Source organism: Salvia splendens, chromosome 5, assembly GCF_004379255.2.
Source record: "Salvia splendens isolate huo1 chromosome 5, SspV2, whole genome shotgun sequence".
In the NCBI taxonomy this organism is placed as follows: domain Eukaryota; kingdom Viridiplantae; phylum Streptophyta; class Magnoliopsida; order Lamiales; family Lamiaceae; genus Salvia; species Salvia splendens.
This window is the reverse complement of record NC_056036.1, coordinates 26,395,788-26,467,876: the sequence shown is the minus strand read 5'-3', so window position 1 is coordinate 26,467,876 and position 72,089 is coordinate 26,395,788. Positions and strand designations below refer to the sequence as shown.

The 72,089-nt window shown below is 39.7% G+C and overlaps 2 protein-coding genes across 2 annotated transcripts; both read left to right on the top strand.

Annotated features, from left to right (window-relative positions):
• The first annotated feature begins 6,318 nt into the window (after nt 1-6,318).
• On the top strand, nt 6,319-11,141 carry LOC121804033. The gene is made up of 2 exons (XM_042203583.1): nt 6,319-7,177; nt 10,552-11,141. Exons 1-2 carry the CDS (start codon nt 6,319-6,321, stop codon nt 11,139-11,141), a joined length of 1,449 nt encoding a protein of 482 aa, XP_042059517.1.
• A 25,437-nt stretch (nt 11,142-36,578) lies between these two features.
• On the top strand, nt 36,579-38,719 carry LOC121803232 (ER lumen protein-retaining receptor erd-2.2-like). The gene is made up of 6 exons (XM_042202921.1): nt 36,579-36,839; nt 37,123-37,322; nt 37,902-38,042; nt 38,183-38,263; nt 38,362-38,486; nt 38,582-38,719. The coding sequence occupies exons 1-6, from the start codon at nt 36,617-36,619 to the stop codon at nt 38,628-38,630; spliced, it is 819 nt and encodes a 272-aa protein (XP_042058855.1). The 5' UTR covers nt 36,579-36,616; the 3' UTR covers nt 38,631-38,719.
• The last annotated feature ends 33,370 nt before the right edge of the window (nt 38,720-72,089 follow it).

Sequence of the window (72,089 nt, the reverse complement as noted above, 5' to 3'; positions counted from 1 at the left end):
AGATGATTGGAAATTGCATATCTTCTTGTTGGTTCTCTGTTTTAATAAACGGGAGTGTGGTGGGTTTCTTTAAATCGTCACGAGGACTCAGACAAGGCGACCCGATTTCACCCTCATTATTCATTTTAGCAGCGGATTATCTATCAAGGCTGCTAGATCATCTCATCATTGGCCGTAAGGAGATGATGTATCGCACGGCAAGGTATACTATGGGAATATCTCATTTGGCATATGCGGATGATATTATGATTTTCTCGCAGGCCAAAAGCTCCTCGATCTTACAGCTGATGGAGTGTCTGAGACATTACATGATGGTTTCTGGGCAGAAAGTAAATGTAGGTAAGAGATGCTTCTATTTAGATTAAAAACATGTTGCATGGGCAAGGGAGGTGAGGGAAGCTAGTGGGTTTCAACAAGGAAGCCTTCCTTTTACTTATCTGGGCTCCCCAATTTTTAAGGGCCGTAAAAAAACAAGTATGTTCCTCTTCATCAGAGATAAAATTTCGTCAAGAATTCATAGCTGGGGTCACAGGCATCTGTCGTTTGGAGGCCGGCTTACCCTGATAAGAAGTGTTCTCGGTGCTCTACCAATTCATATTTTTCAGGTGCTAGACCCGACAAAAGGGGCCCTAAAACAGATCGAGTAGGTGATGGCGTGGTTTTTATGGGGATCATGCAATACTTCGAAAAAGACTCATTGGATTAATTGGCAGAGAGTGTGTCTTCCTACAGATGAGGTCGGTTTGAGCATACGTAGTCTGGAAGATTCAGTGGAAGCCTTTAGCCTCAAGATGTGGTGGAGGTTTAGGGAACAAGACTCCCTGTGGGCAAGATATATGATGCATAAGTACTGCTCGGTTTCTTTACCATTGGTGATCTATAGATCTAATCGGTTCAGCCCGATGTGGAGGAGATTGTTTAAGGTTGGAGACCTTTGCAGGGAACATGTTAGATGGGTGGTGGGAGAGAGGAACATCAGTTTCTGGTTTGATTCTTGGGTGGCTAACTATCCCTTGGCAAGCACTTGTAATGCCAGACCAACTTGTAGCTCTTTGAAGGTTAAGGAGCTATGGGTGAGGGAGCAATGGAATGAATTGGAACTATGGAGAATGACAGAGGAAGAGGGGCTTCCAGAGGAGGTTGTGGAGAAGATTTTACAGATTCCGTTTGATACTGGAGTTAGAGATAGGGGTATATGGATATTGTCTGGGAATGGTGATTTTTCCACAGCATCGGCTTGGGAACTTGTGAGAAATAGAGCAGGGAAGAGATTGGTTTCTGAAATGATCTGGAATAAAAGTATCGGTCTGTCTATTTCATTTTTTCTTTGGAGACTTTTGGCTAATAGAATACCTGTGGACACAAAAATGCAATGGAGGGGAGTTTCCCTTGCTTCCATGTGTAGATGTTGTAAAAGTCCCTAGATTGAGTCTAGGCTACATCTTTTTGTTAATGGGGAGGCAGCAAGAAGAATTTGGCATTACTTTGCGAGGTGGTTTCCTCAAGTCTCGGAGTTTGGGTAGGTGGGAGAGAATTTGGAACTGAGGTTTAGGTAGTGGCAGAGACAGCTGGGTGTTCGGTCAGGTCAGCACTTATGTATCATTATACCTTGTTTAATTTGCTGGTATATATGGACAGAAAGAAATGAGAGTGTTCACAGGGAGAAAATTTTTGAGGTAGAAAATGTTGTCAAGAGAGTGAATTTACACTTGAGAAACATGGTGCTATCTCCAGATCAGTGGAGGGGATGCTGCCCTCAGCTGGATTTAATGTGCAGTGTGGAGAAGGTGACTCGGAGGGGGAAAGTTGGGAGGGTACAGTGGAGGCCGCTTGACCTGGGCTGGTTGAAACTTAATGCAGATGGAGCTTTATCTCTGGAAACACAAAGGGCAGGTGGGGGAGGTGTTGTGAGAGACCATGATGGTGAAATTTTAGTGGCTTATTCTACAGGTTTGCAGAGAGGTTCGAGCTTGGAGGCTGAAGACGGTGCTTTGTTGGTAGGGGTGATCCTGGCTAAACAGTAAGGCAGCAAGATCTGGATTGAATCAGACGCAGATAGAGTGGTGCGATGGTTATCAACTGAGCATTTTGGCCCGGCAGAAGTGTGTTCTGATCTGTGGAAGATTAGGAAGGAGCTGCAAGGGCTAGAATGGAGAGTGTCCCATTTATACAGGGAAGGTAACAAAGCTGTAGATTTCCTTGCAGATATTGGAGTTCTATCGGAGGAGAAGAGAGAATATACAACAAATTCGGCCCCTTGTGTTAGGGCATTGTGCAGATTAGACCAGCTTGGTCTCCCCAATTTCAGGTTTTGATCGTGGGTACTGGTGTTGCCTTTGGATAGTATAGAGTGTAATGATGGCTCGGGAGAGGATGGACATGAGTGTTTCGGCTGGCTCAGGCACAGGCTCACACAGCTGGACCAGATGGCTTCTTGCTTCGAATTTGATAGCTTGTTTACAGTTTTCCTTTGCTTTGTTGAAAGTAGTATGTTGCCTTTGTGTGACTGTCCACTTTTGGGATAGTTGGTGTATATACTTTCTGTTTGATGATATATATGAGATGAGGGACCTACTCAACCCTCCACCGTGAAGGTGTTCGATTGAAAAAAAAAGCAAACCTTTTAAATCGAAACTGCCCACACACATACTTTTGAATCAAAGTTGCCACCCACATGACAAACTTGAAAACTAGAACAATCATACGTTCTCTAGATTTTTCAATTTCTGTCTTGCAGAAATCGCTGATATCTTGAGTTTTACCCGCTGGAATTCATTCCAGTTTGTTTCGTCGGATTCCTCGTGTCTTTTTCTTACTTTCACAATTTTTGTTCTTTGGTTTGGGTAGGTTTTTGTGTCTTGGTGTCATTTTTCCGTTTATGGTGCGTCGTCATCATAGTCGCGGCTTTTCTGGTCACCGGGCCTCCTTTTCGGCGAGGTGCAGTCGTGGTCACGTTGGGGGGTCCTACTGGGTTGAATGGTGGTCGGGGTTGGGGCGGCGGCGATCTGTTGCGGAGGCGGTAGGTGGCGGCGCACATTAGGGTTTGTTTCTAGCTTTTCATGTTTTTCCTCCCGTCGGTCACCGGAACTGGTTTATCCGACCAGTTCTGGTCCTCCTTAGTCACGTCGGTCCTGGTGTTGGTCAGTTTGCTGGGAGTGGTCGGAGGTTGAAGGGTTTAAGGCGTGTGGAGTTGACGGCGGGTCACCTTTAGCGGCTAACCCTAATTTTCTAGGGTTCCGCCATGGCTGAACCACACGACGGAGGAGAGGGTCGAGATGGCGGCCGAGATGTAAAGAAAGAAGCCGGAGATGGAAGTCACTCGCCAGTGGCAGAAGCGGGGCCCCTCGTTGCTGAGGCCTGCCCATCGTCGCAATTGCCTTTCTGTTCGGTGACGAGCTCGCCGAACCCGTTGGAGGAATATGATGGAGAAGACGACACGGCTGCTGATCGAAATCTATGTGTTGTAAACGAATCCCGAAGAATCTTGTCGTCTACTAATTTTGTTGATCAAGAAATACATGCTTCCTATGACTTGGAAGAGTCACGTGCGCTACAATCTGATGTTGAAAAGCTCTCGAATTCTGTTGAGATCAGCCGTGCCATTGCAACTGTGGTGGGACCAGGTTCGATTGAGCGACAGTTTAGCACGTGGGAAAAAATTGAGGTAATCCTAGCATCCATCCCGGGGACAAAGACTGCGCCCATAACTAAAACGGCCTCTTTATTAAAGGTACGTGATTTCTGAAAAATACATTTCCAAGAAGCCCTAAATATAAACCCTTCGTCTATACACACATCACCCAAACATCCGAATCCTAAATTCAACCCCAAAGCAGCCCACCTTTTCTTATCTTCTTCCGACTCCCAACCCACAAAAAATCGGCCACCCAAATCCATACCCAACCCCAAACCCTTTTGCTAAAAATCCAAAGCCAAAAAAACTAACATATTCCCTACACCTTCCCCGGAATGGATGGCTATGATGGATCGCTCTCTGATACAAGACCCTAGTCAGGAAGGTTCTTCACGCACCTCGAAGGGTTCTAACAAAGTTAAGCCAGATCATTTGGTGAAGCCTACCATGACAATGGCGGATGTGCTTAAAAGCGGTCAACCAAGGATGTCGACCGAGCCTTTCATATTGGACCCCAATAAAGTGAAGCAAAGGGGCACGACATCCCAGGAGGACAGTATTCCTTGCCTTAATATACCTGACACTGATAATACTGAACTCGCAGGTTGCATGGGACTCGCCCTGATCAGAAAGTTCTCACACTCCATCCCAGCCCTCTACTTGATTCGAAAGGACCTGTCCAACTTCAAATTGAAAGGTATGCTAAATTGGGACTTCATTAATGTTAAACATATCCTCATTACCTTATCTGAGATTGATGATTATATTAAAATCTTATGTGGAGCTAGTAACAATAATACATGGTTTGTTGAGCATCACCCAATGAGAATATTTAAATGGACCCCTGATTTTGATCTCTATTGTGAAACCCCCATTGCCGAGGTTTAGTGTAATTTACATGCTTTACCTATACATCTTTTTGAAGAATCCATGTTATTTTCCATTGGTAAATTGTTTGGTGAGCCAATTCAGATTGATCATAACACTATCACACAAGCACGATTGTCATATGCACGCATTTGCATTGAAATAGATATCTCCAAGCCTGTTCCAGAAAAATACATGCTTCGAATTGGGGGAAAGGATGTGACTTTGCAGGTTAGATGGGATAAGATCCTGCAATACTGTACAGCTTGTAAACACGTTGGCCATTCAGAGGAACACTGCTATGTATTTGGAAAGAAGCAGGCACCACCAAAGAAAGACTATTCCAAACCGGCACAATCAAAACAGAATGAGATGAGAGGAGAGTAGGGGGATCAGCCCCGGGGAAAACAACCAGCTGTACAGACAGAGATAGATTCAGGTTGGAACCGTGTGGGGAAGAAAGGCTCAATTCTGAGAGAATCAGCGGCGCAGGAACAAAACATGGCCTCCCGGGCACCAAGGTATGAATACACAGTTGTAGCAAGTCGCCACGACAACAACCCTGGTACCAACCTACAGATTCGAGAGCCTCTCCTTGTTCCTAAATCGGGTATGCTTGACCAGCACCGAATTGATAAGGGAAAGAAAAAGAAGAAGAGAAGCCCAGAGAGCAGAGCTAGATATAGAGAAAGAAGAAGGTTGAGGAGGCTAGAGGAGGTGGAGGGCCGAGCTATGTCAGAGACTGAGGGCTCGGAGTTTGAGACTGATGAGGGGGGAGACACGGAGCAGACCGATATCTCTCTCACCTATCTCTAGAGGGAGTCGGTTGAATGACCTTGAAGACTACTCAGGGCTTGGAGCTCACAGTAACATGTTTGATATTTTGGTGGATGAGGAACTTGAGACAGATTCGTCTATGGCCTTGGTTCTGCATGACGGGACCGTGGATGATCAGATTATTCACGAGGCTAGACAGGCAAAGGGGGTTCGGAATGGGGCTGCTAGAAATGGGAGCTTGCCGATGGAGATCGCCAGCGATGGGGATCGCCGACCTGTGATTAAAGCACCGATGAAGAAAGCGAGGGTTTCTACCTTGCGCACAACCTAATTTTTCTCCTCATGACGAGCCAATTCCTAGTGTGGAACGCGCAGGGTGTGGCGAATGCCCGCACCAAGAGACATCTGAGATATTTGATTCGAAAACACAAGATTTTGTTTGCGGCAGTGATTGAACCACAGAGGATACCGCCAGACTTAGGCCGGAATTTCAAGGGCCTTCGGTTTGCGGGATCTAATGAAAGTGGTCACATTTGGATTCTTGCCCATGAGGATTGGACAGTGGAAGTGGTAGATGACTCGAGACAGGCTTTGCACGTTAAAGTCTCTGCCGCAGTCTTCCATTTCCCAATCTACATCACCATAGTCTATGGGCGGCATACGAGAGACACGAGATAGGCACTTTGGGAAAAGTTAGGGGATATACCGTGGCTTGTAGGAGGTGACTTCAACATGTTCCTGACCAATGAAGAGAGGCAGGGGAGTGACACAGACAGAAACAGAGACATGATGGAGTTTGCCGATGCTATTGCTGAGTGCCAGTTGATTGCCCCGGACTTTGATGGTCCGATCTTTATGTGGCACAGGGGGGGGGGCTTTGGGAGAGACATGAGTGCATCTTGATTGGAGAGCATTGGACATCATTTTTTGCCACGACCCGAGTGACACATTTGGTGAGATTCAGCTCTGATCATGCACCACTTTTGGTGAGATGTCAGTTTTCTGTCCAGACCACGAGACCGGCTTTCAGATTTCAGAATATGTGGGTGAGACATGAGACTTTTAGGGGCGAGATTGACAGAATCTGGGAGGCAGACCCAAGTTACAATGGCATGATGAACCTCCAGCTCAAGCTTATCAGGACCAAGAAGTTCTTAAAGGTTTGGAACAGAGAGGTACTTGGCAACACCATCCAGTACCTAAAGGATGCAGAGCAGGCAATTCTTGAGTCACTGATTTTATATGATATTGTCCCGACCCCTGCACATAGAGCCGAATTCAGTAGAGTGTCTACAGAGCTCATCATCACGGCCAAGATGGAGGAAGAATTTTGGAGGCAAAAGGTGGCGATTAGATGGGCTGCTGATGTGGAAAGGAACTCCAAATTCTTTCATGGATGGGTCAGACAGAAGAGAGTTAAGTCGAGGATATGTACGGTAGAGTTTGGGGGACAGGCACTGACGGAAGAGACAAAGATCAGAGAGTCGGTGGCAGCCTTCTTTCAGCAGCTTCTGACATCGGACGTGGGGGACCTTGCAGAGCCCGACTTATCTCTTATCCATACACTTCCAGACTCAGTTGATCAGGAGGCTCTGTGTTCGCCGCCGCAGGATAAGGAGGTTAGAGATGCAGTGTTTGGGATCAATGGTGATAGTGTGTCCGGGCCGGATGGGTTCACTTCGTTGTTCTTTCAGTCATGCTGGGACACTGTTGGGAGAGACGTGATTGCAGCTGTGGGAGACTTCTTCAGTGGGGCGTTTATACCCCGAAGCTTCACGGCGACCATGATCGTCCTTATTCCGAAGAAGCCTAACCCGGTCACTTGGGGAGATTTTAGACCGATCAGCCTCTGCAATTGTTACGAACAAGATCATCACAAAGATTCTTGCCTCGAGACTTGTAGCACCCCGAAAATTAGCGAATTATTTTTTTTATTAATGTGGATGTTGATTGGGAAATTCATTTATGGAATTTGATTTCTATGTGATTGAGTTAACGATGTGAAATTTAGTTGTTGTGAGTTATGTGGAATAATGTGATTTTTTTTCCAATGTGTGAATTAAATTAAATGGGATCATGCATATTTGTTCTAGCCATTTTATTGGAATTTTCGGCCCTCCTATTTATTGGAAATAATATTTTTTTCTTGTATTTAATAAATTATTTTGGGATATTTATCCAAATTAAATCCAAACCAAAATATCCCCTAATTTTGACCTTTGCCCCATTCCTTGGAATTTTTGAAATTCTCCTATTATTTAGGAGAAGGAATTATTTTGTAGATTTAATTGGTACTTTATTTATTTCCTTCCTTGAATTAAAATCCAATTAAATCTTACCATATATTTCCTCACCCTATTTTAATTAGGATTTAAAATAGTTCCTTGTGGAAATAATCCTCAATTTTCGATCCACCCCTTGTTTTTAAAGGAATTAATATTTTGTTCCTATTTTGTGGGATCCCTTCTATCCAAATAAATATCAAATTAATTCATATGCCTAATTCATTGAGGATTTAAATATTTTTCTTGAATTAATCCCCATATTACACGCCCCCTCCCTCCTTTCCTACTTGGAGATTTTTGAATTGTCTTGTTACCTTATTTATGGGATACTCAATATCTTTTTACCTATTTTGTGAGTATATTTCTCTCCAAGTAAATACCATAATTTTCGAAAATCCTTCCCACACACTACACGCCTATTTTTATTAATTGTGGAGCTTATTCATTAACCTCTATTTTATTCTTCCACAATTTTAATTGTCTTAATTAAGTGTGGTAATAATCATTTAATAAACAAAACAAACCCTAACCCTAACCCTCATTTCACACGCCTCCCCTCCCTCTCCCTCTCTTCCCACACGCCTCTTCTCCCTCTCAATCAATCCTTCACAAATTCTTCGTTTTTGCTTCATTTTGGAGTTGAAAACTCAAGATCCATTGAAGAATCAAACCACTCGTCATTTCTACCGATTGTTTTTCAAGAGAAAGGTATACTTTGATTCATCCTTCTCATTCTTACCATTGAATCCATAATTTTTGAACCCCTCATGCATATAGTTGAGTGCAGAATCGTAAATCTAAGAATTAATTAATTGGGAAGGATGGTTGCACAAGAATGTGTGTGTGTGTATGCATGTATGTACATGTGTGTGTAAGTGTGTGGATGAATCAATTGTGAATGTTATGTGTGTTTAGGAAAGCATGGTTGTAATTTCATTTTTGAAGCATGAATACGTGTTGGAAGCATGAGTATGTATGTGTGAATGTATGTTAGACACACTAGGGTTTGTGAATGTTGAGCATGAAAACTGTTGTGTACGGACAGTAGGTTCCGACGAGTATTTGACCAATCAATCGATCCCTTTTTGGCACGAATTTTTAACTGGATGAAGTATTAGATGTCTTCTGTGTTGTGTCAAAATTTCAGCTTCAATTGATGACGGATGAATTTTTAACGATATGATTTCGGTGTGAAATTTTAACTGGATGAACCCTTATGTGTCTACTGTGTGGTGACCGAATTTTAGCTTCAAATGTTATCGAATGGAATTTTAATGATTTTTACAAAAAGACTGCGTTGTTCTGTCATATTCCTGTTTTGTTGAAATAATCTTTGTGACAAGTTTTGAATGAAGAACATGATACATGTGTGAGTAAGGAACTTATCCTATGATGTGATTATGTTATGTGTTGCACGTTGTTGTATGCTAAAGGGATCGTTCGGTTATGATGGTGAACGATTAGGATGGTTAATGTGAGAAAACAATGAAAGGAACGATAGGGCATGCATGATTAATATGTTGGTAGAAAACTGATTGTATTATGTGTTTATGATGTTGACAAGGATTGTTGTGCGTGCGTGGGTACAAAGAGCAAGTGTTGCATTAAAATTGTGAACTGTGATTTGTAAGCTAGTGAGGTGGGCTTTCTTTTACTAAACTCTTTTACTCTTTCAAAAGTATGATTATGGTGTAATAAGAGTGGTTTAAAGTGTTATGTCATGCCATGTTTGTTTTGATGATGAGATGGTGCCTGATGCCTAGTTTGTGAGTGCGCTCCATTAGACTATAGGGCTATGTTAAACAATTCGGGTCTGAGTAGGACCGAAAACCCTATCAGGCTAGTGTACACAGGTGGGATCATGAGCCATCCTTGCTAGTCGGCCAGTCTTGTGGGCGAATAGTGTGGTCACACTTTCGTCGCACTATGGTAAGAGGATGTGTTTGTTGATTGATGAGAAAGTGGGGAGATTGTTTTGACTGGTCAGTCTATGAAATTGTTTTGTGATACTCGATGCTATTCTTTTCTAAATGTAAAACTCGAGTTCACTATGGTATGGATGACATAACTTTTATCAAATATTTTCGGCATGAGCCACTGAGTATATTAAGTACTCAGCCCTGCACGTGTTTTCCCTATGTGCAGGTTGAGTGGTGATGTTGCGGGGTATGTTGAGTTGAGCCTTAAGAATTCTTGGATGCGTCTTGTCATCATACATGGACATCATCCTTTGACTCTCTAGATACTTTAATTCCGCTGCCTCGTTTGAAATTGTATTTCTAAATGTCTTCCGTTTTACTCCATACTGTTTTATGACATTAAATACCTTGAGACATTAATCCACTGCTTAACTATTTATTAGATTAAAATATTTCTTTTGAAGTTTAGTTGAGTTTCGTGTTGAATGTTGTCTTTTATTGTTCCCTCGTTTTCTTCCCCGCTTCTTAGTTCCTCCCCTATTCACGATTTCTTCGTCTTTACTATCCTTAGTAAGGGCGGTCGTGACAAGACTTGCACCTCTACTACCCCTTGTCATTGCATCGAATCAGAGTGGGTTCATAAAGGGCCGTCTGCTTAGCGACAATGCTCTTCTGGCTCAATAGTTGATACATGACCTGGGGAAGGAGCTCTCGAGTAGAGGGAGATCGCCCAATCTGGCTCTCAAGCTGGATATGGCAAAGGTGTATGCTAGAGTCCAATGGTCGTTCCAACTCATGGTTTTGGAAACAATGGGATTCTCAAGACCTGGGTGGATATGATTAGGAGATGCATCTCGTCATGTTGGTTTTCTGTACTGGTGAACGGAGGCCCGGCAGGCTTCCTTCATTCCTCTAGGGGGCTGCGACAAGGGGACCCCATATCACCTTCCCTCTTTGTATTGGCGGCAGACTACCTCTCGAGATGTCTCGATAGACTGATCAAGGGGGATAGAGAGATGGTCTACAAATGCCGGAAAAGGCCCCATTATCACTCACCTCTCCTATGCAGATGACATCATCATTTTCTCGAGGGCTCATAGAGAGGCGCTAGAGAAGTTGGTGGGGTGCCTGGATCATTACATAGCCGTGTCTGGCCAGATAGTGAATAATGGGAAAACTCAATTCTACTTGGCGAATGAGCACATGGAGTTCGCGGACATTGTGGAGGAGGTTGGAGGATTTCAGAGAGGGGTGATGCCTTTCACATACTTAGGGGTCCTGATTTTCCGAGGAGCGAGGAGGGCAGACAATCTGCTGCCCCTTAGGCAGAAGCTAATGGACAGGATCCACAGTTGGTCTCACCGACACCTTGCTTTTGGGGGTCGACTTGTGTTGATTAAGAGCACTTTAGCAGCCATCCCCCTACACATCTTACAGGTCATGAGCCCTCTGCTTGGCTTTCTAGACGAGCTGGAACAGATTCTAGCTAGATATTTTCGAGGGACAGTTGGAGAGAAGAGGAAGTTGCACTGGATCTCATGGAGACAGATTTGTTTGTCATTCGATGAGGGTGGCTTGGGTATTCGCCGCTTCAGGGAAGTGGCAGTGGCTTTTAGGTTTAAGCTATGGTGGAGATTCCTCGCTCAGGACTCTCTCTGAGCCCAGTTCATGACCCAGAAGTACAGTATCCTTCCTTGTCATTTGCATACATCTCCTTGTTGGTCGCATGATAGTCCTACTTGGAGTCGTTTGCGTCGTATTTGGTCATACATGCATGATTATATTCGTTGGTCCTCGGGTGAGGGGAAGAGCAATTTCTGGGATGATGTCTGGCTTGGGGCAAGCCCCATCTGGAGTTTGTGCGTCCCCGGAAATGATCCTCCTCAATCCCAGGCCGTTGCATCATACTGGCGTGAGCATGCATGGGGTGATGATATGTTGCATTGTTTGTCTTTCAGTGTTGGTGTACCTCCCGATGTGATAGACCAGATCAGAGCCACGCCGATCAAGTTGGGGGCGAAGGATGTGAGGCGGTGGATTCTGACTAGCCATGGCGAGTTCTCTGTGACCTTAGCCTGGGAGAGCATCCGGACTAGATTACCGTAGAGGGAGATTTTTGGTCTTATTTGGAATCAGGGGTTTACCCCTACTATCTCGGTGTTCATTTGGAGGTTACTTTTTGGTAGGCTGCCGGTGGATGAGATGTTGCAGAGGAAGGGGATTGAGTTAGCGTCTAGGTGAAAGTATTATAGGTCTCCTTCGGTCGAGTCTCTTAGTCATGTCTTTTTTTCAAGTCAATCGGCGGTTTCTGCATGGGACTATTTCGATGCCTGGTTTCCTTCCTCGCACATACCGATTCACACGAGCACTGATATTGCACTTAGACTAGGTCACTGGAGAGGGCTTCTTTCCAGAGGGCTCCCGCCATGCATATTAGTTTTCTTGTTCCTTGTTTGATTGCTTGGTTTCTTTGTACGGAGAGGAACGGCTGTAAGCATGGCGGTCGTCCTTTTCGTCATTCACATGTTATTTAGAAGGACACTCATCACCTGCATGTACTTGTTCTGGCCTGCAGGATCACCCCGACTCATTGGAGGGGATGCTCGCTGTCGGTTGATTTCATGCCTTTCTCCCCCAGACAGCGTGTTCTGCGGTCGCTCATGGTCCTATGGCATCCCCCTGATGTGCCTTGGGTGAAGCTGAACACTGATGGTGCCTTCTCTACATCGACACTGGAAGCGGGGGAGGGAGAATTGGTTCGTGGTTCTGATGGAGGCCTACTACAGGCCTTCTGTGCTCCGGCAACTGCATCATCGAGCTTTGAGGTGCTAGTTAGGATGGACCAGCTTGGATATCCTAACTTCTGTTTCTGACGCAGAGATGTGGGTTGACCCAGCTCCCTTAGTGTTCGGTTCTGATATTTTTTCATTTCTCCCTTTTGTGTATTTAGTCATCTTTTTTCCCCTTGATAGCATGGAGGATCCCGACTTGTGGGACCTCTATTTTGTATTTTCATGTTCTTGTTTGGAGCTTAGTCACTTTTGGGTTAAGCTCATGTATTTGGAACATTACATTTTGATCTTATTTACGGGTTGGAGGTCTGCCTAAACCTCACGCCCACAAAGGGCGTCATTGATTAAAAACAAAACTGCTCACACATATACATTTTGTGATGTCTGTAATGTAATGGCATCGAAGACAATATCATTTTGGTGTATAGAGCATAGTAATCATTGTTGTCTCATTTAAGTTCATTTAAACCATAACTCTTAATATTTGGGTTTACTCGGCCAACAAGTAGACCGTTTCAATCGCTAGGTTCTGAGGTCGGAACAGGGGATGGGTGGGAGCAAGGTGGAATGGATGAGCAGGGTAGAGGGGAGCTTCAGCTTCAAGGGAAAAGATGTGGAAGGCGTGGAGGATCTCCGGTAGGTTTGAAAGGGGATCGAGGAGGTGGGTTGGCTATGCGAGATCCGGCGGTGTCTCCTAGTGGAGTTTCGGTAGGTTGGGGGCTTAATGCCGCCTTCCGCAGCTACAGTGGGGGGCAGGGGAGTTTGGGTGTTTAGGTAGCTTGAGGTAGGGGCCAGGGGTGTGGGGGTTTGGCAGGGGAAGAAGGGATCTTGGCTGAAGGGGCAGAGGAGCCCTTGTTGAAATCCTCGGAAAATAGATTTCGGTTCTGGGCTCTCTCTCTTCGGATGCCGGAGAAAGTTCTTCTGGTTCTGCAGCAGGAGTATCTAAGTTTCAGCCCCTGTATTTGAAAATGCTACCAAATGGGGATTTCGATCCCGAGGTATATGAAGATGAGAAGGATTGGGATGAGGAGGAGGACATGGAGGATGACTCCAAGTTACAACAGGAACAAATTTTAGAAAAAAGGGGGGCCACCTCTAGTCTGGCTGCGATGCTGGAGGGAAAAGGCTTAAAGAAGAGAAGACTTAGTGATGGGGCTTCTTCGGACATGGTTGATCATGTCATTTAACATACTGATTTGGAATGCCAGGGGTGTAGCTAATGCAAACACCCAGAGCATCATCAAGAAAATGGTAAGAGACAACAAAATTTCAGTTCTTGCAATCATAGAGCCTCTAATCAAGCCAAGACCGGACTTCTTTAGTAGGGTCTTTGGGCTGACATTTAAGGGTCTAATAATAATGGACAAATTTGGGTGTTCGTGGCGGAGGGCTTTGAGGTAGATGAGTGGGATGACTCGGACCAAATTTTCCATGGACGGTATGTGTCTCATATATTATCTACCCCTCTTTTCATATCGATAGCTTATGGCAAGTGCTCTAGAGAAGGGAGGGTGGAGATGTGGGATAGACTCCGAGAACTTGCTTCGAAGATGGATGGTTTGCCCTGGTTCGTGGGGGGTGACTTCAATATATATGTATCTGAGGAAGAGAGACAAGGCAGTGTGAGAAGACAAGGAAGGAAAACCAGAGAGATGATGGAATTTGCGGAAACTATTAGCGACTGTCAATTATTAGATGTGGGAGCGGATGGACCAAAATTCACTTGGGAGAGGGGGGATATATTTGAAAGACTTGACAGAGTGCTCCTTGGGGAAGGCTGGGTAAACATCTTTGATTCGACAAGGGTAACTAACCTCCCCAGAATACTTTCGGATCATTGTCCTTTCTTGGTAGTATGCCGAGTCCCGGGGCCTCGGGTTAAGCCATCATTTCGCTTCCAGAATATGTGGGTGCGTCTGAGAACTTGCTTCGAAGATGGATGGTTTGTCCTGGTTCATGGGGGGTGAATTCAATATATATGTATCTGAGGAAGAGAGACAAGGCAGTGTGAGAAGACAAGGAAGGAAAACCAGAGAGATGATGGAATTTGCGGAAACTATTAGCGACTGTCAATTATTAGATGTGGGAGTGGATGGACCAAAATTCACTTGGGAGAGGGGGGATATATTTGAGAGACTTGACAGAGTGCTCCTTGGGGAAGGCTGGGTAAACATCTTTGATTCGACAAGGGTAACTAACCTCCCCAGAATACTTTCGGATCATTGTCCTTTCTTGGTAGTATGCCGAGTCCCGGGGCCTCGGGTTAAGCCATCATTTCGCTTCCAGAATATGTGGGTGCGTCACCCCCTGTTCCTTAAGGCAGTTGAAAGGTGTTGGATGGAGGAAACGGGAACTAGTGGCATGATTAATGTTCAGATTAAACTGAGCCGTCTGAAGAGAAGTTTGAGGATATGTAACCGTGTGGTCTTTGGCAACATCTTCGAGAGGCTAAAAAACGCTGAAGCGGAGGTCAAGGACGCATCAGAAAAGTATGAGCAGAGTCCTACTCCTGTACTTCGTGAGGAGATGAACAGATCGATAGCTGAACTTCTTTTGAGGCTTAGAATGGAGGAGGATTTCTGGCGTCAAAAGGCGGCTCTTAAATGGGTGGCTGAGGGGGAGAGGAATACAAGATTCTTCCAAGGTTGGGTGAAGCAGAAGCGGATAAAGGCGAGAATTCATATGATTGAAGATGGAGAACAAATTCTGACTGATGATGCGGAGATTCGAAACTCGGCAGCACGCTTCTTTGACAATCTGTTAACGGATGATGTAGGGCAACTGGAAGAGCCTGACCTGGAGATTATTCCCTCCCTTCCCCCTCACGTGAACATGGGTCTATTGGAAGAGGCTGCCTCGGCAGAAGAAATAAGGAAAACAGTGTTTAGCATCAATGCAAAAAGCGCAGCAGGACCGGATGGGTATTCTGCTCTGTTTTTTCAAAGATGCTGGGAGATCGTGGGGACAGATGTGATTCCTGCAGTCCTTGACTTCCTTGCTGGCGCTCAAATACCCAGAGGTATTGCGGCGACCTTAATTGTTCTAGTTCCGAAGAAGAAGAATCCTACAAGATGGGCTGAGTTTAGGTCTATTAGTCTGTGTAATGTGATGAACAAGATTATCTCTAAACTTCTTGCTTTAAGACTGCCCCCCCTGTTGCCGATGCTTACTGTTCCAAACCAAAGCGGATTCATTAAAGGGTGGCTGATTAGTGACAATGTGCTTTTGACCAAGGAGATGTTCCATGAGCTATGGAAAGGTGTGACGTCCCCAAATATGGTCATAAAACTGGATATGGAGAAAGCTTATGACCACGTGCAGTGGTCGTTTCTGATTAAAATTTTAAGGAAGATGGGGTTCTCGGAGAGATGGCTTGGCCTCATTGGAAACTGTATCTCACCTTACTGGTTTTCTGTCCTAATAAATGGGAGCGTGGCTGGTTTTTTTAAATCTTCTAGAGGACTCAGACAAGGGGATCCAATTTCTCCCTCTTTGTTCATCCTTGCAGCAGATTACTTATCAAGGTTGCTGGACCGACTCATCTTGGGTCGTAAGGAGATGTTGTATCGCACAGCGAGGTATACTATGGGGATATCACACTTGGCATATGCTGATGACATTATGCTTTTCTCGCAGGCCAAGAGTTCTTCAATTGTACAGTTAATGGAATGTTTGAACCATTACATGAACGTGTCGGGGAAGAAAGTTAGCGTGGGGAAAAGTAGCTTCTACTTGGACAAAAAGCTTGATACCTGGGCAAGAGAGGTGGGGGAGGTTAGTGGGTTTCAACAAGGTAGTCTTCCATTTGTTTATCTGGGAGTGCCAATTTTTAAAGGCCGGAAGAAAACAAGTCTATTTTTGTTCATCCGGGACAAGATCTTGGCAAGAATTCACAGTTGGAGACACAGACACTTGTTCTTTGGGGGCCGATTAACCTTGATAAAGAGTGTCTTGGGGGCACTCCCAATACATATTTTTCAAGTTTTAGATCCTACAAAGGGGGCACTAAAGAAAATAGAACAAGTAATGGCTCGGTTTCTTTGGGGGTCATGCAATACTTTGAGGAAGACTCACTGGATTAAGTTGCAGAGAATATGCCTCTCTACAGATGAGGGGGGGTTGGGCATACGAAGCTTGGCAGACTCTGTGGAAGCCTTTAGCATCAAGATGTGGTGGCGATTTAGAGAACAGGAATCCCTATGGGCAAGGTACATGATGCAAAAATATTGCTCTATCTCTATTCCTCTGGTGGCTTATCGATCAAATCGGTTTAGCCCGATGTGGAGGTGGCTTTTTAAGGTGGGAGAGCTTTGTAGGGAACATGTCAGATGGGTGGTGGGGGAGGGAAATATCAGTTTTTGGTATGATGCTTGGGTGACAAATTACCCTCTTGCACACGTAGACAGAACTAGGCCGGCTAACCCCTCTTTGAAAGTTAGGGATCTATGGGTGGGGGAACAATGGAATAACATGGAGCTGTGGATGATGGCAGAGGAGGAAGGATTGCCAGAGGAGGTTGTTGAGAGGATTTTGCAGATTCCTTTTGACAGAGGAGTTAGGGATAGGGGAAGATGGAAGCTGTCAGCAAATGGGGAGTTTTCATTAGCTTCTGCCTGGGAGATAGTGAGGAACAGAGCAGGGAAGAGGGTGATCTTTGAGATGATTTGGGGCAGAAGTGTTGGACTTTCTATATCCTTCTTTTTATGGTGGTTATTGGCTAATAGAATTCCCGTAGATACAAAGATGCAATGGAGGGGGATATCCCTGGCCTCTATGTGCAGATGTTGTCGAAAGCCACAAATTGAATCTCGATTGCACCTTTTTGTAAATGGTGAGGGGGCTAGGAGTGTTTGGCAGCATTTTGCGAGATGGTTCCCCCAGGTTGTGGAGTTTGGGGAGCCTGGTGTGAATTTGGAGTTGAGGTTTAGATGGTGGCAAAGGCATATGGGATCTCAAGCAGGTCAGCATCTCTGTACCATTTTGCCTTGCTTAATATTATGGTTTATATGGTTAGAAAGAAATGAGAGTGTATACAGGGAGAAGGTGTTTGAGGTGGAAAATGTGATCAGGAAAGTGAACTCGCAGTTGAGAAATCTGGTGTTATCTAAGATGATTTCTCCAAATCAGTGGCAGGGATGTTGTCCTAAACTGGAGGTGATGAGGGGTGTGGAAAATATGACCCGAAGGGGGAAAGTTGGGAGGGTGCAGTGGAGACCGCCTGACTTAGGTTGGGTTAAACTCAATGTGGATGGAGCTTTCTTCGTTGAGACACAAAGGGCAGGAGTGGGTGGTGTGGTGAGGGACCATGAGGGTGAAATTTTGACTGCATTTTCTGCAGGTTTTAAGGGAGGGTCGGGCTTGGAAGCTGAGGTTGGGGCTGTGCTAGAAGGGGTGATTCTGGCTAAGCAGAAAGGCAGCAGGATCTGAATAGAATCGGATGCTGAAAGAGTGGTGCGATGGCTGTCCGCTGAGCACCTTGGCCCGACTGAGGTATGTATAGAATTAAGGAAGATTAGAGAAGAATTACGTGGTCTAGAATGGAAAATTTCTCATATCTTTAGGGAAAGCAACAAAGCAGCAAATTTCCTAGCAGGTATCGGAGTCCAATCGCAGGAGAAAGTTTTTTATTCAAGCAGCTCGGCTCCTTCTCAAATGAAGGCCTTGTGCAGGCTGCATCAGCTGGGTTTACCCAATTTTAGATTTTAGTTTGTGTTGGTATATCCTTTTGTGGATCAGCTGGGACTCTTTTTTTTTGTGAGAGAAGCTGGGGAGGTGGATGTAGGTGGGTGGTGCTGGTCTGGGGTGGCGCTGGGTGGCTGGTTCGGTGACAGGGCTGATACAGATGGGGCAGGTTTTGATGCTGTAAGGGCCGGAACAGATGGCTTGGGTAGGCTTGATATTTGGATGGCAGGTGTTTATCTTTTGCTGATGGGCGGATGGGCAGGAGATTTTTGCTGATTCAAGCTCTGGTTGTCCAACTAGACAAGATAGTTTTTAGTTTTAGTTTTGATGGATTTTTAGTAGCCTTTCTTTTGTTTTGTTGATGGTAATTTGTTGCTCTTGTGTGACTGTCCACTTTTGGGATAGTGGTGTATAAAACTCTTCGTTTTGATGATATATAGGGGATGAGGGACCTACTCAACCCTCCACCGTGAAGGTGTTCGATTTTTTAAAAAAAAGTAAACCGTTTCAATCCAAATGACCTACAAACTTTCATTGTACGATCTCTTGTAGGTAATAGCATAAAGACTGGATCATTTTGTTCGATATAACATCATAGTAATTGTCATAAAGACTGGATGATTTCATTTTGGACAATAGAGCATAATAATCATTGTTGTCTAATGGAATGACATTTAATGGTTATCTCTTTATATTTGGGTTTACTTGGCCATCAAGCAAAGCATTTCAATCCAATTGACCTACAAACTTTCATTGCACGATAATTTCAGTCCAATTGACCCACAACTTTCATTGCACGATCTTTGTTAGGTAATAGCATCAGGACAGGATCATTTAGTAGACCGATCGGTGAAGATGATTAATATAAATAGTAAGCGTGCAACATCAGTAATGTACAATCATTTCGTGACATTATATGTTGGCCCAAGTGGGAGATTGTTGGAACACTTTAATATTGTAACGCCCGTACTTTTTATAGAAGATGACACGCGTAAATCGAGGAACGATCGAAGAAATTATATTTGGAACAACACCAAATATAAGTTGTGACGTTAGGCGTTCTTTAATTTTATCGGATGTGAAGAACAAGATAACGAAAGTTAATAAAGTTTTGTGAATTTTAATTATCGAAACAAATGCGAGAATATAAAGTATGTGTATATATTTACATTTGGGCTTCTCAATTTAAATTAGAGTCCAATGTTTATATAAAATGGCATTGGGCAATAGCAAACAAAAGAACTAACAATTTAAATATTATTAACTTGGGCTTCCAATTAAATTGAGCCCAACAACTTAGAATTTAATTATTACCAAGCCTAAAAGCCTTTTTCTTCTTCTTCCTCACCCATATAGCCGACGGTTTCCTCCTTCATGGAAGAGACTCTCCATTTTTCCACCCCACTATCTTCCACCATTACTTCCACAACTCAAGAGACAACCACTATCTCTTTAATCCATTCCCTAACACTTCACATTACACAACAAAGAAATCAAAGAGAAGGAAAGTGAGAGGGTCGAGAGGGAATTGCCGAGAGGAAGGGAGGAAGAGTTGGCCACCATCTTTTGTGTTTCTTCTACCATTTTCAACCATTTTGGAGGTATAATACATTCCTATCAAAGCATGAGTTTGTTTTAGCTTTGCATATATGTTTTTATACCTTCTTGTTCCATAACCAAACCAAATAACAATCCGCTAAGAATCAACCATACGATCGCCGCCGTACTTAACTTTATAACCATAACGTGTATTGCGGGACGTTTCGGAGTGGTTTCGGAGGAGGAGAAGCCGCCGCCGGCGACGGGCAGCGGCGGACAGCCGCGCTTGACGTTCCGGTGCGAGCGACGGCTCCCGGTGGGCAACGGCAGGAGCTTTTTCCCGCGGCAGCGCCCCGACGGACAGCAGCTACCCGACGGACAGCCGCGTCGACGACCACAGCAACTCCCCGACGGACAGCAACTCCCGGCGACTCCAGCTGCGGCGGCGGGCGACTCCAGCGGCGACGGCGTCGAGCCGGAGAGAGGGCGACGGCGGCTGCTCGCTGTTTACGGGGTCGGTTTTGGTTGCGCAGAGAGAGAAAGAATAGAGAGATGGAGAAGAAGAGAGGTGAAGAGAGAGAGAGGAGTTGACCGATGGAGGTGGAAGGAGGTATGAGTTGATTTTATTTTTTGTTTGGGCCATTCTTTTTGGGCTCAATCTCTTATTGGTTTTGGGCTCTAAAATAAAATTTGGAGGAATATGGATGGGCTGGAAATTAAATCTTTGGGCCAATAATTAATTGTGGGAAATTACTTAAGTAATTCTTGATTAATGTAAAGGATGAATAATCTCAAGTCCGAAATAATTAATTTGAAGGAAAATAATTGGTGAAAGTGAGTTAAGCGCTTAATCAAAATCTTGGGATTAAATCCTATACCATGGAAGAAAATGTGAGGAGTCAACGAAGGAGTTATAAGCGTAAACGGCCGACCGGCGCCGTACGCGACGCCTTGGGCGACCGCCGAAAATGCACGAAACCGAGAAAACGAAATAAAAGAATTTAATTAGAGTGCATGCATTCTAAAATGTTTTCGTTACCTAGATTGATGTGTACTTTATGTATTTTCCGAAAAGGTGGTTCGCACGGCCGCTAAAGTCGGAACGAGGAGTTATTCCAGGAAAACTCTAAGCTTTTGAGGTGGGCTTTATTACTTAAACTCTTTTATTTGAGATGATATGTTTATGGTGAAATAAGGGTAGTTTTAAATAGTATGTCATGCTGTAACTTATGTTTTGAATTGCCTATCTGATTGTCTACTAGAATAATGTTCTACTAGACTTTGATGGTTAACGAATTCGGGTCTGACTAGGGAGTGAGTCCCTACTCAGACTAGTGCACTGATGGGGATCGTGAGCCGTCCTTTGTGGTCGGCCGGTCCAGTGATCGAGTTTGTGGCCACATTCTTGTTTCACATGATGGTTCAGATATGGTACATGAATGGGGATGATAATGATATTTGTCTGCAGACAACTTTTTATGGAATGGTTTTAGTGATTCTCGGCCTTTTAAAGTAAAACCCGAGTTTCACTCAATGATGGCTTGACATAACTTAAATGATGAATGTATTTTGGGCATGAGTTCACTGAGTGCATTAAAGTACTCAGCCCCTGCATATGTTTTCCCTATGTGCAGGTTGAGCGGTGACGAGCGCGGTGGGTGTTGAGCATAAAAGTGAAGAATGTCTATCAAATGTTCAGAATATGTTGTGTCTTCATACATAACATTATTCTATTCTCGAGATGCTTCCGCTAAATATGGTTTCTTTTGAGTTCGTGTATAGTTGGGATATTTTTCATTTGGAGTTGTTGATTGTTGAAATGATACTCTGATTTTATTCGAGCTATTCCCATTTGTTTCGGGCTATGGTTGAGTTGTGTTGTTTTCCCCCTTTCTTCCCCGCTTCTTTAACCCTCCCCTAGTCGCGATCAACCGTGTTTTCTATCCTTAGGAAATGCGGGCGTGACAGAATGGTATCAGAGCGATTTTTTCTTTCCGCTCTGGACCCGAGAGTCTTATTCAGTCTTAGTCTAGACTTGTTTCGCTAGACTAAAATGATAATAAATTAAAGTAATAATTGTGTATTGAAGGCTCAACATCCCGCTTCACCATGCTCAACCAAGAATGAGGTAATATATTTTTTTTATGTGAAAATTTTTATGAGGAAGTTTCGGAGAAAGGACGACGAAAAAAAAAATTTGAGAAAGAAAGAGGAGATTTTTTTTTTATAAGAAGGAAGAAGTAGAATCTTTCTGTGAGTGATTGATTTCGAGAAGAGTATCTGCTAATGTTTGAGAAAAGAACGAGTTTTGATGAGGGACGATGGATTGTTTGTTTTTACACGAAAGATGAAAGTTGATGTTCAAGTATATATTGAGTTTTGATTCAAAACTTGTACTTCAAAGTTGAAATTGAGATGTTGAAATATTTGAGAAAAGTGTGAGTTTTGAAGAAAATGGTTGTTTTGAAAGTAGATGTGAAATGTGAAAGCACTGGGTTCTGGGAGGCAAAATGTTATGTATTATACTTGTTATTTGAGGTATGAATGACTTTAAATGTGATATTTGTTGATCTATGAGGTGGTGAAATGTGTTGTGAACTTAGAGTGCCTATGACTAAGCTAGATGAAACGTGCGCGAACCATAGTTGTAAGTTGACAATTTATCCATCGCTTTCCCCGAGCGATGAAAACCAACGAGAATCTGAAAGTGTGGGGTGAACCCCTAATTTGTTAAGGCACGACTAGGCAAGGAGATCGAGAGTGCAAATGGAGGCGACCATGAAACTTTTTCTTGGAATGGCGCGAAACGTTGGAGCAAGCTTGATGTGTGAACTATTTTACTATTTTCTATCGTTTTTCGTGAATGATAAGGAAAAAATGCGAGGAAGATTTCAAGAAGATGAGGATAGAGAAGATGAAATGAAGCTTCAAACACGAAAAAGGTGCGAGACAAGAAGAACTGATGCTAAGTGATGTAGCTATGCAACGACAAGAGATCATACTCGCGATGCAAATTAATATAACATTATCTCACATAATTTTGCAAAAAGTAGCAACACGATGGAGACGACCTTTATAGCAGGCAGAGAAGCACATGGAGGGTTAAAATGTTTTAAGAGAATGACTGTTATAATATGCAAGAATATTATGAAGATATGGCTTTTGACTGACTACAATTATTTTGTTGTAATGACGTGATGAATATCAACTTGGAATCCACGGTTTCTTAGAACGATGTTACCATGTTCGGCCTCAGAAAGACGAGCGAACGAGTGCGAGCTTCGTAGCTAGAAAGAACAATTTTAAATCAGTAGTACTTACTTGGATTCTAAGTTCTTTTCGATACGTATTGAATAACCGTGAGCCCTTGCCTATTTAATCACCTTGGTTGAGTCATGCTTTGCAAGTAGTGCCCATTATTATTTTTTTTTTCTCCCTATATCGAGTCATGACTCACTTTCAGTTCTTGAAAATTGGTGCTTGCATTCGTAACTTTGGACATCTTGATTAGTAGTCTTCTTGATTCATCTATTGTAAAGACAGTATTTTGACCTTATGAGTTTCCGTCATTGAACTCCATTCCTAAAGTTGTTTGCAGATATGACCTTCAGTATGATCACATCCCCCATACATGTTTCTTCAAAGGATGAAATATTCTTCTTGGAACTTTTGTACACCTTTTTATTTCGTAACTATGCATGCGGCAAGTTTTCTTTCTTGCAGAGGTGAAATTCTTTTTAGCTCAGTTTCACTACATATATTGTCCATGCAATGATTTTTTTCTTTCTTGCAACATCAAGTTAAGGCTATCGTGTTCTCTTTTTTTTTCTTAACGTGTTTGATCTAGCTGTTTTTCCTAAAAAGTTCACTTCACGTCGGTTGCAAACCTGTGAATCCATGGATGTGATTTCATTATTCAATAGCATGATGTCGTCGAACCATGATCAGTGCTACTTCATGACATTTGTCTATGCTTCTAAACCCTCCCACGATTGACCATCTCATGTCAAGACATGTTTGAACCATCATTCATTGATGCCGAAATTTTACAAATTTGATTTGACAATTGAAATATCTTATTTGGCAGCCTACTATGCAATTTGAGACTTAATTCAGTTTCATCATGTTTTCAAGACCTATCTCGTATTCTTTCGAGCTCTCATCAGAAGTAAAGTCTCAAGCTCTATGAGTTTATTTGAAACCTTAATTCTCAGAATGAACATGATAAGTTCAATGGAACTTAGACCCTGCTTTATTTTTCTTCAAACCAATTTTTGCAAGTTAGTGATGAGATCTAAAATTGTCGAGCTAGAAATGTTGTTCTTGTTTTCTTGATTAATTCTGCTGTCTTTCTGATTAAGGCACTTTCAGCAGTGTTGCTACAATTTTGAAATCAGTCCATATCCAAGTAAGACTGCTTGACTAATTTTCGAGTTCTTGATACTAGACTTGGAGAAAAGGGTGAGATAGAGCTTATCGAATGCGCACGGGGGGAAAGAGTTTCTATAATCAGATATGCATAAAAGTGATACACCAACTAGAGGCAACAATATAACCACGAACACGAGGTGTTAAATTTTCAGCTTTTACATACCGCTAATAGCGAGTTGCTAAGGGATCGAACATTATGCTATACCTCTAGATTTTGGATCTTGAGCAACAAAATGTGGTGAAAATGCGAGCGTGACGTCTCGCCGCGCTCAACGAGAGAGAAGGTAAAATGTTTTTAAATGAGAAATGTTTATGCAAATGATGTTGGACGTGATGATGAATGGAGTATGATTGATGATAGTATGAGATGAGCAAATTTCGGGACGAAATTTCTGTTAAGGTGGGTAGAATGTAACGCCCGTACTTTTTATAGAAGATGACACACGTAAATCGAGGAACGATCGAAGAAATTATATTTGGAACAACACCAAATATAAGTTGTGACGTTAGGCGTTCTTTAATTTTATCGGATGTGAAGAACAAGATAACGGAAGTTAATAAAGTTTTGTGAATTTTAATTATCGAAAGAAATGCGAGAATATAAAGTATGTGTATATATTTACATTTGGGCTTCTCAATTTAAATTAGAGTCCAATGTTTATATAAAATGGCCTTGGGCAATAGCAAACAAAAGAACTAACAATTTAAATATTATTAACTTGGGCTTCCAATTAAATTGAGCCCAACAACTTAGAATTTAATTATTACCAAGCCCAAAAGCCTTTTTCTTCTTCTTCCTCACCCATATAGCCGACGGTTTCCTCCTTCATGGAAGAGACTCTCCATTTTTCCACCCCTCTATCTTCCACCATTACTTCCACAACTCAAGAGACAACCACTATCTCTTTAATCCATTCCCTAACACTTCACATTACACAACAAAGAAATCAAAGAGAAGGAAAGTGAGAGGGTCGAGAGGGAATTGCCGAGAGGAAGGGAGGAAGAGTTGGCCACCATCTTTTGTGTTTCTTCTACCATTTTCAACCATTTTGGAGGTATAATACATTCCTATCAAAGCATGAGTTTGTTTTAGCTTTGCATATATGTTTTTATACCTTCTTGTTCCATAACCAAACCAAATAACAATCCGCTAAGAATCAACCATACGATCGCCGCCGTACGTAACCGAAACTATGAAAGAACTTAACTTTATAACCATAACGTGTATTGCGGGACGTTTCGGAGTGGTTTCGGAGGAGGAGAAGCCGCCGCCGGCGACGGGCAGCGGCGGACAGCCGCGCTTGACGTTCCGGTGCGAGCGACGGCTCCCGGTGGGCAACGGCAGGAGCTTTTTCCCGCGGCAGCGGCGTCGTGCAACCCTCCCCGACGGACAGCAGCTACCCGACGGACAGCCGCGTCGACGACCACAGCAACTCCCCGACGGACAGCAACTCCCGGCGACTCCAGCTGCGGCGGCGGGCGACTCCAGCGGCGACGGCGTCGAGCCGGAGAGAGGGCGACGGCGGCTGCTCGCTGTTTACGGGGTCGGTTTTGGTTGCGCAGAGAGAGAAAGAAAAGAGAGATGGAGAAGAAGAGAGGTGAAGAGAGAGAGAGGAGTTGACCGATGGAGGTGGAAGGAGGTATGAGTTGATTTTATTTTTTGTTTGGGCCATTCTTTTTGGGCTCAATCTCTTATTGGTTTTGGGCTCTAAAATAAAATTTGGAGGAATAAGGATGGGCTGGAAATTAAATCTTTAGGCCAATAATTAATTGTGGGAAATTACTTAAGTAATTCTTGATTAATGTAAAGGATGAATAATCTCAAGTCCGAAATAATTAATTTGAAGGAAAATAATTGGTGAAAGTGAGTTAAGCGCTTAATCAAAATCTTGGGATTAAATCCTATACCATGGAAGAAAATGTGAGGACTCAACGAAGGAGTTATAAGCGTAAACGGCCGACCGGCGCCGTACGCGACGCCTTGGGCGATCGCCGAATAACCGAAAATGCACGAAAACCAAGAAAACGAAATAAAAGAATTTAATTAGAGTGCATGCATTCTAAAATGTTTTCGTTACCTAGATTGATGTGTACTTTATGTATTTTCCGAAAAGGTGGTTCGCACGGCCGCTAAAGTCGGAACGAGGAGTTATTCCAGGAAAACTCTAAGCTTTTGAGGTGGGCTTTATTACTTAAACTCTTTTATTTGAGATGATATGTTTATGGTGAAATAAGGGTGGTTTTAAATAGTATGTCATGCCGTAACTTATGTTTTGAATTGCCTATCTGATTGTCTACTGGAATAATGTTCTACTAGACTTTGATGGTTAACGAATTCGGGTCTGACTAGGGAGTGAGTCCCTACTCAGACTAGTGCACTGATGGGGATCGTGAGCCGTCCTTTGTGGTCGGCCGGTCCAGTGATCGAGTTTGTGGCCACATTCTCGTTTCACATGATGGTTCAGATATGGTACATGAATGGGGATGATAATGATATTTGTCTGCAGACAACTTTTTATGGAATGGTTTTAGTGATTCTCGGCCTTTTAAAGTAAAACCCGAGTTTCACTCAATGATGGCTTGACATAACTTAAATGATGAATGTATTTTGGGCATGAGTTCACTGAGTGCATTAAAGTACTCAGCCCCTGCATATGTTTTCCCTATGTGCAGGTTGAGCGGTGACGAGCGCGGTGGGTGTTGAGCATAAAAGTGAAGAATGTCTATCAAATGTTCAGAATATGTTGTGTCTTCATACATAACATTATTCTACTCTCGAGATGCTTCCGCTAAATATGGTTTCTTTTGAGTTCGTGTATAGTTGGGATATTTTTCATTTGGAGTTGTTGATTGTTGAAATGATACTCTGATTTTATTCGAGCTATTCCCATTTGTTTCGGGCTATGGTTGAGTTGTGTTGTTTTCCCCCTTTCTTCCCCGCTTCTTTAACCCTCCCCTAGTCGCGATCAACCGTGTTTTCTTTCCTTAGGAAATGCGGGCGTGACAAATATGGTCCGACATAATCGTCTAAAGATTGTATAATATTTATTACTATTTATTAATTGACCCGATTATGTGATCTAATAAGTTAATATAACGTGTAGGGGCAAACGATCATCTACGAAAGTATAAGGACTATTATACAGATAGTACTTTGGATAACTTTAATTTTGTTATGGGTGAAAATAGAGTTATAATATCTCGGAGTCCCTATCTTCCGTGGTCGAAACAAAATGAACGTATACTTATTCATCAGGGACAAAATCTCTGAAAAGATCAATAGCTGGTATCATAGACAGCTATCCTTCGGAGGGAGGCTAACATTAATAAAAAGCATTCTCGGGGGAATACCCATACATATTTTTCAGGTTCTCGAGCCGACAAAAGGAGCCCTTAAAATGGTGGAACAAGTACTGGCTAGATTCTTTTGGGGATCTTGCAACACCTCCTCCAAAACACACTAGATAAAATGGATGGACGTGTGCAGGCCGACTTCAGAAGGAGGATTTGGATTGCGACGGATGATAGACACAGTGGAGGCTTTTAGCTTTAAGCTTTGGTGGAGATTTCGGGAAAGGAACTCATTATGGGCAGAGTATATGCATAAAAAATACTGGTCAAGATCAGCATCCATCTTCATTTATCTGGTTGGTTCAGCCCAACGTGGAGGAGGATGTATAAAGCAGGTTTGAAATGTCAGAGGAGAATTAGCTGGCTGCTGGGAACGGGGAGATTAAACTTTTGGGAGGATATATGGGTGAAGGATCAACCGCTAGTGGACCTCTAATTGAAGGAGGGTACTCCAGACTTTATCTGGGTGGAGGACCTCTGGACAGACACAGGCTGGAACGAGGAAACTATTAATGGCCTTCTGCAAGAGTGGGGGGTTCTTTTACCTATAGATACTAGTGGAAAGGACACAGCATTATGGAACCTGACCCCGCATGGCAATTTCATAGTTGCATCGGCCTGGGAGGAAGTGCGACACATAGGTGAAGAGATGGAAGTGTACAAGATCATATGGGACAAAGGGATCAACCCTACAATTTATGTGTTCTTATGGAGACTTATGGCCAATCGGATCCCTGTGGATGAGAAGTTGCAATGGAGAGGGGTTTCTTTGGCATCTATGTGTCGCTGCTGTGAAAGACCAGGCACTGAATCAAGGCTACACCTGTTCGTGAATGGGGAAGCAGCAAGGGAGATTTGGAGTCACTTTGCGAAATGGTTCCCCCCGAGTACCAGCTTATGGAGGGACGGGACACAATCTGGAAATAAGGCTAAGGTGGTGGCAGAGACATATTGGTGAGAGGAACAAGCAACTCATCTGTAATCTCATCCCTTGCTTGATATTATGGTACATATGGATAGAGAGAAATGGCTGTGTGCACAGGGAGCTGACCTTCAAGGTGGAAAATGTCTGCCGCAGAGTCACGGCTCATTTGAGGAACCTGGTGCTAGCAGGACACCTTGACCCGGAACAGTGGAGTAGGTGTGGGCCAAGAGTGGATTATATGGGTGATCAAAAGATGGAGGCTGCTGGAACATGCCGACCAAAGATCAAGAGAGTAGAGAAAATGCAATGGTGGCCGCCGGAACAGCCATGGATGAAACTGAACACGGATGGAGGTTTAGAAGGGTCCACGAACAGGGCAGGAGGGGGAGGGTTGCTTCGCAACTCCCTCGGTGATATAGTTGAGGCTTTCTGCACTCCCTTGAAGGTTGAATCAGGATGGGAGGCTGATGGCACTGTTGGAAGGAGTTTTGATGGCAAAGTGTCACACTCAGCATATCTGGATTGAAACAGATGCCGAAAGTTTAAGGTCATATATAGAGAAAGGCAGTTTGGGTCCGGTAAGAACGAGACATATGATAGCAAGAATCAAGTTGGCTCTTACAGACACTACTTGGAAGATAACACACATACGGAGAGAGGGGAACAAAGCAGCAGATCACTTGGTTTCGATGGGGAAGAATAGCAATATGATAACCAAGTTTACGGCGGAGTCGGCCCCGGCAAGAGTGAAAGCCTTAGCGCGTTTAGATCTGATTGGCATGCCTAATTTCAGTTTTACCTAATGGTTTTGTTTCTTTGCCTTTTTTTGAATCTTGGAAGGGGATAGTTAGAGGTGTGTAACCCCTCCACGAGTCTTTTCTTTGACACTCCACTTTTGGGTGTGGGATTGTATTCTGTTTCTTTTTCATGATATATATGGGACGAGGGACCTACTAAAACCTTCCACCGGGAAGGTGTTCGATGAAAAAAAAGAGTTATAATAAAATTGGGGACTTGTTATCTAAATACATGGTTATGTTCCACAAGTACAACCTATAAATACATTGATAGATTCCCATTCCTATCAATGTTACAGAATACAGAAAACACATTTTGTGTAAAAGCGTTGACACTTGAAAGACTTATTTTCGTACTTTATAATCATCAAGAACATAAAATACTATGAATTTGAATCCATGTACGCTTCCGCTTTATATTTATCAACCGTGATTTATGTGATGATTTGTGTGAATCATTAATTTGATTCCTACATGGATTTCTTCCAGCGGGCCGCTGTCAAATGGTGCAGTAGTCGCTGGTGTTGGTTCTGGCTCGGCTGTTAGTGGAGTGTCCAGCGGGCTAGATTGCTGCTCAGCGGGCCGCTGAGAATGATCGGCAGAGGGCTCCATATTAATCTGTTCTTTGGCTTTCTCCCTCCTTGCCCTGCCCATATATGAGGGATTTGGGGGGTCGTAGGCAGTCCCACTGCGTAGCTACACCGCACGGTAGTTCCCTTTAGAATTAATTTCTAGTAAACTAGGAAATTGCCTCGGTGTGTGTTTGCTTCCTATTTAATACACTATACAAAAAAACACAAGCAACATACTATATAAAAAATACACACAATACACATAATTCACGCATACACATAATTCACATAATGCACACAATACACACCAAATATAAATACACTATTACACACTACATACATTGAGCTAAACACACACTAACACATGAGAAACTAAAAACTTGGAAATATAAAGAAAGCAAAACGTAAAACAGATGAGATAAGGGAATTCTAGGGATATGGTTTCACAGTTATGGTTTATACAAGTTTCAACTACAACTCTCTATCACAGTTCAAACTTAACTAGAACGAGTCACATAAATATTACCTATGCAGCACTAAGTAGATGATACGCTCGGATTTTACACTATTTAAGGCCTTTATTTGGTCCATTTTTAATGACAAAACCACAATTCATGTCCATATTTTGTATATTTTATCTATTTTGGTATTTTGACATGTTTTGTGAGAAATGTGCATATTTCAGCCTAAAAAGACAGCAAAAAGTCGAAGTTGCGGCCCAATGACCGCTGGAACTCATACAGCGGCCGCTGGGGCCCAATGACCGCTAAGCCACTAGCGGTCCGCTCCGAAGAAAGTTATGCTGAAACAAAGAACACGCCCAGCAACTGCTCCAAGAGTTTCCAAAGCTACGGGATTAATCACAGCGACCGCTGCAACACAGTGTAGCGACCGCTACCCAAGGTGCAGCGGCCCGCTGCGAAAACGCGTTGCTCAGAATTGACCTACTTTCTCCCCAAGATTTACCAAACTTAGCCACTTTTACCTTATTTGTTGATGCTCGATTTTTCCCTATATATACGCCCTCAAACCTCTTCATTAAGGGTCTTCTTTTTGCCATTTAATTCTAGAGCATAAATTTGAGAGTTCTTTATTCTGCAAGGGGTTGAAGAAGGAATCAAGAGAAGATCAAGGCTACAAGAATTCAACCTTTGGGTTTTGTTTTCTTTAGCACTTATCTTCATTTTGTGTTCCCTACAATCTATGTTTTAAACTTATTTAATCATGTGTAACTAAACTCATAGGATTCTAGGGATGTGTTAGTAACGCTTTGGTTATATAATTCTGTTTTCTATTTAATATCCGTTTTGTTTTTACTTCGTTTCTCCCTAAGTTGTTGGATAATCCTTCACGTTTGAATGACACATTCTGTGATGAATTTATATAACTTGCTACATAATCGTGAGAGGAGGTTGGCGAGTTAGGTCCACTTAGTAGAAACTACAATTAGCTTCCCTTAAACGACACTGTTAATTGAGAGTGGGGACTTTATAAGGGTCTTAAGATATTTTGGGAGTTACGGATCTAGGATTGACAACCCTAGTGTTAGTAATCTACGCTTGTGCCGCATGGGCAAAACTTATGTGACTTGTTCTATCGAAGTAAAGATTGTGCTAGGGTATTGTAGTAGGAATTTGTATAACCATAACTGTGAAAGCACATTCCTGGAATTCCCTTATCTCTCATATTTTATCTCTTTAATTACTTGCAATTAGTTGTTTATTTGCTTTCAAACTGTTTTTATTTTCAAAATTCCAAAATTCTTCGGTTTTCTAAATAGTGAAAGAAGCTTAGTAGAAGGTAGCCAATTTGTGATTGTTTTCCTTGTGTTCGATATCCGGTACTGACCTTTAGCTATACTATATATACTCTATATACTTGCAGGTTTATTTTGTGCTAATAAAAAGAGCATCAGTAGATCACATACACTAGGGGTGTCAATCCTAGATTTGTAACTCCCAAAAGCACCTAAGACTCCTATTATTCTCACTCTAAATTAAAAGTATCGTTTTAAGAGAAATTAATTGTAGCGTTATCTAAGCTCTTCTAACAAGCAAACCTCCTCTCACGATTATGTTGCAAGTCAATAAGTTATCAAAGAACGTGTCACTCAAACATGAAGCATTATCCAACACTTTGAATAGAAGCAAGTAATGAACAAACGATATTAAATAAATAGGAACTGTATAAACTAAAATCGTTAGTTACATATCCCTAGACTACTATGAATTCAGTTACTCATAATGAAATAATAAAAACCCATAATTTGTATGGAAAACATAGAAAACATAAGTACTAAGATAATAAAACCCAAATGTTGAATCTCGTAGCCTTGATATTCTCTTGATTCCACGCTTCAAAGTCCTTGAACGATGAAGAACAATGGAAGGAACTCTCAAATATTGTGCTCTGGAATATTATGCAGCAAAGGTCCTCTTTTTTTGGTGTGTAAATAAATCAAATAAAATAAATAAAAGTACAATCATAACTCGGGTATACCCGAGGGATACAACCAACTAGTCAAAATAGCGAGATGGGGTGGGGAATAACAAAAACCAAAACTTGGGCATACCCAAGGGCTTATATCAAGCCAATGTACAACACCAACTCATTCTAGAGATGGAGTCCCTAGAAAGCCTAATGGATTAGATAATCGTCCTTGCCATGATGAGGTTTACAAGATAACATAGGCATACCTATGTGAGATAGTCCGGACCGACCCCTAATCTAAAAAAAAGGATCCTCCAGAGGTGGAGGTCGGGCCTCATTAAAACCTCTCGAGGAAAAACCTAATGTGATAAAATCCTCAAGAGGGAAAAGAGTACTCGTTCGGCTTGGACAAACTGTAATGGCTCGGATGAATGGGCATATTGGGCCCTGCGGAGCTTTTGTATATCACTTAAATACTTTACCTATACCGGCATGCTCAGAAAACTAGTGACCTTCTTCGCTATAGGAGAGTCCGTACCTCCGAAATGACCCAAGATAACGGCGATACGGACTAGCGATTCTTTTCATATTTGCTGCACCAGGAAAGTGTAAGCTTCCTAGGGTTGGTACATTTGGATTGTGGGAAACTTGGAGGGCCAGTCCCTCGTATGTTCATCCCAGCGAGTCCGAAACAAATGAACCGTTCATTAAACAATTGTCCCAAATTAAGGGTCATCCTACCAAGGGAAATTCTCCTTTGGCAATGGCATACTCACACACCAAGGCAACGACCTTGGGACCCATCTTATTACACAAACTGTTAATGGGCTAAAGCTGATACAACAAAATCTTCATGAAATAAAGAGTAAGGGTAGCATAAGTTACCCTTTTACCTCAAAAAGTAAACGTCCCAGATCAAACGGTTTGTTATTAAAGATAAGCGCATTTCTGGCTTTCCAAGTGAGACTAACAAGTGCGGCGAGGCTATCCATTTGACTTTCTTTTTTACTGCTGATCCGACCCTTTCCCGAGCCATCCATTTTATTGCACTGGATATAGTTGTGAGCGGCCTTGGGATTCCTATCCATGTCTTCACATGTAGCCAAATTGTTCTTGTTTTGTCACACTTAACGAACAGATGGCCAGCAGATTCCGGTTCTACATTACACAATGGGCATACCCGGTCAATATCAAGGTATGTAAGTCTGTCACGCGTGGGGTGTCTTCCTTTAATAGCATGCCAGGTAGTGAAGGAGTACTTTGGAGGTATGTACCCCTTCCACACATGTTTCGGCCGAAATTTGTGCTCTCCCTTTGCCAGGAACCATTCATACGCTTCTGATGAGCCCTTGGACTGGAACCATGTCCCTAGAAATATTGCCACCTCTTCTCTCGGCATACTCTGGAGCATTCTATCTCGAGTGGTGATAATTGCATTGATGATGGGAGGGTCTCGCTTCCTTGCATTCCAGTTCCGAAATCCTCTTCTTCCAATTTATACATTATGTACCCACTTAATCTAGAGTGAGTCCGTTTTGGAGAAGATGTTCCAAAGAACCTTTGAGAGGAGAGCAGTATTCCATTCTTTAAGATTTTGGAGTCCCAAGCCGCCTTCCTCATTAGGCATACGAAGGTTATGCCATCCAATTGGTGCTTGCTTCGAACCCCAAAGAAACTGTCGTGCAATCAGGGTAATTCGGCTGATGACCGTCCCACGGAGAGGGAACACTTGGAGCCAATAACATTTGACCCCTTGCAAAACAGATATGATAAGCTCGGTTTTTCTTGCATAAGAAAGGTTTTTGTCTGTCCATTTCTTTGTGAAGTGATCTTGTCGACCAAGGGTGAGTAATGCGCTGCTTTAATCTTCATTGAGTTTAAGGAACTTCGAGGTACATGATAGGCAGTCCTTGGCTGTTCTAATAGCTAAACGCCTTGAGAGGTATTCGATGCATAAGATAAAGAGGTATGGTGACATAGGATCTCCTTGACGTAGTCCTCTTTTGCCGGGGAAGAAGCCATGCGGGCTCCCGTGTATCGCAATAGAGAATGATGGTGTTGTGACGCACTCCATTATCCACTCAATAAAAATAGGATGGAACTTGAGCCCACACATGACTTCTCTCAAAAAGTTCCAGTTGACCGTGTCATATGCCTTTCTGAGATCGATTTTGGCCGCGCGTCGCGGTGTAGATCTCTTTACCATGTAGTCTCGTAACATCTCTTGGGCTATGTAAATGTTGTTCATTATACTACGCCCACGAATGAATGCCGATTGCGCTTGATTGACTAGTTTGGGCAGAATGACAACCATTCTTTTGGAGATGATTTTTGTGATTACCTTGTATATCACATTACGACATGGGATTGGTTGGTAGTCTCTGACTTTTTGGATTGAACGACGTATTTGGGAAAAGTGATACCAATGTAGTGTTGAACCTTCTCAACAATTTGCGGTTCCTGAATTCCTTGACGGCTTCAATGACATCTTTTCCATCAATGTCCTAAGACTTCTTATAGAAAGCAGTTGTGTATCCATCCGGGCCTGGAGCCTTGTCGCTTTCGATGTCAAAGACTGCCTCTTTGATTTCAGCATCCGTAACAATCTTAATGAGCTCCCATGATTCATCTGTACTGAGTGTGTAACCATTTTGTATGATCTCAAAGTTGATGGGCTCGGCCTCCTTGTTGACTCCAAACAAGATTGAGTAGTACTCCACAAATTTGTCAATGATCTCCCTTGGGTCCCTTATAACTTGCACGTTGTCCCCGCACAAGAACGCGATTTAATTACAGACATTATTCTTTTTGATGAGTGAATGGAAGAAGGAGGTATTGCATTTGCTAGAGAAGCAGATGTTTAAGCTTGGCTTTCTAACTAAAGAACTGCCTCTTCCACCGACCCCAATTGTCTGCCTCTGTTTTGACCATTTTGAGCAAAGGTCCTCTTTGATGAAGCTTTGAGGAGTTATTTATAGCCTTCAAGTTGTGTCTGATAATATGAAAAATCTTCAGTATAGTATAGTAAGTCTTGGAGAGAAAATTGGGCGATTTCTATGTGACGCGTTTTTCAGCGGGCCGCTGCACAATGTTCAGCTATCGCTGACCATCATTCCATAGCTTCAGTATCTAAATCAGCGGCAGTTGCGCACACTCCAGTGGTTGCTGGGCGTGTTTTTCTTTTCAGCTCTATTTTCCGAAGCTGACCGCTACAGGGGCATTTAAACAGTGCAAAATCTGAGCGTATCACCAACCCTATCAAAAGAGGAACTGAGGAGATACAATCATATTCATCAAACTCTGAATGATAAAATCAGCCACGGGGTCTATTTTATGGGAGTAGCGGCAGAGCCTCCCGGACCGCTCACACTCTCTACCTTCAACACGCGCCAGGCAAATTTTTACCTGAGTCGGGTGGGTATAGCTCCTTATCCACCCGGCCCGCTCACCCTGTCTGGACATCCCAAGCTTTTCACCTGGACCGGGTGAGCGTGGCACGAAGACACCCGGTCACTCGGAGTCTCTGTAGGCCGCAGGAGTTTGACTCCGGGGAGGTAGACTTGAGAGTGAGCCACCTGAAATTGGTGGCGCCCCTAGAATCCGATCCCGGGTCTTGTTCTCGCCTCTTCCTTTGACATTTAATGTGTTCTAAGCCTTCCAAGTGTCTTCAACGGACTTGAGTTTTCTTCTTCCTCGGACCCGACCGCCATGATCACATCAATAAAATACTATTTAAAGATTAAATATATTAAACTCTAATTATAAAATATTACTCCCTCCATTCCATGTTAATAGAGTCATTTTTCTATTTTGGGAAGTTTCAAGTTAATTGAGTCATTTCTATTTTTAGCAAAAATTAATTCTTCTTTTTACTTTATTGTCTATTCATCTCTCTTACTTAACTCTCTCTTATTTTTTCCACCATCCATTTAACACACTATTCTTAAACTCCGTGCCGAAAAGAAATGTCTCTATTAACAATGAATGAAGGGAGTATTTTATTTCGAGTAGATCTAGAAAGAAGAAAATTGTTTTTTTCCAAATATTTTTTAGTTTTTATTAGGGATTTTACTAATATGATAGTTTTTTAATTTTGGCTTAATAACTTTTCAAAATTTTCATATTTTTGAGCTGATCACTTTAGTTTAAGAATGATAATCGTATTTAGTATTTTCATTCAAAGATCTTTTGTTTTGTCTGTATTCAAATAAAAAGTAGACGTAAGTGGTATGGGTATAATTTTGTTCGTTTGAAATAACATGAGTTCTAATTTGTGATTGATAGAGTAGGAGAATAAGAGAAAAATGTGATAAGAGTAGTGGTAGTGGATTATGGGATCCATAATATATAATGATTTTTGTGGTTAATATATTGTTTAAAATCTTTATTTAAAAATATAATTCACTCAAAGGATAAGTACATAACTGCATAAAAAATTACTAGTACTACTATAATAAATATAATCTCTCACCTCCATTCAATTTTTTCATGAAATAACAAATTGATAAATAAACGCTGAAACGCAAATGAGGAAAAGTAAAAAAATGATTTGTTTGAAACCTAAAATTAAATTCCATTTCTTCACCTCAAAATCATAGAGAGAATTAATCCGACGATGAGGCGACCGAAGAGGCCGATCCAGTCCCTGGCGGCGTGGGTGCGGCGGCAACCATCGAAGGTGAAGGCGTTTCTCGCCATTATCACCGGCATGACGACGCTCTTTACCCTCCGCGCTATTGTGAACGATCACGATAATCTATTTGTTGCTGCGGAAGCTGTCCACTCGATTGGAATTTCCGTTCTTATTTATAAATTGATGAAGGAGAAGACATGCGCTGGTTCGACGTTTCTTAAATTTTTATTTTTATTCTCCTCGTTGTGTTGATTAAGGGTATAAAATAGTTCATTTTCTTGTTATTTTATGTTATGATGATGCTGAAAGACATCGGTTTTCGAATAAAAAGCGATAATATAAATAAAATCAAGACAGAGTTACGAGCTGGAAAGTTTTGTCAAATTTTAGATAATAATAATAATAATATAAATATAAATTTGAATTTTATTTTAGCCTCGTCGGTTGGTGCTGATTCGCTCCATTTCTACACTATTATCTTGTGTCAGGACTGTCACTCAAATCGCAGGAGCTAACAGCAATCTTTTTGGCTGTTAGATTGTATTGCAGCTTTGTTATGGAATATGACATACATACTGTGCTCGACCTGGCTACCCTGGCTACTACCTTGTGGGTTATTTATATGATCAGATTTAAATTGACGTCAAGTTATATGGCAGATAAAGACAATTTTATGCAACACTACGTGGTAAGCTGTTTTACAAATATCAATTTTTTACTCAACACGAGCCTAATTGTAAGTAACTTCATTAAATAACCATTTTTCACTCAACATTATCTACATGGATATATTTGAGAGGGAACATTTTTTTTAGTGCGCGAACTTCGCCAAAGTAAAATATCTTCTGAGATGAAATATAGTTTGAGCTACTTTTTCACTGCAGAAAATACCCCCAAGTCCATGAAGGGCATTTTAGTCTATTTACTCTTTCTTCTTCAATAAAATATTTGATTTATTTCTCATATATTTTTCTTCTTTTTTCTTCTTTCCCATTTTTTCTTCTCCATATAAATAGAAATGAATGATGTGTAACTAATTCAAAACGGCCTTCTAAGATGCCTGAAATGCCTAGCATATGTCATACATGCTACTGTTGGGACAACCAAAGTTCAACTTGCAGTTTCGTTACGTAGTCATAGCTTAAGAAGTTGAACTTTGTTGAATATGAATTCAATTATCATATCCAATGTCTGTCAATATGTATTTACACGTTTGTTCAAATTGTACAGTTCACCTTCTGATAGAGAGATTCTCATGCTTGTGCAGCTGGCCCCTTGTGCTGTTTTAGCTTTAGTGATTCGCCCATCTACGTCACACCACCTAATTAACAGGATTTTCTGGGCTTTTTGTGTGTATCTTGAAGCTGTTTCTGTGCTACCGCAACTGCGTGTCATGCAAAACACCAAGGTAGAATTTTATTGTGAGCATTTGTTATGGGTTTGGACAGACAAAATGAATGGTTCAACACCAAGGTAGAATCTTATTGTGAGCATTTGTTATGGGTTTGGACAGACATAATGAATGATTCTGTAATGTTCGTCTTGCAGATTGTTGAACCCTTCACAGCTCATTATGTTTTTGCATTGGGTGTTGCGAGGTTCTTGAGCTGTGCTCACTGGGTCCTTCAGGTTTTATGCTTGAACTTTTGCAGAATGCAAAATTCGTGCTGTGATTCTTACCTAATTACATATTATATTCTCATCCCTATATTAATTACATTTGGCAGGTTGTGGACAGTCGAGGTCATCTCATCGTGGCACTGGGTTACGGTCTTTGGCCATCAATGGTTCTTATTTCTGAAATTGTTCAAACTTTCATTCTTGCTGATTTTTGTTATTACTATATCGAAAGGTATGCATCCTTTCTACCATTGCTAGTGTGTGTATGTGCACATATTCCCCAAATGCATTATATTAATGCACCAAACATGCTTCTTTTACCTGCAGCGTTTTTGGTGGTCAGCTTGTGTTACGCCTTCCTTCTGGAGTGGTCTAACCAGCTAATACAATCTAAAGTTGCAACAAAATAGGTATCAAAATTGACTTAACTTACTTTTCTCTAGATAAGCCGCTGTTTTAGCACTGCCATATTTAGCTGAAAAATGTAGACAAAAAAAATATGCAACTCTCCTTGTACTTTTTATTCCATTTGGTTGGTTGTAGAATTCTTGTTTTCTCTGTTTTATTGTCTCTTGTTTGTTCACATTTCTAAAAAATGGATTAAATCTAGCTATATTAGTGTCGTTCTTTAGTTTTAGTTGTAAAAGATTGATTATTAATAGGAAAATGGAGGCTTATGATTGGACCTTCTATTATGGACATAGTTTTGATGGTCAAATTGCAAATACAGCCACGGTTCGTGCATTATTTAACAATTATTTTTAAAAATGTACTTAAACATCACTCACAATTATTTCATAGTCAATTTGCAAATAAAGCCAGGGTTGATTTGTGCATTGACAGTCATGTTAAAAATATGTTCTTGATTTTGTTTTGAAACTCCAAATCTTACCGAATGAATTGTTTGTAACGAAATATTCAATCGAGTTCAATTTTCTTATCCTTATAAATAAAGAAAATGTTCCAATTCAGTAAAACAATTCTTAATAAAAGATATTGAAAGATTTCACTTTTATTTTTCCCTGTGTAAGGCATATCATCAACTTGTGTACTTTGGGGAGTAAAGAAGGAATCAAAAAATAAATTCCAAAAAGGAATTAATAGGCATGTTGGGCGAAAATAATGGGGCTCTCATAACAAGGAAAGAGTCAAATTCTAATTTAAATAGATATGATTGGATTTAATTAAGTAACATATGCACAAGGAATTTTAAATTCAAATGCGCAAAAATAATTTCTCTCTCAAGAGCATTAGAGAATTTGAAAATTCCATGAATAAAGAAAAGGTCGAAAATTCCCACAAAGAAAATAGGGGAATATTTGGATTAATATGGTTAAATATCCCAAAGCAAAATATTAAATTCAAGAAAGAATAGTTCTTCTCCTACAGGGGTCGAAAATCACCTCTAAATGGCTAGAAAAGTTTTGCATGGTCCCAAATAATGACTATAACACTTAAGAAATTAAATGGACTTTAATTTCCTCCTAAATAATTATACACAAGTCACAATTAATCAAATAAGAACATTTCCAATAAATGGAAAATAATTACACAATAATTAAATTTCCACGTAATCAAGAAAAATCAAGGCACGGAAAGTGGGTCGCTACATTAGTGCTCACAATATATACAAACTGCACACTCTATACACACTACAAACAAATATACACACACTAAACACATTGCACATGCATTAAACACACTATAAACAAAACACACTCCACAGTCCAGAGTCTTTGTCCTAGAGGCAAAGAATTTAGACATTATTTTATGAGGTGTCGAGTTCGAGCCCTCTTGACATCATTTATAATTTCTTCCTTTATATAGGAGTTTATTTAAAACAAAAAAGAACAAAAAAACCAAAAAAAAACAACACACTCCACACGTTGCACACTATACTATAAACTAGTAAAGAGAAGTAAGGGTCGAATCCCTCAGGGACAGAGGCGTGTTTAGCTGTGTTTAGGACATTGGGAGGTTTCGGCTGTGGCCACGCTTTCCAGTGGGTTAAGAATTGGACTAAATACTAAACTGATCAACTAGACTAGGCGTACTCAAAACTAAGTAACATGCTGGATTGATCAACTAAACTAAGGATGGAAAAGTACTTCTGTAAAAGTAATTGGGGACCACTGACAAAACTAACGCACTACTAAAAGCTGAAAACAATGAAAAGGTGACAAGGACTGCTACTCTAAGGAACTATGACCTTCTTCTTCGCTAAGCAACTAAATGAAAGCAACTACGGTAAATCTAAACAGAGCAGCTATCATGAAACAGGAAACAGACAAATTAAACATAGATCTATGCAAACCGAACATAAATAAAGCAGATCTATAACATCTATCCTAATCTCATGCAAGTTGACGAACTATAACTCAGATCTAACTTCGAGAAATAGCAAACAGAACGGCGAACAGTAATCAGAACAGAATCTTAACTCATAAATCATCAACTGCAAACCAGCATGCATCGCAACTCCATCTCAAACTCAGATCTAAACTTAAATAATTAAATAAAGCAAATCTAAACTTCAACTCAGAACGTAACTAAAACTAGGCAAAAGAAACGAAATCAGAAAACATCAGATCCAAAACAACTTTGCATTAAAAACTCCATTTCATAAACGATCTTCAATAACCAAAACAAAAATAGAATTCTGAACTCAGATGCTAATATTGATCAACAAACGGAAGATAACTAGAGTTAACTAAAAGCAAAACATCAAAACAACTAAGGGTCAGAAAGATAAACCAGGAAAAACAAAGTAACAATGTTTTGACCCCTCGGAGTGTAAGGAAACACAAACGATGAAAAAGCTCTTGGAAGATCTAGCTCTCTCCTCTCTTGATGAGGAAGAAGAGAGGGATGTAATGGTAGAACGTAGACTCCAGTGGCTCCTAGCTTCCTTGCTCCATGCTATGAACTTAAGTGTGTAGTGACTGATGATGATGATTGCAGACTCTCTAAGAACTAACGTAAAAGGAACTCCCATTATGTGCATTCTCTCCCCTCTTTATAGGATGGCCTTGACATTAATGCCCTTGAGACGACATCTTCCTTTCTCTCTCCTATGACTCATCATTTCATGTCCTCACGTGGTGAACTTCACTTGATCAACTTGCTGGCTAGCCGGTTCCATTGCTTGTCCCCAACTGATTAATTTGCCTTCAGCTATGGCTTTTTTTTTGCTTCTTTTCTGAGTTGATCAAGTTGTTCCTGCACTTTTCCGCTTCAATACCTTTTTGCTCCTACACACTTAAATTCATTACTTTTTCGCATATTATCAACCTGGTTAGTGTAATAAACCCCTATAAAACCATGCTTGTAACGAGCCCTATCAAGTATACACAAAATGCACACACTACACACATTGCACACACACATTACACATACTACACAAATTTTACAAAAAACCACACACACTACACACACATTATTCATAAACTGAAATTTCAAATTTAGTTTGATTTTTCAGTTTTTCGATTTTGTTTGATTTAAACTTTTTACAAATTTTAGTTTTTCAATTCGGTTCGGATTGGAAAATTTAAAAACTGAATTTTTCCCTAAAATCGGATGCTTGAAAAGTATGAAATGTGTTTAATGTGTGAAGTGTGTGAAATGTGTTTACTGTCAAAAGTTTGTGTAGTGTGTGAAGTGCGTTAGTGTGTGTAGTGTGTGTGAAATGTGTGTAGTGTGTGAAATGTGTGTAGTGTGTGTGAAATGCGTGTAGTGTTTGAAATGTGTGAAGTGTGTGAAATGTGTGTAGTGTGTGAAGTGTGTGAAATGTGTTTATTGTGTGAAAGTATGTGAAATGTGTGTAGTGTGTGAAAGTATGTGAAATGTGTGTTGTGTGTGAACTGCGTGTAGATTGTGTGTAGTGTGTGTTAGGTGTGTGAAATGTGTGTAGTGTATGGTAAATGTATGTAGCATGTGAAGTGTGTGAAACATGTGTAGTGTGTGTGAAATGTTTGTAGTGAATGAAGTGTGTGCAATGTGTGTTATGGATATATAGAGAAGAAATGTAATTTTATGATTATTTGGAATTCCAATTTTCTACTTTTGATATTAAATTAAAATTGTGGAATTGAAAGATTTAGAATTGCAATTCAATTCCAAATCCAAATATTTTTGCGATACCATTAAATATTGAATTTGAAACTAAAGGCTCCAATTTTAATTCCACACCCCCAATTCCCTACCCAACCCAGCTCAAGTGGTTTTCTTTTAAAAGACCCAAGTTTGCTAAATTCTTCTCCCAAAATCAACACTCCCTCCTTCGCCTATTTCTCTCTCTCTCTCTCTCTCACTCTGGCCGAGACATGGAGCGTGGCTGCACGAGTCAGTTGAATGGTGAAGTGTTGAAGTGTGAACACAATAAACTAGCCGTTGTAAAAGTAGTTAGCTGGTTGAGCTTCCAGCTAAACTCGTTCATTGTATCACATACACACACACACGCATATTGCTGTTGTAACAAACACACACACGCGTGATTGATTGAGGGTTAGCTCTTCTTGAGATTAGTGAGAGTGCTCGATATGAGAGTCTATTTTCTTGTATGTGCGCTCTGAAATAAAGAGTGTTCTTCTTCTTCCGTGGATGTAGGCATACGTGCCGAACCACGTAATCTGTTTGTGCATCGTCTTATTTGTTTTGCCATTCATCGATTATGTCTCAGAGCCTAACAAGTGGTGCCGTTTTTGTGGGAATCAAGCACCGGAGGCGGATCGATGGCGATGGCTAGATACGAGGTTGAGAAATTCACGGAGAGAAATGATTTCGTATTGTGGAGGATCAAAATGTGCGCGATGATGATATAACCAGGTTTAAGCGGTGCTCTCGATCCAGTTGTGGCCAAGGATAAGGAAGAGGCAGAGCCCGACGCCAAAGATGTGGCCAAGAACAAGGAAATGGCAGATCGAGCTTACAATGTTCTGGTTTTGAATCTTGCGGATAAAGTGCTGCGGGAGGTCTCATAGGAGACAACTGCAGCTGGTATTTGGGGGAAATTGGAGACGCTGTACATGACTAATTCGTTGGTGAATCGTTTGTACATGAAGAGAAATTGTATTCGCACAAGATTTTCGACGACAAATCGATCACCGAGCAATTGGATGAGTTGAACAAGGCCATTGATGACCTCAAAAATATAAGTGTCAAGATGGAGGACGAAGACAAGGCTATTATCTTGTTGAATGCCTTGCCTGCGTCATTTGATCAACTCAAAGATGCCATATTGTATGACTGGGAATCTGGGATTACCATGGAGGAAGTTCAATGTGCTTTGAAGGCAAAGGAATTACAAAAATTTCTACTGTTGGGAGGCAAGAAGCTAGCAGTCAGGCTCTTAACATCAATAATTTAAGGGTAAAAAGAAAAAGAATGAGCATTCAACTGGCCAGAAACAACAATCTCAGAAGGTTAAAGATAGCGGGGGTAAGGAGACGAGGAGTTGCCTCTACTGCAATAAACCGGGCCATATAAAAAAGAATTGCTATTCCTGGAAGAGGAAGCAAGATCAGGAGAATGGAGGTATACTTGAGACTGCTGACATTGCTATGGAATTGGGGCCAGCAGAGGTACTGAATGTTTCTGAAAAAATTATTGAGAGTTCTTGGATTTTAGATTCTGGCTGTAGTTTTCATATTTGTTCATGGTTTGAAGATTTGAAACCTAGTGAAGGATCAGTTATGTTGGGGAATGATCAAGTGTGTCATGTTAAGGGGATTAGGTAGATTAGGCTGAAATTAGCAGGTAGCTCATTTAGAATTCTGACTGAAGTTAGATTTATCCCCGGCATTAAACGAAATTTGATATCATTTGGTGTTTTGGAATCAAGGGGATACGCTTTCTGCGCTAACAATGGTTGCCTAAAAGTTACTAAGGGATCAAGAACAATCATGGAGGCAGAAACGAGAAACATTCTATACTATCTCCTAGCTGAAAGTATGATTGGGTCATTAAATGTTGCTCAAGCAGATGGGATAAGCTCTCGACATAAAAGGCTTGGGCATATTGGTTAAAAGGGGCTGATAGAGTTGGCAAGAAAGGAGCTCATAAAGGTAGGCTCTAATGAATCTCTAGAAATTTGTGAGCATTGCATTTTAGGGAAGAGTAAAAAACTGCCATTCCCTACTGGAAAGCATAGTTCAGAGGCATCTCTTGAATATGTTCATAGCGACCTATGGGGACCTTGTCAGACTGAATCCAAGGGTGGAGGAAAGTATTTTATCTCCATCATAGATGACTATTCAAGGAAGGTTTGGGTATCAATTCGGAAAGAAAAGTCATAGGCTTTTAGCAGATTTAAGGATTGGTGTGCTAGAATGGAGACTGAAAGGGGTTCAAGTTTGAAGTGCTTGAGGACTGACAACGGCATGGAATTTCTGTTATCTGAGTTTAAAGATTTCTATAGATTGAAGGGTATTAAACAACATAGGACTGCTCCAAGAAATCCCCAACAAAAACGGGGTGGCTGAAAGAATGAACATGACACTTTTGCAGAGAGTGAGATGTATGATGTTTTCATCTAGAGTTCCAAAGAGGTTTTGGGGGGAGGCCCTTGCTACAACAGCTTTGCTGATAAACAAAAGTCCACCATTTGCTATTTCTAATGAAATCCCTGATCCAAAGTGGTACAACAAAGCAACAGATTATTCAAGACTCAGACCCTTTGTGACATCCATGACCTAAAACATGCGTCATATTTGCATATTTATGCATTTTATTATGTTTCGCACATTTTATTATCCTTCAAATTACAGAGACATTAACTGGACATCATCTAGGTTAGCATTTTTTTCTATTTTGTTACTGAAAAATTAATATAGCTATAAATATTAGTGCGTAAATTATAAGTTGTTTTCACCCTGAAATAGTTAATTTGATTCACGCGTGCTCTAAATATGCACATATGTACTAATTACTTTGGAATTTGATATTCCATACACGTACACATCTAATACATATATTTGTATTTCATTAAAATTATGGAAAGTGTTTTCTTTTAGTACACATTGATTTAATTATTTTTATATTTATTTTAGAGTTGTACATTGTGGATAACACAAATTAGCTAGCACACGTGTTCCCCTATAGCTACAATAGTTGTCATCTTAAAATTCATCAAACAACAAGTGTCATCTAATTAGATAATGTAAAATTAGTTAACTTTTATTTATTTATTTTGTTTGAGTTCTCAAATTATTAAGTCGGCAAAAACCGAGACTTCTTCATACCACTACAATATATACTCTATAGCAATATAGGGGAAAAATAAAAAAACTTGGAAGAAAAATAAAGGAAGGAAAATAAAGAGAGGTAAATGAGAAAAATCTCCCACAAGCACACACAGATTCATATCCATTAGTATTCTTATATATTAAGAGTTCTTTGCATAAATTATATTTTGCAACCATTAATTTATAGGGCCAGAGCTTTTAAACCAGGAGTTAGAATCACGACTTCGGAAAAAATCGTCTATCATAAGCAAGTGTGTATAAATCACACTTTTAATTTTACATGTTTTATTTGATTCTTTGCTAGGTGTTAAACAAAATGAATGATTTGATTATATGATGTGATCCAGTATAATTATGTGTTATTTGATATAGATGGTGGAATATGATATGGATATGTGATTGGTGCAATGGATACGATGTTGTAAATGAATTATACGATAGAAATATGAAATTGATGTTTTACATATGGTATTGAAAGTACATGAATCATGTGATTAAAAAATATCTGTGACAGTGTTTAACTGGATCTGAAATTTTAGAAGGACCTATGAGTCCAATTACAGAGAGGCCTTCGGGTCAAAAACAGAGGGACCTATGAGTCCAGCTACAGAGAGACCTTCGGGTCATAGAGGAATCCCGGGCAGATACCAGACTTGACTGTTACAGAATAATAAACTGAATAGAGTAGCATATGCATATGAATATGAAATGGTTTGTTTTAAAATTATGTTATATATTGTTTCTGATTATATGTATTGATAAAAGAATATGCTTGATGTTTGTATCATGTGAGATTAAAGGTGGAAATTTATATATACTGAGTTGTGGCTCATATAAACCACTAAATTTTTCAGGAATAAGATAACAGTAAAGTTTTGACTAACGTGGGTCATAAGAACTCAACGTGTAATCAGGTTCGGCGGCTGACGCATATTGACAACCTTCTCCTCCTCATCATTTTGCATGTAGATAAACGTATAGTATATAGAGTGGTGAGAGGGTTCCACTACTTTACAGGATATTTTGAAATATGTATCAGATAAGTGTTGGTTTGAACTTATATGATATGGGTGTTCTATGAATTAGACACGTGTATTGATTGTTTTTATAATAAGGGATTTATTTATAGTAAGTGCATACGTCAGAGGGGTTGAGGTGTGACAGTTTAGGTGGTATTAATGAGTCCAATTACAGAGAGACCTTCGGGTCATAGAGGAATCCCGGGCATATACTAGACTTGACTGTTACAGAATAATAAACTGAATAGAGTAGCATATGCATATGAATATGAAATGGTTTGTTTTAAAATTATGTGACATATTGTTTCTGATTATATGTATTGATAAAAGAATATGCTTGATGTTTGTATCATGTGAGATTAAAGGTGGAAATTTATATATACTGAGTTGTGGCTCATATAAACCACTAAATTTTTCAGGAATAAGATAACAGTAAAGTTTTGACTGACGTGGGTCATAGGAACTCCACGTGTTATTAGGTTCAACGGCTGACGCATATTGACAACCTTCTCCTCCTCATCATTTTGCATGTAGATAAATGAATTGTATATAAAGTGGTGATAGGGTTCCACTACTTTACAGGATATTTTGAAATATGTATCGGATAAGTGTTGGTTTGAACTTATATGATATGGGTGTTCTATGAATTAGACACGTGTATAGATTGTTTTTATAATAAGGGATTTATTTATAGTAAGTGCATACGTCGGAGGGGTTGAGGTGTGACGGTTTAGGTGGTATCAATGAGTCCAATTACAGAGAGACCTTCGGGTCATAGAGGAATCCCGGGCATATACCAGACTTGACTGTTACAGAATAATAAACTGAATAGAGTAGCATATGCATATGAATATGAAATGGTTTGTTTTAAAATTATGTTATATATTGTTCCCGATTATATGTATTGATAAAAGAATATGCTTGATGTTTGTATCATGTGAGATTAAAGGTGGAAATTTATATATACTGAGTTGTGGCTCATATAAACCACTAAATTTTTCAGGAATAAGATAACAGTAAAGTTTTGACTGACGTGGGTCATAGGAAGTCCACGTGTTATTAGGTTCAGCGGCTGACGCATATTGACAACCTTCTCCTCCTCATCATTTTGCATGTAGATAAATGTATAGTATATAGAGTGGTGAGAGGGTTCCACTACTTTACAGGATATTTTGAAATATGTATCGGATAAGTGTTGGTTTGAACTTATATGATATGGGTGTTCTATGAATTCGACACGTGTATTGATTATTTTTATAATGAGGGATTTATTTATAGTAAGTGCATACGTCAGAGGGGTTGAGGTGTGACAGTTTAGGTAGTATCAATGAGTCAAATTACAGAGAGACCTTCGGGTCATAGAGGAATCCCGGGCATATACCAGACTTGACTGTTACAGAATAATAAACTGGATAGAGTAGCATATGCATATGAATATGAAATGGTTTGTTTTAAAATTATGCTATATATTGTTTCTGATTATATGTATTGATAAAAGAATATGCTTGATGTTTGTATCATGTGAGATTAAAGGTGGAAATTTATATATACTGAGTTGTGGCTCATATAAACCACTAAATTTTTCAGGAATAAGATAACAGTAAAGTTTTGACTGACGTGGGTCATAGGAACTCCACGTGTTATTAGGTTCAACGGCTGACGCATATTGACAACCTTCTCCTTCTCATCATTTTGCATGTAGATAAATGAATTGTATATAAAGTGGTGATAGGGTTCCACTATTTTACAGGATATTTTGAAATATGTATCGGATAAGTTTTGGTTTAAACTTATATGATATGGGTGTTCTATGAATTAGACACGTGTATAGATTGTTTTTATAATAAGGGATTTATTTATAGTAAGTGCATACGTCGGAGGGGTTGAGGTGTGACGGTTTAGGTGGTATCAATGAGTCCAATTACAGAGAGACCTTCGGGTCATAGAGGAATCCCGGGCATATACCAGACTTGACTGTTACAGAATAATAAACTGAATAGAGTAGCATATGCATATGAATATGAAATGGTTTGTTTTAAAATTATGTTATATATTGTTCCCGATTATATGTATTGATAAAAGAATATGCTTGATGTTTGTATCATGTGAGATTAAAGGTGGAAATTTATATATACTGAGTTGTGGCTCATATAAACCACTAAATTTTTCAGGAATAAGATAACAGTAAAGTTTTGACTGACGTGGGTCATAGGAAGTCCACGTGTTATTAGGTTCAGCGGCTGACGCATATTGACAACCTTCTCCTCCTCATCATTTTGCATGTAGATAAATGTATAGTATATAGAGTGGTGAGAGGGTTCCACTACTTTACAGGATATTTTGAAATATGTATCGGATAAGTGTTGGTTTGAACTTATATGATATGGGTGTTCTATGAATTCGACACGTGTATTGATTATTTTTATAATGAGGGATTTATTTATAGTAAGTGCATACGTCAGAGGGGTTGAGGTGTGACAGTTTAGGTAGTATCAATGAGTCAAATTACAGAGAGACCTTCGGGTCATAGAGGAATCCCGGGCATATACCAGACTTGACTGTTACAGAATAATAAACTGGATAGAGTAGCATATGCATATGAATATGAAATGGTTTGTTTTAAAATTATGCTATATATTGTTTCTGATTATATGTATTGATAAAAGAATATGCTTGATGTTTGTATCATGTGAGATTAAAGGTGGAAATTTATATATACTGAGTTGTGGCTCATATAAACCACTAAATTTTTCAGGAATAAGATAACAATAAAGTTTTGACTGACGTGGGTTATAGGAACTCCACGTGTTATTAGGTTCAGCGGCTGACGCATATTGACAACCTTCTCATCCTCATCATTTTGCATGTAGATAAATGTATAGTATATAGAGTGGTGAGAGGGTTCCACTACTTTACAAGATATTTTGAAATATGTATCGGATAAGTGTTGGTTTGAACTTATATGATATGGGTGTTCTATAAATTAGACACGTGTATTGATTGTTTTTATAATAAGGGATTTATTTATAGTAAGTGCATACGTCAGAGGGGTTGAGGTGTGACAGTTTAGGTGGTATTAGAGCGGGGATAGAATCCCGCTGGGAAATAGTATTCATGTATATCATATGATAAATTTATGTTATAAGTTTCATTTGCATTTGTATTGTCATGAACATATCTCACTGAGGAGAGAAGGGTCAGCTGCCCTGCATCGTCAATTAATTGTGGAAACATTTTATATACATGTTGCATCATATGGGGATTACCTAGGCTTTTGGAACAAAAAGTACATGGACGAAGGATGAATCAAAGAGGTAGAAACATTAAATAGCACCGAAAAATGGAATAGTTGACTTTATGAGACTACTGATCCAACCGTGACTGAGATATGGTTGAAAAGGATAGAATATGTGTTTAATCAAACGAGTTGTGTGTCAGATGACCGTTTTGATTACATAGTGTCTCTTCTTTGAAGCAATACTTACTATTGGTGAGAAAGAGTCCCACAAGCTATGATACAACCTCTAGTACTTAGTTCAGACGATTTTCCTAGAGAATTTAATGATAATATTTGCAAGAAGTGTATTGTGATGAGAAGTAAAGAGAGTTTTTGTCTTTAAACAAGGAACTATGTTTGTTGTTGATTACGAGCTGACATTGTTTCAGTATACACGGTTTATCTAGACTACGTGGTGCGAGTTAATTCAGTTGAGCTAACAGCGAATATTGATTCTTTTGTTCATACACAAATTTGATATTATCACGGGTATAAATTGGTTGTCACTTCATCGAACTAAGGCAGCTTGTCATGTTAAAGAAATGATAATATAATCATCGAGATGAGATCGAGTGATATTTAATGGTATCGACCAATTGCAACTTGTCTTATATTAGCTACATCAACTTTTCAATTTATTTGAAGTGGAAATCTCTCTGGATTATCACCTGATCAAGAGACAAACTTCACTATTGAGTTACTACCAGGTACTGCATCTATTTCTATTCATCCTTATCAAATATCTTGATTAGAGTTTCAAGAGTTGAATAAATAGTTACAAGAGTTGTCAGACAAGAGATAGGTATGACTCAATGTTTTACTTTGGAGAGCACCAATATTATTTTTGAAGAAGAAACACAACACACTGCGACATTATATACACTATTGGATGTCGAATCAAGTGACCGTGAAGAATAAATATCTATTACCGAGAATAGAAGACTTATTTGATCAATTTCAAGGTATGCAACTGTTTTCGAGTACTGATTTTCGATCAAGATACCATCAGTTGAAGATAGCTAAAGAGAATATTGCAGAGTCACCATTTTAAACTCAATACAACCATTATGAGTTTTGGCTATGCCTTTCAAATTAACTATTGCACATACAATTATTTATGGTATTGATGAACAAAGTCTCTCAACCATTCCTATACTACTTAGTGATTATTTTTATTGACTTACTAGTATATTTCACGAAGTACAGATGAACATGTTAATCACTTGCAGTCAGTATTACAAGTTTTGCAAGATAACAGGTTATTGCAAGGTTGGGTAAGTGTGAGTCTAGCTAGATCATGTGGTATTATTGGGACACATGGTATCAGGTTGAAGAATAGAAATGAATATACAAAATATTGAAGTATTTGTCAACTAAAAATGATTCTCGATTATGGTTGAATTGATGAAGATGTTATTACGGAAGAGTTCTTCTCTTATATGGAGTGAAGCATGTCAAAACAATTTTGATTAGTTGAATCATTGATTGACTATGTCACCTATATTGGTTATTTCCACAGGTACATGACATTATGTTATCTACAGTGATGCTTTGCAATAGGAGTTTGGTTATCTTTTGATGCAAAATAGAAAGTCTATTACTTATGCGTCATGACAATCATGAGTACAAGAAGTTTCTTGTCCTGTTCATGATTTGAAATTAGTAGTGTTGTTTTGCTTTGAAGATTTGACATCTTTATCATCATGGAGAGACTTTTTGAATTTCTACCGATCATGACAGATTGAAATATTTCATGAGTTAAAAGGAGTTGAATATGAGACAGAGACGTTCGATAGATTTTCTTAAAGGTTATGATTACACCATCGAAATACCATCTTAAGAAGGTTAATGTTGTTACAGATGATTTTAGTTATAAGTCAAGCAGAGTGATTACACATATGCAAATAACATCATTATTAAAGTATTATTGGTGGTCGAAGATGAAGAACAAAGTCGTAGAGTTTGTTTCAAGGTGTTTGACATGTCAACAGGTTAAAGCAGAAAAGTGTGTACCTACAGGGTCATCGATAGCACATTTCTTACCTATAAGATGTTCATATATATATGTATGAGAATTTGAGTTATACAGAGGAACCAATCAATATAGTGGACCGTGAGATCAAACAGCTGTGAAGAAAACTATTCCAATGGTTAAAGTTATTTGGAAAAAATCACATAGTCGAAGAGGCGACTTGGGAAACAAAGGAAAAGACGAGAAATAACTATCCACATCTATTTACGGGTTAGCAATTTCTTTGCGTACGTTAATATAGAGATGAATGAATTTTGCGGATAAAATTCTTAAAGGAGGGAAGATTGTGACATCCATGACCCAAAACATGCATCATATTTGCATACTTTTGCATTTTATTATGTTTCGCACATTTTATTATCCTTCAAATTATAGAGACATTAACTGGACATCATCTAGGGTAGCATTTTTTTCTATTTTGTTACTGAAAAATTAATATAGCTATAAATAATAGTACGTAAATTATAAGTTTTTTTCACCCTGAAATAGTTAATTTGATTCATGCGTGCTCTAAATATGCACATATGTACTAATTACTTTGGAATTTGATATTCCATACACGTACACGTCTAATACATATATTTGTATTTCATTAAAATTATGGATAGTGTTTTCTTTTAGTACACATTGATTTTATTATTTTTATATTTACTTTAGAGTTGTACATTGTGGATAACACAAATTAGCTAGCATACGTATTCCCCTATAGCTACAATAGTTGTCATCTTAAAATTCATCAAACAACAAGTGTCATCTAATTAGATAATGTAAAATTAGTTAACTTTTATTTATTTGTTTTGTTTGAGTTCTCAAATTATTAAGTCGGCAAAAACCGAGACTTCTTCATACCACTACGATATATACTCTATAGCAATACTGGGGAAAAATAAAACTAGAAGAGAGGTAAATGAGAAAAATCTCCCATAAGCACACACAGATTCGTATTCTTTCGTATTCTTATATATTAAGAGTGATTTGAGTAAATTATATTTTGCAACCATTAATATATAGGGTCATAGCTTTTAAACCAGGAGTTAAATCACGACTTCGGAAAAAATCGTCTATCATAAGCAAGTGTGTATAAATCACACTTTTAATTTTACATGTTTTATTTGCTTCTCTGCTAGGTGTTAAACAAAATGAATGATTTGATTATATGATGTGATCCAATATAATTATGTGTTATTTGATATAGATGGTGGAATATGATATGGATATGTGATTGGTGCAATGGATATGATGTTGTAAATGAATTATACGATAGAAATATAAAATTGATGTTTTACATATGGTATTGAAAGTACATGAATCATGTGATTAAAGAGGATCTGTGATAGTCTTGTACTGGATCTGAAATTTTAGAGGGACTTATGAGTCCAATTACAGAGAGGCATTCGGGTCAAATACAGAGGGACCTATGAGTCCAATTACAGAGAAACCTTCGGGTCATAGAGGAGTCCCGGGCAGATACCAGACTTGACTGTTACAGAATAATAAACTGAATAGAGTAGCATATGCATATGAATATGAAATGCTTTGTTTTAAAATTATATTACATATTGTTTCTGATTATATGTATTGATAAAAGAATATGCTTGATGTTTGTATCATGTGAGATTAAAGGTGGAAATTTATATATACTAAGTTGTGGCTCATATAAACCACTAAATTTTTTCAGGAATAAGATAACAGTAAAGTTTTGACTGACGTGGGTCATAGGAACTCCACGTGTTATCAGGTTCGGCGGCTGACGCATATTGACAACCTTCTCCTCCTCATCACTTTGCATGTAGATAAATGTATAGTATATAGAGTGGTGAGAGGGTTCCACTACTTTACAGGATATTTTGAAATATGTATCGGATAGTGATGGTTTGAACTTATATAATATGAGTGTTCTATGAATTAGACATGTGTATTGATTGTTTTTATAATATGGAATTTATTTATAGTAAGTGCATACGTCAGAGGGGTTGAGGTGTGACACCCTTTGGATGTGCAGCCTATGCACATGTGAAGCAGAGCAAGATAGAGCCACATGCTGGTTAATTGATGTGAAATGTGCAATGTTAGGCTATTAGGAAGTGGTTAAAGCTTACAGGCTGTGGAGTTTGTAGAAGGGTGAACAAAAGATCATAGTAAGTAGGGATGTTGTTTTCAATGAAAGTCACATGCCTTTTATGAAATCTGGGAATGATACTGTTAAAGATGGGGATGTTGTTTCGCAAGAAATGATCTTTGATTTCAGTGAGAGTTCAGCTCAAGGTGGAGACATGGGGGATTTAGATGATTCTCAAGCAAGGAGTTTCACAGGAAACTCAAACTGAGTCTCAACAGCAACATCGAACTATAGCTAATGACAGAACTAGAAGGGAGGTGAAGTTGCCTAATAAATTTTCAGATTATGACATGTCCTCTTTTTGATTGTGCATTGCAGAGCACATTCTGTATTCAGAGCCCTCCACATATGAAGAGGCAAAGAAGTGTGGAGAAAGTCAGAAATGGATTAAAGCAATGAGGGAATAGATAGAGTCATTGTTGAAAAATGGGACTTGGATTTTGATAGATAATCCTGGTTCTCAGAAGCTAGTGAGCTGTAAATGGATCTTTAAGAAGAAGATTGAGGTCATTGATGTTGAGACTGAAAGATATAAGGCTAGACTTGTGGCTCGTGGTTTCACATAGAAGGAAGGTATAGATTTTACAGAGGTTTTCTCACCGGTAGTTAAACATACCTCCATCAGATTGTTGTTGGCTTTAGTAGCTCATCACGATAGGGAATTGCATCAATTGGATGTGAAGACAGCCTTCTTGCATGGTGATTTGAAGGAGACAATATATATGATGTAGCAAGAAGGTTTTGTGAAGCCAGAAGAAGAAGGGAATGTCTGCTTGCTGAAGAAAAGTTTTTACGGCCTAAGGCAAAGTAGCAGGATGTGGTATCAGAAGTTCGATGATTATATGCTGTAGATTGGGTTTGAAAGGTCAAGTTTTGATAATTGTGTATATATCAGGAAGAGGGGTCAATTAGCTGTTGCTTACCTACTGCTGTACGTTGATGATATGTTGGTGGCAACTGCTGACATGAAAGAAGTGTAGCTAGTGAAAGAGGAACTGAAAATGAAGTTTGACATGAAAGATTTGGGTAATGCTAAAAGAATCCTAGGGATGGACATCCTCAGGAATAGAAAGAAGAAAGAATTGAAGTTTTTTTCAGTCTGATTATCTGAAAAAATAAAACACAAGTTTCAGATGGAGGGAGCAAAGCCAGTATCTACACCCCTTGCTGGTCACTTCAAGCTTAGCCTAGATCAGGTGCTAAAGATAGATCAAGAAAGGAAGGAAATGAGTGCTTTTCCATAAGCTAACTTTGTTGGGTGTGTAATATATATCATGATCTACACTCGGCCGGATTTATCACATGCTATAAGTGTAACAAGTGGATATATGGCAAATCATGGAAAGCAACATTGGGGTTCCTTGAAATGGGTACTAAGGTATTTGAGGGGTACACTGAATGTTGGGCTACATTTTGGAAATAAGTCTGATTCAGATGGAGATAATATTCTGAGAGGCTATTGTGATTCAGACTATGCGGCTAATTTGGATAATAGAAAGTCACAAAGTGGGTATATATGGACTCTCTATGGTACTGCAGTCAGTTGGAAATCAAACTTACAGCTGGTGGTTTATCTATCGATGACTGAGGCATAATACATTTCTTTGACAGAGGCAGTGAAAGAAGACCTGTGGTTGAAGGGAATTCTGGAAGATTTTGGAATTCATCTGAAGTGTGTGCAGATAGAATGTAATAGCAACAGTGCTATCGACTTAGCCAAGCATTAAACGTTCCACGAGAGGACCAAACACATTGATGTAAGGAGACATTTCATTAGGTATGAGGTACAGAATGGTAGAGTGAAAGTGGTGAAGGTTTCAACCGAGGATAACGTAGCAGACATGTTGACAAAAGCTTTCCCAGCTACCAAGTTCAAATATTGCTTGGGGTGAAGGGGTTGGCAGCGGAAGCATGCGTTCAAACGGATCACATAAAAACTGATCTATTTAGCAGATTATTTAGACAAACTCTATTCGCGTAATTATCACATGTATCATGCTTATAACTTGAATTTAAACATGCTTCAGCATAAATAATACTTAAAACATGCTTGCTACAAAGTAAGCCAACTTACCTTGCCCATTCACTTAAGAATCAAAGATGGCTTGCGTCTTCTCCACGTGAAGATCTTGAGTACTCGACCTCGGATCTTCTGACTGGTATCCCGAACTGTAAACTAATATTTGTATGGGAAAATCTCACCAGAATACTATGATTTAAATAAACAAGATAGAATCATGCTCACGGAGGGAGAACAAAAATCGTTCCTCTCCTTGGAATAAGGGGGGACGAAATTTTTTAAGAAAAACAAGTGTATTTTCTATATCCTTTATTCTCCTATTTATATTACGTCCTATATTGGGCCCAGTCAGGGATCTAAGGATGAATTTGGATATGGTCTCTCCCAATTAGCTTTTTACTAATTAAATTGAACCCACAATTTAATATAAGCTTATATTGGAATATTACTGTCAGCCACTAAAGAAGTAATATTGCACTACCCATCCAAATCCGAAATTATAAGTATTTCGGGTTTCCATTTGTGTGTAATTTATTTCCCGCGCTTAAGATGAAAACATCCATTAATTAATCAATGTCTGCTATGGACTTAATTAGTTAATATATTATATTCTCCAAGAGTGAACTTAGCAAGAAACGCTTATTTATTATTCATAGAGTTTTCAAACTCCAACTAGCTAGGTTCCGAATAATAAAACCTTGTTTCGAGCTCCTCTTGTGGATGTTATCAAAAGAGACTCACCTCGCGCACGATTCAATATAATAGCAATCCTAGCACCGCTAGATATTAATCACCACCACCCAAGATACCAGGATCGTTGGGTTACGAAAAACCCGCACCTATTGGTAAGTCAAAGTAGTAGATAATCAATATTGTATGCTCAATGCTAACGCACATTGATTAAGAAATTAATTATCAAGACCTCGTCTTTCAGTAGATAGCATAAAGACTCGTCTTGCCGTTTAGATCCAATTCAGTGCTATACCACACCAACGTCATCTTATTTCAATAATGCTTATAAATATGCAGACTGATATTGCAACCGTTCACGATAGGTAGTCTAGACCTATCTAGGTTGTGAAATTCTTATTTTTTTTGTTCAGAACTGACCGTGTTACCTTAAAGTGGACGACGCCCATAATCGGTCTACTAAAACAAAGACTTGACATTGTTACATTCGCTTATACATTAAATGTAAAACATAACAACATTATGATAAAAATAATCTGTTGCATTCATTGGAAAAGAATATATAGAGTTTTATATTATTCAATCACTCGAAAGATGATTTCTAGTATAGAAAACCCTAACATGGAGTTGGTTGATCTTGTTGAAAGTTGAAATCGTAGGGTTTGAAGTTGAAGGATTGACTCATTGGGTCTTACAAGTACAAGCTGGAGTTTTGTTGGTGTGTCCTTGTAAAAGCTCGAGAGAGGTTGTTCTTTGCCGAGACATGGAGCGTGGCTGCTCGAGTCAGCTGAATGGTGTAGTGTTGAAGTGTGAACGCAATAAACTAGTTGTTGTAAAAGTAGTTAGTTGGTTGGGCTTCCAGCTAATCTTGTTCATTGTATCACATATATACACACAGATACACGCATAATGTTGTTGTAACAAACACACACACACGCGATTGATTGAGGGTTAGCTCTTCTTGATATTAGTGAGAGCGCTCGATCTGAGAGGCTCTTTTCTTGTATGTGCGATCTGAAATAAAGAGTGTTCTTCTTCTTCTTCCGTGGACATAGGCATACGTGCCGAACCACATAATCCGTTTCCACTTCACACTATTCCAAATTACGGCTCCACCTCCTAAGGTGAACACATATCCTGAAGTAGATTTTCTCGAGTTCTGATCAGCCTGAAAGTCTGAGTCAGTATATCCCAAAGGACAGAGCTCGGCTGCTTTGTAAACTAGAGCATAATCCTTTGTTTGTTTAAGGTACTTGAGTATTTTCTTTACGGCAGTCCAATGTCCTTAGCCCGGATTTGACTGATATCTTGCCATCATGCCAACAACGAAGCAAATATCAGGTCTCGTAAAAAAGCATAGCATACATGAGACTTCCAACTGCCGAAGCATATGGAATCCGTCTCATTTCTTGAATATCAGACGGCGTTTTGGGGCAGTTCTCTTGAGATAGATGGATGCCATGTCTAAAAGGTAAGAAACCTTTCTTGGCGTTCTGCATGCTAAAGCGACTAAGTACTGTGTTGATGTAAGGTTCTTGAGATAAGCACAACATCTTCTTTTCTCGATTCCGAAGAACCTTGATACCGAGGATGTGTCCCGTGTCTCCCATATCCTTCATCTCGAACTGGGTTGACAACCAAGTTCTTACTGATGACAACATCTTTTTATTGTTTCCAATTAGAAGAATGTCATATACATATAAAACTAAGAACACAACATTCCCCTTTTCAATGTTCTTATAAACGCACCTTTCATTTGGGCACTTTTCGAATCCAAACTTGTGAACAGTTTGATCGAAACACTGGTTCCATGATCTAGATGCTTGCTTAAGGCCATAAATAGCCTTCTTAAGCTTCTAAACCATGTGTTCCTTGCCCTTTTATGGCATATTCCTCGGGTTGTTCCATGCAGATGGTCTCCTCAAGATTGCCGTTCAGGAACGCAGTTTTAGCGTCCATCTGCCATACATCCCAATCCATATAAGCTGTTGTAGACATAAGTATCCGGATCGATTTGAGCATGGCCACCGGGGAGAAAGTCTCGTCGTAATCGATACCTTCCATTTAGGTATACCCTTTGGCCACTAGTCTTTCCTTAAAGACTTTAACTCGTCCATCGGGTGCACGTTTACGTTTGTATATCCACTTGCTCCCAATGACAGTACAGCCTTCGGGTAGGACGGACAAATCGTAGACGTCTTTGTCTATCATAGATTGTAGTTCTGAATCCATTGCTTTCACCCAAGGATCTAATACATTGCTGTCCGAGGAGTAATCCATAGATCCCCCAAATCAATGTATCTATCGGGCTCATGAGTGACCCTCCCACTGCGGCGCGGCACTACAATGCTTGGAGTAAAAGTTGAAGTTTCTGGAATTGTTTGTACACTAGGTACGAGTTCTTGGTTAATGGAACTTGTGACTGAAGTTAGCTCATCTAGAGCCACTTCACTGCTGGGTTTATAATTCATTACATAGTCTTCCTCAAAGATTGTCGCGTGAGTACTCACAATGACTTTCTTGTCTCAGAGACTAAAGAATTCATAAGCTTTCGATCCTCTAGGGTACCCTATAAACAAACATACCTCCGTCCTTGATCCTAGCTTACTTGGATCCTTTTCCAATACATGAGTCGGGCAACCCCAAATCTTGAGATGTGCTAGATTGGGCTTGCGCCCAGTCCACAACTCATAAGGAGTAGTAGGCACGGATTTTGACGGTAAGTTGTCTAAAATATGGCTTGCAGAAAGCAAGGCATGTCCCCTAAACGAAATAGGTAGTCGTGCATAACTCATCATCGACCGGACCATGTTTAACAAGGTCTTGTTCCTTCTTTCAGCCACGCCGTTCTGCTGGGGCGTGCCCGGCGCAGTCAGTTGGGATTCAATTCCCGACTCCGATAAGTAGTCCAAAAACTCGGCATTGAGGTACTCGCCTCCGCGATCAGATCGCAATCGTTTCATACTGTTTCCATGATACGTCTCCACATAAGCCTTAAAGTCTTTGAACTTGTCAAAGGAATCTGACTTGTGGCGCATCAAATAGACATATCCAATTCTCGAGAAGTCATCAATAAATGTGATGAAATATCGAAAACCACCTCTTGCCTCTGTTGACAATGGTCCACATACATCGGTATGAACGAGCTTAAGTACTTCGTTGGCCCTATTGCCCTTAGCCTGAAAAGACCTCCTATTCATCTTGTCTTCTAAGCATGACTCACACTTATGAAAAGGTTCCTCCTCTAGACCTTTAATAAGATCTTGTTCCACAAGAGAATGGATCCTCCTTTCATTGGCATGACCAAGTCTAAGGTGCCATAAGTACGTTTCGTTCATTGAACTTGAAGGTTCTTTTCATTTCTTTGAAATTTTCGATGTTGTATTGAGTTCTGATTTGTGATTATTAAACTATGTAGACGTGATCGTGTACAGATTGTTTTCCATGATACCACGACAGATATAAGAACCTTCTTCCTTAATAACGCAATTGTCATTAAAAAAATCGAATATCCATCAAAAACCAAATCAAAAATCGAAATTAAATTTCTTCTAAAAGAATGTATCAACAAAACATTCTTCAAAATCATAATTCTATCACTACTAAAATGCAAATAAATGTCTCCCACTACAACGACCGCCACTTTTGTAGCGTCGCCCAGCTGGACTTCGATCTCACGATCATGTAGTCGTCTTGTCACCTGCATTAAGTCAGGATCAAAACAAATATAATCAGTGGCTCCCGTGTCGATAACCCAAGTGCAAGTAGATGTAGAAGTAAAACAAGACTCGACTACTAGAACTTGGTGCATACCTGTAGCCTTGCCCCTTTTAGGACAGTCTAGCTTCCAATTCCCCTTCTCACCACACTTGAAACACTTCCCCGTGGGCTTCTTGTTTTCTCTCTTCTTCTTCTTTTCCTTAGCCATCTTGGGCGCTCTTGAGTTCGGTGCCGACTTATTTCCTACGCCAGGCTTAGAGCCAGAGGAACGAGGCGCCAAAGTCACCATGGCCGCCTTAGCTTGAACCATAAGGTCCTCTACCGACTGAAGATCAGTCAATAGCTCTGCCAAGGTGTAATTCCTTTTGTTCATCTCGAAATTGACCTTGAACTGCTGGAAGCTAGGGGGAAGACTTTGAAGGATGATTGTTACTTGGGACTCGGGATCGATCTGAAGGGGTTGGTAGCGGAAGCGTGCATTTCTAACGGATCACATAAAACTGATCTATTTAACAGATTACTTAGATAAACTCTATTCGCGTAATTATCACATGTATCATGCTCATAACTTGAATTTTAAACATGCTTTAGCCGAAATAATCCCTAAAACATGCTTGCTACAGAATTAGCCAATTTACCTTGTTGATTCACTTAAGAATCGAAGATGGCTTGCATCTTCTCCACGTGAAGATCTTGAGAACTCGACTTCGGATCTTCTGACTAGTTTTCCGGACTGTAAACTGATATTTGTGTGGGCAAATCTGAACAGAATACTAGGACAGGAATAAAGAAGACATAATCCTGCTCACGGAAGGAGAGCAAATTTCGTTTCTCTCTCTAAGATGAGGGGGACGAAAATTGTGTATGTGTACAAGTGTATTTTCTGTCTCCTTTATTCTCCTATTTATATTAAGTCGCGTATTTGGCCAAGTCAGGGATCTAAGAAAGAATTTGGATATGGCCTAACCCAATTAGCTTTTTACTAATTAAATTGAACCCACACTTTAATACAAGCTTATATTGCAATATTATAAGCTGCCACTACAGAAGTAATATTGCACTGCCTTTCTGAATCCGAAATACAATTATTCCGGGTTTCCTTTTTATGTATGTAATTTATTTCCCGTGCTTAAGATAGAAACATCCATTAATTAATTAATGTCTGCTATGGACTTAATTAATTAACATATTTTAATCTCCAAGAGTGGACTTAGCAAGAAACTCTTATTTATTATTCATAGAGTAATCAAACTCCAACTAGTTAGGTTCTGAATAATAAAACCTTTTTTCGAGCTCCACTTGTGGATGTTATCAAACGAGACTCACCTTGTGGACGATTCAACATAATAGCAATCCTAGCATCGCTAGATATTGATCGCCACTACCCAATATAGCAGGATCGTTGGGTGACGAAAAACCCGCACCTATTGGTAAGTCAAAGTAGTAGATACTCAATATCGTATGCTCAATGCTAACGTACATTGATTAAGAAAATAATTATCAAGACCTCGTTTTTTAGTAAATAGCATAAAGACTCGTCTTGCTGTTTAGATCCAATTCAGTGCTATACCACACCAACGCCATCTTATTTCAATAAGGCTTAGAATAATCGGACGGACATTGCAACCTTTCACGATAGGTAGTCTAGGCCTATATAGGTTGTGAAATTCTTATTTTTCTTTGTTCAGAACTGACCGTTTTACCTTAAATTGGATGATGCCCACAACCGGTCTACTAAAACAAAGAGTTAGACTTTGCTACGTTTGCTTATACAATTAAATATGCAATAAACATCCATTAAATGTAAAACATAACAACATTATGACAAAAATAATCTGTTGCATTCATTGGAAAATAATAATTAGAGTTTTACAGTATTCAATCACTCGAAAGGTGATTTCTAGTATACAAACCCTAACCATTTCTAGTATATCACTAGAAAGGTGAACACATATCCTGAAGTAGATTTTCTCGAGTCCTGATCAGCTTGAAAGTCTAAGTCAGTATATCCTAAAGGACAGAGCTCGGCTGCTTGGTAAACTAGAGCATAGTCCTTAGTCCGTTTAAGGTACTTGAGTAAGTTCTTTACGGCAGTCCAATGTCCTTGGCCCGGATTTGACTGATTTCTTGCCACCATGCCAACAACAAAGCAAATATCAGGTCTCGTACAAAGCATAGCATACATGAGACTTCCAACTGCCGAAGCATATGGAATCCTTTTCGTTTCTTGTATCTTAGATGGCGTTTTGGTGCACATCTCTTGAGATAAATGGATGCCATGTCTAAAAGGTAAGAACCCTTTCTTGGCGTCCTGCATGGTAAAATGGCTAATTACTGTGTTGATGTAAGGTTCTTGAGATAAGCACAACATCTTCTTTTCTCGATTCCGAAGAACCTTGATCCCGAGGATGTATCCCGCGTCTCCCATATCCTTCATCTCGAACTGGTTTAACAACCAAGTTCTTACCGATGACAACAACTTTTTATTGTTTCCAATTAGAAGAATGTCATCTACATACAAAACTAAGAACATTACATTCCTCTTTTCAACCTTCTTATGCACGCAGCTTTCGTTTGGGGACTTTTCGAATCCAACCTTGCGAACAGTTTGATCGAAACACTGGTTCCACGATCTAGATACTTGCTTATGGCCATAGATAGCCTTCTTAAGCTTCCAAATCATGTGTTCATTACCCTTTATGGCATATCCCATGGGTCATTCCATGTAGATGGTCTTCTCAAGACCGTCGTTCAGAAACGCAGTCTTAACGTCCATCTGTCATACATCCCAATCCATATTAGCTGCAATAGACAATAGTATCCGGATCGATTTGAGCATGGCCACCGGGGAGAAAGTCTCGTCATAATCGTCACCTTCCTTTTGGGTATACCCCTTGGCCACTAGTCTTGCCTTGAAGACTTTAACTCGTCCATCGGGTCCACGTTTATGTTCATATATCCACTTACTCCCAATGGCAGTACAGCTTTCGGGTAGGACGGACAAATCGTAGATGTCTTTGTCTATCATATATTTGTAGTTCTGAATCCATTGCTTTCACCCATTCGTAATGATCGACCTCTGCCAGCGCCTCCGCAAAGTTCCAGGGATCTAATACATTGTTGTCCGGGGAGTGATCCATAGATTCCCCCAAACCAATGTATCTGTCGGGCTCATGAGAGACCCTCCCACTGCAGCGCGACAATACAATGCTTGGAGTAGAAGTTGAAGTTTTCTGGAATTGTTTATACACTAGGTACGAGTTCTTGGTTAATGGAACTTGTGACAAAAGTTAGCTCATCAAGAGCAACTTCACTGCTGAGTTTATGATTCATTACATAGTCTGAACCATAAGGTCCTCTGCCGACTGAAGTTCAGTCAACAGCTATGCCAAGGTTTAATTCCTTTTGTTTATCTCGAAATTGAGCTTGAAGTGCTGGAAGCTAGGGGGAAGACTTTGAAGGATGATAGTTACTTGGGACTCGGGATCGATTGTCCCTCCCAAAACCTCAATCTGGTTGAGGTGGCCCATCATCTCAGGGACATGGTCCCTCACAGACGAGCCTTCCTTCATTATCTTCGATGTGATACTCCGAAAGACGTGAGACTTAGCCGTTCGATTCTGAGTACCAAAAAGATTCTTGAGATTCTGCATGATCTCGGCGGCTGTTTCCAGGGCAGAATGTTGATGCTTGAGTACTGAAGACATAGAAGCCAACATGTAGCACTTAGCCATCTCATTCGCCTTATACCACCGTCTGTGTGCATCTCCGACTCCTGCCGCAGCATTACCCGGTGACACTGGAGGTGGCGGGGCTGTGAGTACAAAGATGTACTCATCTGCTGTAAGAACGATGTCTAAGTTTTGTTTCCATTCTAGGTAACTTTGGCCGTCGAGTTTGTTTTCTTTAAGAATTGCAGAAAGAGGATTGAATGACATCTTGACGATTTGATTTGCAATGCAAACAGAGTATTTACTATTTGTCATAAACTTATGTAAGAAGTTTGATTAGATTAACCATAAAACTTTTCCGAAACCTTACAACTGTAAAATTAAAATTTTATACCCTCCAGAGGAGGTCAATACGCATTTGAATCTTACAATTTTACTGGTCACAACACCGACGAATAGTCCAGAGACCACATAATGGCATGGCCGCCTAATGTTGCCTAAACAAGACCATCGAATTTAGCATTACAGAGTCTTATTTCTACAACACACTCCCATAACAATGCTTATGTGCTGCTAACAAGATCAAGCTATCTCATAAATCCTGTGTGAACTTCTGAATCTCGTAGTTTCTTAGGATTATTGTCCCCACATTATGGGTGGCGATAATATTGGAAACCACATTCTAGTTCAAACTATTTATTTTTGAGAAGTCCGCCCTCATGAACTCGCTATTTCTTAGGATTATTGTCCTTACATTATGGGTGGCGATAATATTGGAAAAAAAACTTCATAAATTGCAGACCAATTGATGGAGACCATATACAAACGTTGAGTTCGTAATTATAGCTTAGATATTTGAGTTATGGTTTTTCTTTAATTATCGTTAGCCTTGAGGCAGATTAAGACTTATTGTTGGTATGTAATTTGCTGGATAATTAAATCTTTTATTTTCATTGGTATCTTCCTTTAGGAAACTATTGTTCTAGAATTTAATTCTTATTCATGTCTATAATAAGGTATATCTAAAATAATTAAGTTATTTAATTCTTAATAAGACATGCAAAATTAAATTCAAATTATTTCCATGTTCAAGATTAGGAAGAGAAGTTCTATCTTAATTAGGATTCTAGATATATAAATATTAGGAAACTATTAAATTATTCTTGTCCATGTCATCTAGGAATAAAATAGTATTATTTATTTCCATAGATATAGATAATAATAAAAATATTCCCAAAATCTAGGAAAATCTCCCCAAAAGATTTTATTTCCATTAAATAATAATATTTTAATGATATCTTTTAATTAAAAAAAATTAAATACTCATTAAAATAATCTTTCATCGTTATCTCATTGCACGAGGTTTGCACGAACGATGAACGATGAAGATTCGACGAGTTCATCGCCGGATCATGACGCATCGAGCCTGACCACAACTCGGCCAGCTGCACGCGCACATAGGGCTGCTGCTCTCAGCCCGTCGGTCCGTGCTGCTCGTCGTCTCGTTACGTCGGGTGACGCGGCTGCTCGGCCAGCAGCGTGCACGACAGCGCCGCTGCTCTCGGTCGGTGTTTGTCGCCCGTCTCGGCACACCAAAACCCGAAACTCCCACTGCCTCGGCCAGCTGGGCGCATGAAGGTGCGTCGCTCTCGGCTAGTGGCTAGAGCCTCGTCTCGGCGACTTTCCGCCTTGGGTTCGGGGCATGCAGGCTCAGCGTCTCGGCGGCTCACAGAGGAGCCACCATGCCACGCCTCTGTATTCTCCGTCTATGCAGTTCCGGAATCTGCATAGGGCTTCCACGGTCTCGGTCAACGGCACGCACAAGCCCTCGCTCGTCTGCGCGTCGCCCCATGATCGCCGCCCTCTGCTCCCACTGTCTCGACATCCCTATCCTGATGGCGCGTGGGGCGATCTGTCTCGGTGTGATCATCGACGGATCACACGTCTCGTATGATCGAAAAATTCAAGTTCTTTGATTCGATAGTTCTTGAGTTCATCATGTCTAGTAAATAAACAAAACACCAAGAATATGCTTTGAAATCAAATAATACATGCATACATGAATTTCGCAAAATTTAAATCCAAATAATCAGAGCCAAAGACGGGCTCTGATACCAATTGAAGGGGTTGGTAGCGGAAGCGTGCGTTTCTAATGGATCACATAAAACTGATCTATTTAGCATATTACTTAGATAAACTCTATTCGCGTAATTATCACATATATCATGCTCATAACTTGAATTTTAAACATGCTTTAGCACAAATAATCCCTAAAACATGCTTGCTACGGAGTTAGCCAATTTACCTCGTTGAATCACTTAAGAATCGAAGATGGCTTGCGTCATCTCCATGTGAAGATCTTGAGAACTCGACCTCAGATCTTCTGACTAGTTTCCCGGACTGAAAACTGATATTTGTGTGGGCAAATCTCACTAGAATACTAGGACTTGAATAAAGAGAGAAAATTTTGTTTCTCTCTCTAGGATGAGGGGGACGAAAATTGTGTATGTGTACAAGTGTATTTTCTGTCTCCTTTATTCTCCTATTTATATTATGTCACATATTGGGCCAAGTCAGGGATCTAAGGAAGAATTTGGATAAGGCCCACCCATTTAGCTTTTTACTAATTAAATTGAACCCACAATTTAATACAAGCTTATATTGGAATATTACAAGCAGCCACTACAGAAGTAATATTGCACTGTCTTTCCAAATCCGAAATTACAAGTGTTCCGGGTTTCCTTTTTATGTGTGTAATTTATTTCCCGCGCTTAAGATAGAAACATCCATTAATTAATCAATGTCTGCTATGGACTTAATTAATTAAAATATTATATACTCCAAGAGTGGACATAGCAAGAAACGCTTATTTATTAGTCATAGAGTAATCAATCTCCAACTAGCTAGGTTCCGAATAATAAAAACTTGTTTAGAGCTCCTCTTGTGGATGTTATCAAATGAGACTCACCTCGCACACGATTCAATATAATAGCAATCCTAGCACCGCTAGATATTAATCGCCACTACCCAAGATACCAGGATCGTTGGATTACGAAAAACCCGCACCTATTGGTAAGTCAAAGTAGTAGATAATCAATATCATATGCCCAATGCTAACGTACATTGATTAAGAAATTAATTATCAAGACCTCGTCTTTCAGTAGATAGCATAAAGACTCGTCTTGCCGTTTAGATCCAATTCAGTGCTATACCATACCAACGTCATCTTATTTCAATAAGGCTTAGAATTATGCGGACTGACATTGCAACCTTTCACGATAGGTAGTCTAGGCATATCTAGGTTGTGAAGTTCTTATTTTTCTTTGTTCAAAACTGACCGTATTACCTTAAAGTGGACGACGCCCACAACCGGTCTACTAAAACAAAGACTTAGACTTTGTTACGTTCCCTTATACATTTAAATATGCAATAAACATCCATTAAATGTAAAACATAACAACATTATGATAAAAATAATCTGTTGCATTCATTGGAAAAGAATATATAGAGTTTTACAGTATTCAATCACTCGAAAGGTGATTTCTAGTATACAAAACCCTAACATGGAGTTGGTTGATCTTGTTGAAAGTTAAAGGATCGACTCATTGGGTTTTACAAGTACAAGGTGGAGTTTTGTTGGTGTGTCCATGTAAAAGCTCAAGAGAGGTTGCTCTTTGCCGAGACATGGAGCGTGGCTGCACAAGTCAGCTGAATGGTGAAGTGTTGAAGTGTGGACGCAATAAACTAGCCGTTGTAAAAGTAGTTAGTTGGTTGAGCTTCCAGCTAATCTCGTTCATTGTATCACTTATATACACACACATACCCGCATAATGCTGTTGTAACAAACACACACACGCGATTGATTGAGGGTTAGCACTTCTTGAGATTAGTGAGAGCGCTCGATCTGAGAGTCTCTTTTCTTTTATCTGCAATCTGAAATAAAGAGTGTTCTTCTTCTTCTTCTTCCGTGGACGTAGGCATACGTGCCGAACCACACAATCCGTTTGTGCATCGTCTTATTTGTTTTGCCATTCATCGATTAAGTCTCAAAACCTAACAACCGTCGCCACCACCGCCAACACCCGTACCCCGTCGGGTCAGGTTGCTGTCCGGCAGAGGCTCGGTTCACCCCGAAACATTTGAAACAACCTCGATTACACCCGAACTAGCCCCGAAACGCCCTGCAAAATAAGTTCTCTTTACAAAAAAAATATGTTCTTTTCAAGTTTTTGTTGGTGTTCTGGATTACAAGAGATAAAACTAGTCTGGTTGTTAAGCCCCAACTTTTCCTACTCCTTTTAATTTGTTTTATTTTGGACGATATTCGAATTTTAGCCAAATATCGTTTAGTTTTATTTTGAGTATTTATGGAATTTTTTTTCAGAAGTCCAAAATATTAATTATTCATTCTAGTCAATCAGTCAAATTTTGATCAAATATATTCTTTTTTCCAATCCCATTACAATACGGTTTCTCCCATATCTCCACCATCTTGGAAAGAGAGATATATTCTCAATTTTATCAATTCCCTATATCCAAACGTGTAGCCCATATATATCTCAACTAATCCATATCAGTTTCAAATCTACAATTTATATGTAAATACATACACCCAAATCGTTCCACAAATTTTTATCTTTCCTCCAAATTCTGAGATAGCAAAAGGAGTCGTGAGTTTCCAGATTTTGCTCCACAAATTTTTTCCTTTAAACTAGAGATATACTCAGGTCCCACGTTCCTTTCTCCATGGCATTTTTCATATTCATGTTAGTTCACGAGCCTTTTGTTGAATCATAATTTCCTGCTAAAGCTTGATCTTTAATGCGAAATTGCTCTCTTGGTTCCCCTTCAATTTAATTGACTAAAAGTGTGTGAATCAAACAAATTAGAAGAAAACTTAATAAAAAGTTTAGAATGGGACTTACCTGGTGCTATTAGTGAATGGGAGAGAGAGAGAGCTATGGCGGGGGCCCAGTTTGGTGTTCGGGGAGAGGAAATTTGAGAGAGAGAAAGTGAGTTACAGAGAGAAGAATGAGACTGTAGCAGAGAACGAAAGAGAGGTGGGAGTTATGTTTGATCCTGAAATGAGTTTTAGAATAGGAGAGATAGAGTGCACAGGAGAGGAAGAAGAGATGGGTACCTTACTCTGTTTCTGATTTTTGGGTGAAAATTTGACAAGTAGAAATAGAAAGAGTTTTCTGTTTGTAATTGGTGGCTAGGAGTATTTTATGTAGTGACTCCTTTTTCGTTTCTTTTCATTAGTAATGGGTTAGGGCCTTTTATTTATTAGAATTTGGGTCACTCATTTATTTATCCAGAGTGGGCCGGTAGATTGGGAGCTTGTGTCTAGGGGTGTGCATTCGGGTTTCGGTTCGGTTTTTTGCCAAAACCGAACCAAAACCGAAAAACCGAATTTAGTTCAAAATCCAAACCGAACCGAACCCGAATAACCGAAAAACCGAAATCGAAAAACCAAAAACCGAACTTAAAAAACCGAAAAACCCGAACAAAACCGAAAAACCCGAAAAAAACCTAAAAACCTGAAAAAAAAATAAATATAATATAATATATATTTATATATGTGTATTTTATTTTATTTTATATATACTAATAGAATATTTATATATAATATAAAATTAATAATACATATAATATATATTATATAGTAGAATATATTAAAAGAATATATATATTATATGTAATATAATATATTAAATTAATAGAATACATATATAATTCGGTTTTTCGGTTTTTCGGTTTTTTCCTTCACCCGAACCGAACCGAACCGAACCGAAAAACCGAAATTTTTTTATTTTTAAAACCGAACCGAACCGAAAAACCGAAAAAACCGAACCGAATTTCAAAATTTCGGTTTGGTTCGGTTCGGATATTCGGTTTCCGGTTTTTTTGCTCACCCCTACTTGTGTCCACTAATTAATTGTTTGGACTATGATTTAATTATTGTTGGGAGGATTTTTGGGTGATGAAGTAAATCCGGGAAAATATACGAAGACTTTATTTATATGTGTTTTCTCTATGAAAGAACGAACAATAATATGAGCGAACGCACAAATTGGGAGCTTGTGCCCGTCGATTTTTGGTAGGATGCATGCATTGGTAATTTATTTATTTTGCAAAGTCTAATTTTTGCATATCGTGTTAGTTCGAAAAGGGTGATTTTGTGCACGTTGTTTGCGGTGAGAACAGAAAGTGGTTTGAGGAGTTAAGCTTTTGAGGTGGGCTTTCTTTTTTAAATAAGGGCTATGCCATAAGTATATTTTTATGTGAAAATGATATGAATATTTGTCATGCCGTGTTTTGTTTTATCTATGGAATCTATCTGATGTGGCTTATGCCATCAATGCATAATCAAATTCGGGTCTGACTGGGGAGTGAGTCCCTACTCAGGCTAGTATACACCTATGGAGATCGTGCGCCATCTTTCGAGTTAGCCGGTCTAGTGACTCGGAATGTGGCCACATTCCTTGTCATCAATTGATCAGATATGGTAGACATCTATGGGAAAATGGTTGATCAACCGAATTTTACAATGGAAATTATTTTAGTGTCTCGGGAATTTCTATAGGTAAAACCCCAAGGTCACTCAATAGTGGCATGATAAATACTTTTTATAAAATATTTTCGGCATGAGTCTACTGAGTGCATCAAGTACTCAGCCCTGCATTTCCTTTTAAAAATGTGCAGGTTGAGCGTGACGGGTGCGGTGGGTGTTGAGCAAGACCATTGAAAAAATTTAAGTGTTTAGAATGTGTCATTTCTTCACACGTGACATATTCGTTCTCTCAAATGCTTCTGCTAAGTAGTTTTCCTTCTTTCAAGTTCTTGTATCGTTGAGATAATATTCATTTTTGAGTTGTTCATTGTTGGTATATTCACTTTCTCTAAATCAATTTTTGGCGAGTAAGAAATAATATATTAAAATATGTAACGGATTACAAGAGATAAACACTAGCCGGGCATAATACAACCTAAAAGAAGAAAAAAGAAAAGTAAACTGAAATGAAATTACAAAGACGAATTCGAAACAATAAACTGTAAAATAGTGCTCTCGGATTGACGTTTCGTTCCCAAATATAAAACGGCTTATGTCTCTGATGAAGCAGCACCGCAATCAACAGAGCTCCGGTGAACTGGATGAAGGTGAGGGCAGAGCTTCAACCGAAGAACAATGCAAGAGAGGGAGAGAGCTTATGCTTTTTATGCTTGTGAAGTGGTGTAAAGAATGCAAGAGTATGCATGCCTATTTATAGGCCAAGTCCAATGCATGTGGAGGTGGAGTCAAAGCACCCATTAAGGCTAATTGTAACTGTCGGCGGTTACAAACGTTACAACGTCAATCATGGAGCATGAACCTGGACGGATGTACCTAAACACCTCTCACGTAGTTGTTCATTCCAGAGATATATCTGGACAACCCGATCAATGTGCACACATTCTATGAAGCTTTCTCCGTATGCTCATTTGCCACATTGTTTTGTCTAAGTATCCAAAATAGATAAATTAAATAATTAATTTCATATCTCCATATATCATTAAATATTTTAATATATTATTTTTCACTCACTGGAAATCGGTTTAGATAAAGTGAATATACCACAATCATCTACTCGGAGTGTAGATCGATTATTAATTATTTAATTTTTTTTCAAAATTAAATATTCCGTCACTTGAACAATCCGTCAAATTGCATTGACCGGACTACGATTCCAACAGTTTTCGATTAATTACAGTGGGGTTCAATTGTGATGTTCGATCGTTGTTATTATTCAAGTGATGCTTTCAAGTCCTCGATTGATTTGTGCTGGCAGATTTTCGGAGTTCTAAAGTGCATTCTATGAGATGGACAGAAGGTAATTGAGAAATTGGAGATGGAGTTGTGGGAAAGAGATGAAACAAACGTAAAAAAAAAATAAAAAAAAAATAAAAAAAAAATAAAAAAAAATAAAAAATAAAAAATAAAAAAACGCCTCCTTGGTTATGATCTGTACACACAGTGGTTGTGCAATTTGATTAAGTTCTTGGTTG

Bases quoted from the DNA above. Each gene is read 5' to 3' on its own strand.
- LOC121804033 (XM_042203583.1), top strand. From the start codon at position 6,319: ATGTGGGTGAGACATGAGACTTTTAGGGGCGAGATTGACAGAATCTGG. The intron at 7,178-10,551 runs GTAGCACCCCGA...TCTCCTATGCAG, and splicing joins AGATTCTTGCCTCGAGACTT to ATGACATCATCATTTTCTCG.
- LOC121803232 (XM_042202921.1), top strand. From the start codon at position 36,617: ATGAGGCGACCGAAGAGGCCGATCCAGTCCCTGGCGGCGTGGGTGCGG. The intron at 38,043-38,182 runs GTAGAATTTTAT...TTCGTCTTGCAG, and splicing joins GTGTCATGCAAAACACCAAG to ATTGTTGAACCCTTCACAGC. The intron at 38,264-38,361 runs GTTTTATGCTTG...TACATTTGGCAG, and splicing joins GTGCTCACTGGGTCCTTCAG to GTTGTGGACAGTCGAGGTCA.